Source organism: Alnus glutinosa, chromosome 4, assembly GCF_958979055.1.
Source record: "Alnus glutinosa chromosome 4, dhAlnGlut1.1, whole genome shotgun sequence".
In the NCBI taxonomy this organism is placed as follows: domain Eukaryota; kingdom Viridiplantae; phylum Streptophyta; class Magnoliopsida; order Fagales; family Betulaceae; genus Alnus; species Alnus glutinosa.
In genome coordinates this window covers 35,145,021-35,205,968 of record NC_084889.1, presented here as the reverse complement: position 1 = coordinate 35,205,968, position 60,948 = coordinate 35,145,021, and the positions used below count along the sequence as shown (strand labels likewise).

The following is a 60,948-nucleotide window of genomic DNA, read 5'->3' as shown; positions in this document are numbered from 1 at the left end:
AGGGTTTCTTTTCTTATTTTTTATTACCACCGTAGTGATAGAGATCTCATATTCAAAGAGTATATGTTTTTTTTTAAAAAAAAAAATTAAAAAAAAAAAACCTTGTCAATCAGTTAATCATGATTTTTATTTTAATATTTTTAATTATTTTTGTGTTCAACTTTAATATTTTATTTTCATTCATAAAATATATATATATATAAAAAAAAAAAAAAAAAAAAAATTATTCACCACAAAATCATGGCTCCACCACTAAGCATCATTATACGGTGACAGTGAGATACTTGGAGACTTGGAGGGAAACGTGGAAAAAGGAGTTAGAGATGGGGGGTGATTGAGAGAGAGAGAGAAGGAGAGGTTGCCTGCTTGCACAGTTGCACCACAGCTTGATCAAGGATGGCCAACACCACCACCGCCATCATAAAAAAAGATAAAAAATAAAGAGGAGGAAATTATAAAAAAAAGTCCCCTCAACTAATAACTGATTTAAAAAGAGCCTCATAAATTTTTAAGTGTGCTAAAGTGAACCGTCAAACTACAAAGGCGTGCCAAAAATGCTATTTTTTTTTTCCAGTAGTACCCTTATTTTCTTAAAAACTAAAATAAAAAATGAAGGATAGAATTTTCCTACAAACCAGTTTGTAAGAAATTTCATACAACCCACATATAAGAGTGACATGTGTTTTTTAAACGTGAAAATCATGTGTTTTTATTAATGCTATTAAAAAAACATGTGAGAAACACATGCTATTAAAACAACATGTGATTCTTACATGTCAAGGGACACATGTCAATCTTATATGTGGGTTGTATGAAATTTCTGTCTAAAAATTAATTAAAAAACTATTTTTTAAACAAATTAAAAAATGAAAAAATAAACCAAGGGGGTGGATAAATACAACAAAAAAGACAAAAGAAAAAAAAAAACAGTTTTTTGGGGATAAATGCAAAATCAATCCCTGTAATTAGCCTAAATTACAATCGCTTCTTCCGGTATAAAAATAATTTAGAGGTCATCAATATAAACCAAAATAACAATTTAGTCTCTGCAATTAAAACACTTAACAGAGTCCTTAGTGTCTACGTCAACACCAATAAAATGATGACATGTGTCACTCTTAATAAAAAAAAAAAAAAAGAGAAAAAATGTAAAATTAGTTCATGTGGTTTGCTTGATTTACAATTAACTCTATGTGGTATTAAAATGAACTCAGAAGTCTTTGCGGTATGCCGAAAATATAAATCACTCCCTTTAGTCAAATTCTGTCAAAATACTTGACGAATTCTGTTGTGTAGTGTGTACCACGTCAAGGCCAATAAAATTACAACACGAATCACTATTACAAGAACAATATATATATATAAAGCTAAAAAGTTAAAGAAATTAAGAAATTAAAAAAATTTAATTTAACTTTTTAGATAATTTTTTTTGTTTAAAAAATTGTTTTTTATTAATTTTTTATTTTAGTTTTTAAGAAAATAAGGGTATTATCAAAAAAAGTGGCATTTTTAGCAGAACCTGGTAGTTTGATGGATCACTTTATTAGCACACTTAAAAATTCATGAGATTATTTTAAAATCGACTATTAGTTAATGGGATTATTTTATATTTTTCCCTTAAAAAAAAAAAAAAAAAAAGAGTCTTTTCATAACCTCTTTAGCCATAGCATCTGAACAAAAATTTATGTGGCCAAACAGAGAAGTTTTACTTGTAGTTTTCTTTTCTTTTTTGACTTTTGGTTTTGGTTAAATTTCATGCCATTTATTTTGCAACTAGTTGATCAAGAGGTAACGTTAATAGATAGACTGTAATTTCTTCTTTCCTAGTTTGAATTTTTAGGAATCTATACAGGAAATGTAGATGTACGTCTTTTCTACATTAGTAACATAAAAGAATGAGTAATGTTACATATTATCTTTATATCTTTTTTTTATTTTTTAAAATTAATATGGCTCTTATATTATTATTGTATCAAAATTTAATGATAACCTATTATAAATTCAATGGTGATTTTCAAAATCAAATAAATTATGAAGGATAAAAACGACGTTAAAAGAATACATATATTGAGCAACGTGAGTCTCAACCATGCTGTAAGCCTGTAATAACATGAAAGGACGCGATAGAATAGTCAAAGTTAGATATGAAATAGATATTTAAGAATTTTGAATCAATACCCAAGCATTTTATTGGTTATGTCATAACAAAGGGAAGATCAGGAGGGGATCCAGTTAATACATTTTGAAGGGCAAAATTATTCATACAGAATTTTATGAACAATTTTACCCCTTTTATATACTAACTGGATCCCTCCGGTTGGATCCAAATGCATAACAAAGAGCCCTTCTTTTGATAGAAATACAATTTTTTTTTTTTTTTTTACATGTCCATACAAGAGGGGAGATTCGAACTAGTGACCCCCGCTTCATGAGGCGTGGTCCAAAGTCGATTGAGTTACTCTTTAGGGACGATAGAAATACGATATTAAATGATGGTTGAAGTCATGACTCTTGGTTAAAGCTAAAGTTTCTGCAACTTGGTACTTTATAATAAGTGTCATTTAGAAATAAATCAAGTCTTATTGCAAGGTGAAATTGTAAATTTTTTACTATCACAAAATTAATAGCCTGGATGCTATTAATGATGTCAGTCTATAGTGACCACCAATCAAATATGGTTGTGACGGTCACGCTATAAAACTGTTGAATACAATTAAAGACCAAATATTAAACATAAACATAAATTTCTGAGCCATAGAATTAAGCCCTTATGACTGTATGTCTGTCATCTGTACATGATGATCTATACCATATTCATTTATCACAATTTAATAATAAGTAATTATTCTTTCCAATGCACTTATAAACATTTGATGGGTCTAAGTGTCACATCTGTCAGTTCGTAAGCCTCTATAAAAATGGTTGTTAGTTGAGTGAGCTAAAGTGTATATTTAACCCAAACATGAAAGGCCACGATATAATAATTAAGGGAAATATATATAAAAAAAAAATCCCCTCAACTAATAGGAGATTTTAAAATAGCCTAATGAATTTCTAAGTGTGCTAAAGTGACCCATAAAACTATCAATATGTGTCAAAAATGCCATTTTTTTTCAATAATGCCCTTATTCCCTTAAAAACTAAAAATAAGAAATTATTAAAAAAAAAAAACTTTTTTTTTTTTTAGAATTTTCTTCTATTTAAGGTAAAGAGTGGATTATAAAGAATTTGTTGCTAGTACTCTGCGTACAAGTTCAAATTTGACAATGACAATTGTACCATTTCAGTAGGGCTAAACCATGAAGCATTGCAAATCGTAAGTACTGTTTTAAACAAAAGGACGGTTGCTCATGGATTTGATCAGGAGTTACTAGTAAAACACATGATGGATTTGAGTTTTGAGACAAAATTGAATTTGAAATAACACCTTGTACCATTCATGATTTTTTCACCAATACTCAAATTTTATACTTTTCATAATTTATTCAAGCCATTTAAACTAAAAGCTAAATTCATGCAGATCTTCTTTCTTTTCAAATACTTCCACCCAACTGAACCGTACAGAAAGATCAAAAATAAGTTTATATCGTTAAGAGTCTCACATTGCCAAAGTATATATACTTAGATGGTGGACTTTATAAGTCATGAACAAACCTCTTTCTTTAAAGTGCATTTTGTAGAAGAGTAAGGTTCAATAGACTTTATCATATATATTCTATCATATGCACATCTACAGGGTGCCTATATGCCGGCATACATTGCTGAGGTCAAAATAATATGGACTTAAAGAGAGAGCAATTTGACTGAATCCAAAACATACATTGCTGAATAAAAAGCATACACAAATATATGCACAACTTACTGCCAAATTAAACAAAGGAATAAACGAAGAAATATCAGTCCAATTCGCATGGTCTGCTATAATGTAAAGACATCAAATGTTGTGTAGACCCATCATAGGAGTCTTCAAACGACATAGTGGAATCTACAGATTCTAACAATCTAGGCAGCCAAACAGCATCTCTTACTTGCTTCAAGGTTTGTGTATGCAACAAGCTCTGCCCCATGCATGATATATCAATCTGAGAAAAAAATCCAGTATCTTAATTAGTAAGACACCATGGTATCGAATTCAGTTGTGGACTGAGGGAAAAACAATATTAATAAAATAAATTAGATCCTGTAATCTTAAAGCAGATATTCTGATCATCCAAAGAACTACCAAAGTATGCTGCTAATAAAAACTGCATGTAACAGAGTTACAAGAGAATCAGTAAGCTACTAAGTTGAATGAGTAAAAAGAGTATGGGGCACATAAGGTCTTAATGATGGTGGTAGCTAATGAAAAGAGAAATTTAAAACTGATGGATGCATGAAATTGCAGAGAGATTATTACTTTGAGATCGGGAAACTAACAGCAATCCGATACAGTTCATACTTTTCCTCATTGAAGATCTCAACGTGGAAAATACACCAAGACCAAAATCTTACAGAGTATACTACAAATTAAACAGAACCAGATAGACTATACGTACATTTTGGATTTCATGGTGAACAGGGCTAGGTAGACGAACAATTATCCCCCAGCTTCCTCCAGGGAATCTTCTGTTGCCCATGAAAGGAAGAGGGGGGAGTAGAAATAATGCTGCAGTCAAGCAAATATTGGCAATCCTATTTAGCATTTGATTCTTAATTTCCACTTGGTTATAGTTGCTATTATTTTCGACATCATATTATTGATCCCAACTGAAGATTGGCTAGCTTGTTCATTATGCTAAACACATGGATTTCTCGTGTATGAATTGCTTTCTTTCAAGCAACAATGCTTAATTACAATGTCAATAATGCATGCTCAACTTAATAATAGTTAAGGGTGGGAACTAAACTACGTACTATGAGCGAAGTCAGGAACCATATGATGTTTCAAGCAACAATGCTTAATTACCATGTCAATAATGCATGCTCAACTTAATAATAGTTAAGTGTGGGAACTAAACTACGTACTATGAGCGAAGTCAGGAACCATATGATGTTTTTGTAAGTTATATCACATGCATTGTGGGTGCCATAATTTTACACCATATATTAGGCATCCCCAGAAAACATGCTAAAAAATAACCTATGTACGTAGGAAAGAATCTGAAAGAATTATAGTTAGTTTTATACTAAATGTGTTTCCTGAATGCATGGTTCGCAAAGAGCTCTATTGACATGAACTGATCACCAATGAGGAGCAAACCCCTGGATATATGGTCTTTTACCTGTCTCCATTTCTGTTTGGAAATTCCTTTTTACCTTCAATATTAATTACCAGCTCTATCCACTTTCTTTCAACGCATCAAATTTGGTTTTGTAAATAATGATGCGTGCCATACATGCATGATACAATTTTAACTTCCCTACATTTTCCCATGCACTTAAAAGATGCATGGGAAAAAATACATTTTACTCGCCCCCTCGGCGGAAGTAGTACCCCTTTTTTTATTTTTTATTTTGACTCCAATGTTAATTAATATACGCCCCCTAAGTTTCTGAGATTTTAAATGTTATTCATCTGTCAACAATTTTCGTCTTCTACCAGAAGAAGTCCCACATGCACCACACGTGAGTTTTTAGGAGCAAAATGTCCCCAAATTATCCCCAACTTCACGCGTGCTTTACCCAAAATGCCCCAATTTTTCACAAAAAAAATAAAAATAAAAATAAAAATGATTGGGGGTGGCCAATCGAACCACCCCCATTTTCTTTTTTTTGGGAAATTATGAGCATTTTTTTACTTTTCATCCCCTAGAAGCTGCATGTGGACATTCTTTCTTTAGAGAATACAAAAATTGTTAACGGATGAGTAGAGAAACATTGACAATCTCAAAACTTCGCCGGGGAGGAAGGTACATTGCCAATTTTTAAACAGTAGAAGTAAAAAAAAGAAAGAAAAAAGAAAGGTACAACTACTGGGTAAAATACATTTTTCTCAAGATCTATATACAACAACATTCTAAACTGGATAGAAAAATCAGTGAAGCATGGAGAACTCACTACTGACAGAAGATAGAAGTATAATCTATTTATCACTATATATATGACAAGGATCTCACAAAGTAATAGATAGAATGGATAGATAAGCCTCAAAGAAAACCTATCGATCTCAGAAGCAAAAATGCAAAATCTAAACCACTCCAACTAAACGAGTTTCTAGCTAAACCACAGGCGAGTGAACAGTCCTCGAGAACTTGAGTTATAGATACTTTTTTTCCCGTTCAATGGGTTTTTTGTGGTATTTCAATGCAGTTATTGCCATTCTATATATATAGTATGTGCATTTCATATGAAATTTGCTTTCCTGTTTTGAAGGTAATACCCAAAATGCTTGATAACGCTTGATGCCCAATTATCTGCCACACTGCCAATCTCTTTCGTTTTTTTTTTCCCCCCTTTAATCAAAGCCCTTGTGGTCCTGTGGAATTCACATTTTCTTTCAGAAGGCCAATTATTTAATTATCGCTGCATTAGACTCTACTCATACAATAAAGCAGCTGCTAGCTAGCTAGCTAGCTAACACTTGATCCTTTTTAATTCCCACTCATGCCATTGCACTGGAAAGTGGAAACAGCAGAATCCAAAGCACTTGGTCCTTGACAAGGTCTGACACTCTTCTTGCCTTCTTGGAGTTCGTCATTTTCAACCTAATTGACTTTGTTAAGGACTTTCTTATTGCCTACTACTAACAACCCCCCCCCCCCCCGAAACAAGGGATCAATGAGACGTTCATATGATCAGTTAGAGACGTTCATTATTGCAATGGAACCACTTCGTTGAGTGTTACTCATACGTCAAATTACCATATATCTCAAAAGCTCAAACCGATAAAAAATAATGAATTAACATGGCATGTAGGCTTCATTACCATATATGCACTTATTATATTTCTAAAATGCAATTGAAATGATTAAGATTAAAAAATATTTATGTCTAATTCCGGTGTTCAATAGTTTGGGCTGGGAGTGTTAATATATATTTGGAATGTCTTGATTTGTGGTATCCTAGGTCCACTACAATTCTATGTACGGCGTTGACAAAATTCATGTATAATACTTTGCCCCAACTCATGTTCATGATATAAAATCATTAACAGTACTAAAGTTTTGCCAAGAACGAACGTCATGCATCTTTCTACCCAGTATAGATGACTTGATGAATAGGATCAATCTTATGGTAGTACTGATCACCCAACAGACAGACAGACAAAATAATAAAAGGCAACTTTAAATAAATGAATGATACCTTTATGCCTTCCATATATATTGATCTTTTGATTCATCACAATGGACCTTTCTAAAAGTGCATAGTCAAAATTGGAGAACAAATTAACAACTTAGTTAAGCGAATCTTAATTAGCTTAATTAAGAGTCTACTTTTCACATAAATTAAAGGAAATTAATTTGTTAATTTCAGCTCACTCTTGACTCTACTACCATAGTAAGCTTCATCATCAAGAGCAGGCATGCACACACGTACCAAGAACTCAACCAAGAAATTTGAAGTTTTTGATCATGTGTGTATATATATATATATATTCTCAGAACAGCAAGAAAAGTAAGACGACAGAAAGCATTAAGAGGGTGTGTGTGATGAAATCATGAAATGGCTGCCTAAACCAAAAAAGATGGAAGGTGAAGTATGAGAAGGCTTGTCAAGAAATGATCCGGCCATTTGCATGGCGACTGCACAGAAAACAAAGACAAAAATAGCATTCACTGAACAGGAAGCACGTAATGAGAGCGACCTCACAAAACAACAAATCATTTTCATGCAGGCTTCGTTTTAATTATCTCAGTAACTATTAAATAGGAGAGAGAGAGAGAGAGAGAGAGAGAGAGAGAGAGGGGAGGAATTACCTCAGCCTCGTTGGAGAGACCAAGCTTTCTAACCAGGTACTTTTTAACCATGAAAACCGTCACGTTCTCGTCCCTTTTATTTCAAACCAGAAAAAAGGAGGACGACACCAAAACCCAAAAAAGAAAAGTAACGTCAGCTTTTCTTTTCCACTCATTTCACTGAACACCATCATTAGCTAAGTAGAAAAAAAATGTGACGCTGATATGATCATGTATGGATTCTAACGTGCACCACTTACTTCACTCTAATGTACGCCTTCGGTATTTGATGCACCCCTTCCCCTTCCCTGCTCACACATAAAACAACACAAGCCAATCACCAACACTGAAGCCACAAGCAAGAGAGAGAGAAAGAATACTATAAAAATATAACGTTAGCATGATCATAATCTAAACTGAAAAAAACAAAATTTTGTATGAGAGTGAGAGAGACCCACCAGAAAGAAAGTCACAAGAAAACAACAAAAAAGGAAAAAGGAAAAAAAGAAAAAAAAAAGAAAGAAAAGGATTTGTAATGATGAATACAAGGAAAAACTTTTGCTCACTCACCGGTTGGTTAAGGAGCGGAGGGTAAACCACAAACCAGACGACTGGGGTCTTCTTGTGGAGAAGTAATCATGATGAGTATCATCGGGAACCGGCATTTGCCAGTCATGAAGACCAAGAAAGGCACCTCCTGAATCAATGTGCCATGGCCATGATGAAGGCATGCCATTATGATGATGATCATCGTAATGATGATAATGATCTGGCCACAACAGGTTGTGATAATTACAAGTGGACGGCGGCAGTACACCCACATGCCTGATACCATCATCATTATCAAACCTTAAACCTAACCCTAACCCTAACCCTATCTGCTGGCTGCTGGTTTGCAAGGGTGAAGAAGAAGAAGATGCGGATGGAAGAGGATTAACTGAAACTGGGTCGTTTGATCTATTCTCTTCCGCTTTCCTGCAACCTTTTCCAAACCCTAACCCTAGCTCAAGCCAGTCTCCTCCTTCATCTTCTTCTGCTTTAAGTTTGTAATCTTGGAGGGATTTGTGAGGAGAAGAAGAAGAAGAGGCCATTGAGTGCATATAGCTATAGCTACTTTACGAAGCGATCTGTTTGGTAAAAGATGAAAGGGAAAGGGTTTGGTTTGGCTCTTTATGGAACTCATACTTTCAACTGTTCATACCCAACCCATAACCCCATAGACACTCAAACTCATCCAAGTACATAACAAACAAACCCTATTCTTTTTCTTTTTTCTTTTTCATTTCCCCCTCTGTTTTTTAAAAATAAAGCAAAACATTTTTTCCTTTCTATTTTCTTTTTTGCTACTTTTGGGGTCTCGGGATTGAAAACCCAAACACGGAATTATAGAGAGGTGGGTTTGGAGCTGAGTGTCGCTCTTTTCCGAGGCACAACATAATGCTCTGCTTCTGTTCTGTTCTTTCTTTCATTCATATTCTTTGCGTCCAAACAGTTGAAGAACTAGGATTTTGTTAGTTTCTACAGCTACACGCTACCCACAGAGCAAGAGAGAGAGAGATATATAATACATGAAAAGAAGAGCAAATGATTTTGTTGTACCTGTGTAGTTTGTAAGCGTGTTGTTTCTTTTTTGTACGAATCAAGCTCGATCTGCATCAATCCCATTGAAACACTATTGCTCCTCTTTCGCTTTCCCTATTCTCCCTCTAGATACTAGAAAAGAGAAGCGACAGTTATATATATATATATATATATATATATATATAAGGTTACCTCGCAGTTATTGAACTTCAGGAAAAGAAAAAAGTGTGTCTACTTCACTTTAGAGGGTAATCCACGGTTTTTACCATGATAAGTACGTGCTTTTAGATGAACCAAAATAGATATATATATATAAATACACATGATTTTCTACAATTAATACTTTTTTAGTGTTATGTTCAAGATCAACGATGGACAGTTCATTTTGCGGGGCAGGCATATTAAAGGACAGAAATTATTTATGATAAATGCTGATTCCCTTAATCAAGATATTTAAATTATTTGAATACCGTAGATTAACGGATTTGTTAATTATAATTTAAGGGATATGTGATATCATCATAATTATTAGATATTTTCTATATCGTGTTATGATATGTACAACATACGTAAAAGAATTATTTTTCAATAAGAAATAGATCTCTAATTCAGAATTTTTTCTTATTGGAGTCGTCATAATCTTAGAAATCAAAACCTAATTAGTCTCTTATATAATCGGTAGTCTAATGTTTCTCTATTTAAAGGGGAACTATCAATAAGAAAATGAATGAGTTGATTATTATTATAGAATATAGTTTACTATATATGTTTTGGAACTCAAGGCTCCCTCGAAGTAGCCATCGGAGATCACAACTCTTTCAAAGTAGCCGATTTATCATTTTCTATGTTTTGTTACTAGTAGGTTCACATAAATATGTTTTTATTTGAATTTATTTAAATCACACATAAAACTCTATAAATAAAATCTTGTACTCAAATCAAATATGAAGGAAAGATGTAGCCAGTAAGGTTTTAACGTATGAATATAGGTTATAGGCCAAATCAACTTAATCTCTGTATTTTCTTTCTTTCCTTTATTATCAATTTTTGTATTCATCACTAATTAACTTTATTCTTAAGATGAATTTAACACTTTTTTCTTTTGCATGATAAAAATATTAACAAACAATTTAAAATACAAAACACTCAAAATCACTTTTACTTTTATCACACCAGAATATTTTTTTAAACAAAAAAATATCATTTTAAAAAAGCCTCCGTTATCAAGTTAGTTTGTAAACATATTAAAACACCGAATAAACTATCGCGTAACGGTCCACGTTCTAATAACCGGTGATGTAACAAGTGCAAAGTGGACTGCATTATTTACTTGTAAGAAATTTATAATAAAAGTTAAGATTACTTATCTTGTGTAGGTTACAAGACATGTAAGCTAAATTATTAGCCACACATGTTGAGTATGGGTCAATTCAGAAGCAGTGCAAGCATGCCACATGGAAAAGGCTAATTAAAAACATTATGATGTGTGCCCATAGGTCGCGTGTTATGTGAGCTTAATTAGGAGACAGCCCACTGTGTTTTATTTTTATTTTTGATTTTGACAGCCCACTGTGTTGACAGAGATACAAAATTCCCAAAAAAATTAAATAAATAAATACAAAATGAGACGTGGAATGCCATTATCGCCGAGGCATTAGATCATAAACTCTTATATGATGAGAGTGCCCCTCACAATTTACAAATATTCAAAAAAAAAAAAAACACAAAACACAAAATTAATTAGTTGAAATTGAATAATTATTTGACCGTTTAATTAAAAGCTTTTCAAATATAAGAAATCGGCTCCTCTTCCGTTCATTTGAACTGAAGAGAATTTGAAGTCGGCGGCACCGACTATCCCGTTGTTTTGGCAAGTTAATAGGATTTCAAGTACTTCAAATTGTATGTGGAGATTCTTATTTACTATTGGGTGAGCTTCCTTATTTTTTATGAGGTCTGGCAAACTAGAATAACTTTTCCTCACTATTGATGATTCCTTCAGTCTCCAACGTTTAGATCAATAGATTAGCCTTTGTTTTTTTTTTTTTACTTTTCTAAGCAAGTACCAAAGGAGAAGTGAAGGGTACAGAGGAGCAGATAAAATAATAATAATAGTAATAAAAAAAAACACAAAAAATGGTGGAGCAACTCAACAACTACCTAGTACAATCAATACAGTGCATAAAAGACCTAATATTATTGAAAATGGGCCATACGAATGGCCCAGCTCACTGGCCAATAAAGAGGCCACAAAAAATATTGGTTTCTAGAGATTGAAGCACTAGTAGAAACCGGACCGGAGCCGTCAAGATGGAGTACCATTGCGGTGTCCAATGAAGGAGGTATCCGACGGAGAAAACTTGGTGGACACCGCATCTGAATCTAAATCTAAGATTCTCCATAGGCAAAAAGACGGTACAATCTATATCCATAGAAGAAATATAGAGGAAGCTCTAGATCGATCTTACGTGTGACCGAATGTCACACCCCAATCCCAGAATGGGACTAAGGTAGTGATTTTTTGAATTTCTCAATAACTTATGAAATACTTTTATAGTATAATATCTTTCTACTTTGGGAACTCTTTGGAATCTCAATAAGATAAACTTTAAATTCTTCAGTAATTTATGAAATGCTTTCATATATAGTAAAATTTCTTTCTTCTTTGGGAACTCTTTGGAATCTCTTAAGTTTTTCTCTTATTTGATCATAAACATAAAAATTTACTTCCAAAAAGTAATTCCTATAAAGCTTTGTCTTTTCATTTGCTTTGTGGCCTTTCACAGTACTATTACGCCTCATGTGTACGTCAAGGATCCTGACTCAACTTGTGGCTACAAGAGGAGTCATCGGTATGGTAGAACTTGTTTCTTACTTATATAATAGACTAAATGATGATTTGTTGAGTTTAACAGTGGCTGTCTTTCATAGAATTTGGTTGAGAAGGAACAAGCTGATTTTTGAGGAGCAGTTCTCTTCCCCAATGACGGTGTTCAAAGAAGCTTCTAAATTGATTGAAGACTTTAGAAATTTCAACAGGAAGGAGTCTTTGTTAAAGGCTCCTGTTGTTCAAAGTTTAATTGGATGTAAAGTTTGGAAACCTCCTGATGTTGGTTTTTTTAAGGTAAATTGGGATGCTTCTGTAAATGTAAATGCTGATGTGATTGGTTTGGACTGTGTTATAAGGAATGAGGAAGGTCTTGTTATGGGGGCTAAATGTTGTGTTTGTAAAGCTCAGGCTGATCCGTTATTGGCAGAGGCCATGGCTGCTCTCCTTGCATTAAATTTTTGTCTTGATATGGGCCTTGCTAAAATTGTAAGTGAAGGGGATTCTTTGCAGATCATTAAGGGGCTGAGTGTTCCAGATAGTCATCAAGACCGAATTGGGCATTTTTTGCTGGCAATTAGACAAAAAGCTTCTTGTTTTTCTGTTTGTAAGTGGGCTCATTGTTGTAGAGAAGCTAATAAAGTTGCCCATATTTTAGCTAGAAAGGCTTCCTCAAAATGTCTATCCTATTGTTGGATTGAAGATCTGCTTTTTTTTATTTCCACTGCTTTTCTTAGAGACTACTTGGTATCTACGCTGTAATGGTTCTTCAGTTAATGGAATGTTATTTGGTGTTCAAAAAAAAAAAGAGTCATCAGGAGATGAGCCTAAATGGGCCTAGTTATAAGGAATTTGAAGTACCTTTTTAGCCCAATAAATTACCCATGGGTCTAAAAATGGCCCCAACGTTTTTTTAGGCTTAAAAACGATTATGGGCTGAGAGAGATTGAATTGGGCCCGAAATTAGCTCACTAGGCTCAAAAACTTATCTTCGGTTCTAAGAGCCCAAAACTTTTCCTTAGGCCCAAAATATTTTCTATATATATATATATTTTAAAAAAAAAGAAAATTTCATAATTTTCTGATCTTTTTTACAGAGCGGGGATGTAAAGCATTGATGCACTCACAAAAGTCAGAGGCCTGATAAAGCGTGTAATGCTTCAGCGTAGAATATTTTACCAGAAAAAATTACAAAATTAAATTATGTTAAACAAGTTTATAGAAGAGATGAAATTATCAACGACTACTTCTCACATGTTTTTTCTTTTTATAAGTAATAGAGATTTCATTAAAAACGTAAGGTGTCCCAAACACATTTGAAGTATACAAGAGAAACCACCTAATTAGAAGGAGCAAAAAGAAGAAGAAAATGATGATAACAAATCACTAAAGAATAAACAAAAGCAGCTGTCCAAATATACAAAAATGTTGAAAAATAAAGACTTTATAGGAAGATCAGCACTTGGTTCTTTGAGCACCACAATTGCCCCCAACAATTGACATGAATCAATAATCAATACCAAAAGAAGAACACATGAATTGCACTTGGCATGCAGTACAATAGAAATCAGAACGATAGCCATCACTGCAAAACACATTTAACTTTTAGGGGTTTCAAACTTCAAGGAATGCAAACAGCATATTCCATTTGCAAAACCTGGAGAAACAACATTACTTAATGCTCAAGTAGATCAGGATGTATAACACAATGCATATAAGCGCACATTCAGATCAGGACGACTACGGCAATTCAAAGAAACATCCTATGTTGCTCAGATTCAGGAACGGGGTGTCAGGTGCAAGCAGCAGGCGTGTCTCTAGGAGTTTGACTCCCCTTGTCCGAACTTATGATCCATGTAGTACATACATGCGTTACAGAACTGAATAGCTAGCTATCTGTATCAACTATAAACATCTAGCTATCATTATCTACTATAAGCAAGTAAATAATATGGTTACAAAAGTTGAGGTTAAAACAAGACAATAACATGGAAATAATTGCCATGACTATGCTAACATAACTATACACGTTTGGCCTTTGGGCAAAAGCATAAGAAAAAGGAAGACTAAGTGCAAACCCTTCAAAAAACAATATATAGCAAACGATTTGGAAAAAATGTGAGAAATTTTCTTCCCCTTTCTAAGGAAATGTTCTCTCCTAAGCTGACATCACAAAGGAGAACTGTCCTATAATTTCAGTCAAAGATCAGACAAGATCCTACACCCACATCAGTGTCATGTTGCCTCAACACGGGTATGATGAAAAATTTGCTGAGTCTGAGAATGGGGAGACTTTCTATGAAGGGGAATAATGTTGTAACTTGGGAGTAATTTCTGAAGGTTTTCTATGACAAATGTTTGCCCGAGAGTTTGAGGCGGTAGAAGGTCCAAAAGGTTATCCCATTGATGTAGGGCAGTATGACCTGTTAGAGTATGAGGGAAAAGTTCTTCCAGTTGTCTTATTTTGCTACTTAATTGATAACCAGGAGAGAGGCTGGGCAATTAAAACAGGATTTGGAAGCTAGTTTTCAAGGATTAGTGTCTATGGAGCAAGCACCCCATTTTGGCGAAGTACTGTAGCATGCACAGATTCTGGAATCTAATAGTGTTAGTGCTCAAGAAAGTAAAGATCAGAGGAAGAGGTTCAGGTCTGGCAACTTTCAGGAAGGAAAAGTTCTTCCAATTATCTCAGTTGGCTCCTGACTCAGTTGACAACAAGGAGAGAAAAGCTAGGTAGAGCAGGGTCTGGACGCTAGTTGTCAAGAATTAGTGGCTATGAAACTTGCACCCACTTTTTCAGAGATAGTGCAGCGCACACATATTTTGGAATCTAATGGCGTTAGTGCACAAGAAAGTAAAGATCAGAAGAAGAGGTTCCGGTTTGGCAACTTTCAGGAAGGAAAGGGAATGTACAGGCCCAGAAGGGACAAGCTCTAGCTGAATTAGATGCTAGAGCATCATAACAGAAGATAATGGAGGCTTACAAAAGCTGCGACAAGAACTATGGTGGAAGGCTTATTATAACAAGACTAGGGCATGTTTCAGATGTGGGCAAATTAGCCGCTAGATTAAGGACTTTTCAAGTATGCAGGCTGAACACCTTACAACGGTCATGGGGTCCAGACCAAAGATCCAGGAATATATCTTTGCTATAACCGAGCAGGATGATCAAGCATCCAAGTGATGACAAGTACCCTTCATTTGTTTTCTCATTTAGCAGGAGTTTTCATTGATTCTGATTCTACCTACTTGTTTGTGCCATGTGTATAAGCCAAACATGTGAGTTATGACCATCACATGCCTAGATTCATGGTATGGATGAGAGTTGTAAAATACACATACAGAGAGATTGTTCAACAAGAAAACATAAGTACATTTAAAATCTTAAGCAATGATCATCACTGATCAACATGAAGCAATAGCAGCCATTGTTTATTCCTTGTATCACCAAGATAACAATCAATGTAGTAATTACCAGTTTCAAATAGTGTATCAGGTGCAACTTGTACTATATTCAGCAACCTACAGTTTGAACTAGACACTCACAAGTCAAAAAACAGCATCTTATGAAGGTCAGAAATGTTTAATGATAGTCATGAGAAGAATATCTAAAATATGAGGGAAACTGCAGTTACCAAGATATGTAGTGGTTCTTATAGGATAAATGTTATACCTAGAAGGGGTGGCAGGGGAAGGAAGGATCTTTTTGGCATTTGTAAATCATCCTGTAAATATAATCACCCACCATAAGCCAGTTGATCAATACTTTTCAAGCATGCTGAATTAATTCTTTCTGGCTCCTTTACATGAATCAGAAGAAGGCCTTTTGTTTGCCCAAAAACGAAAGAAAGTGAATAGATCACTTAAAAAATTATGAGTGCAAAGAGCGAGAGGAGGGAAGACGCAGGAAAGCTATTTACAAATAACCATGTATGAGAAAATTTGCCAAACACTCAGCATAAAGTTCACTCATATCTCACGTTGATAACTTTGTAAATGAAACTTCTAGAATCCATATCTCATTTTGGGATGGGAGTTCAACTATATGAAATAATGTGCCATTCCAATAAGAATGTGTTTCACCACAGTAACCGATATTGTGCTGATAGAGTACCAAAAAGAAAAAGATTATTACATGCCAGAATCTCTCTACTTAATAAACCATCCCACAATTGGTGTACAAGATTTTTACCTGCTGATATAGAGTTTCATACAAAATTCATAGAACTTACAAGTTCCTCCAGTCAAAATTTCTCACCATAATTGATAAAAGTACCTCTTCTACTAGAAAATGATTAAAAGAACATTACCAAAACCAATGTAGCCAAATGCAAAAGCTGCCACCAAGGCACTAGTCCCTTGATGGTTTGAGATGGTAAGTGCCAAGAAGGTGCTTGCCCAAGTGAAATGAGATACCAATGCGTAAGAAAGTTGTTAAATATATATATTGTATAATACACTGTAACAAAATAAGTATGTTCAGTGTCATCATCTTCATCATCTCATAATCAAAACTAATTGTAAACAATGGAAATAGGATCAACTGAAAAAGAAAACCTCAGGAATATCTATTATAGAACTTACACATTGTCACTCAACCTACACTTAAAGCCATTACAAAAACTTACACATAAAACTTGAGACTAGAGGATAAAAACAGGTAGTCAATGAAAAAATGAATAATTACAATAAAGCTTCGTGCTACCAAAGCTTACCACCAAAAGGGCCAAAAGACGCGGCATAGTAGCACCAAGTAAAACCATCTAGGGAATAAACAACACTTGACAGCAAACACCATATGGAACCAAAAACTAGTTATTGCTCATAAATATTATGCCAAAAAAATAAAAAATAAAAAGAGGGGTAAAAAATTCAATCCAAGCATCACAAATAAAGGCTAGCATGTTTCTCTTGTAGAACCCAGTTGATCAGAAATCAGAAAAATGATGAAGATTTCAACGAACTTAGAAAAGGTGATAGCCACAGATTCATCAATATCTGTTATCCTAATCATAATTTTAGAAACCCAAATTTATTTTCGTTAATAAGCTGTATTAGCACTTTCCTTCCCTTACCTATATATGTTAGGATTCCTTATTATACTAGGAAACCCTAGATTTTCCTCTATAAAATCAGTGTAGATGCCGTATGGCCACTCGCCGAAGAATAATTCAGTCAATTGCTTTCAGCAATTTGTGGAGGTCGACCCCTCGAAGTGCTCAATTCTCTCCCTCTTTCTATTTTCTTCTGATTTCGTTTGCATAGCAAAGTCCTAGTCAATAAGCCAAACCAAGTGAAGTACGAAAATTCTCTCCAAAAAAAAAAAAAAAGAACTACGAAAATAAAATAGAAGACACCATATTCAGGAAGAAACAAATAATTGGACTTACATGGAAATCAAATTTTGAAGGAACTTCTGAATGTGAATATTTATACCAACCCATGATTTACACCATTTTTGCGTGAATGATCAAAAATCAACCTTTCCCCTGAGGGCCACTCCTCCTCTGGGGGGCCATAAAGAAAAAGAAAACAGAAAAAAACAAAAACAAAAAGCAAAACAGCTAGGCCCATATAAAAGGAACAAACAGGCTGCTTTCGAGTCGTATAAAAACACAGAGAAACATGCTCTAGCTGGGGGTTCCCAAATACCCTTGAATACAAACAAATTAAATAGAACAGAAAAAAGAAACCCAAAATCTAGGACGTTCAGGAAAACAAGAAACAAGCCCCAGAAAGCAGCAGGGAAAAGTGTGGAATTCATGGACTTGACAGAAAGAAAAGGGAATTGAGGATCATTGCACGCAAAAATGATGAGAATCAAATAGGTTGAAAACCAAATTCTTCGACTCTCCTCTCTCCTCTCCGGGTGGTTAAGAACAAAAGAGAAAGAAAGAAGGTTAAGAAGAAAAACTACCTCGGGTTCAATTCTGAGGATATTCTGTCTTTGTTATCGTTAGGACAGTGGAGAGATCGAGAGAGAGAGGTGGATTGTTTTGGTGCACAGCTTCTTTAAACGGTTCTTCATCTGTCTATCTGACACATCTCAGATCTCACCAGGGATTCTGGGGAAGAACTTTCCTACTTTTCTCATTTCTCTAACTACTTTCAAGTTTCATCCACCGCCGTTGACTTTGTTTTTATGACTTGGCTTTTTCTGTTATTTTTAATGGTGTCCAGATTAAATTTTTTTCTCTCTTATTTATTTATTTTAAAGGAAAAACTTAAATTAAATATGGATGTTTAAAAAAACAAAATATAAGCCAAATCATTTGTCTTGTATTTCTCTTGTCACATTAATAAATAGAAAAAATGTAAAATTAGTTCACGTGGTTATACTTTAACTGATTTATAATAAGCTTTACACGGTATAAAACATTGTTGAGAGCTCACTCGTTGTATGCAAAAATAACAAATGTATGACATGTGTCATAATTTAATTGGTGCTGACGTGACATTTGACGGTTTTCGTTAAAAAAAAAATTGAATGAAAGTTGGGTGCAGTAATTTATTTGTTAGCAAATTTTTATACCATAAAGAGTTTATTGTATATCGATATAACCACACATACTGATTTTATATTTTATTTTTTTTTCCTCAATGAATATTGAGATATAGTTTTTGAAAATAAAACTTTTTCCCTTTTAATTAATGTGAGAATTAAAAATACATGTATAAAGTAGATGCATTTTGAATACATATTAGCTTAATGCATGTGAAATGCATTATAGACACATATAAAGAAAAACTTTGCCCTTCTATAAATTGGGTTGGCAACAAAATCAACTTAATTTACCAAATTGGCATATGTCTGTGATTCTCACAAGTATTGATTATTCATTGCACCCAATTAGATCCAATAAGCCAAAAAAAGAGGCTTGGGAGGATGATAGACTTTTTAGAGCATCTTTAATGGACTCTTTAAAATAAATTTTAAATTTTAGTGAAAAATATGCTTTTTTGTGTTTAACTATCACTTTTAAAAAATTTCACACGTCAAACTCTCTAAATATTTCTCTATTTTAACTAAATATTATTTTTTATTGGTTTTGGAGCAACTACTTTAACTATTTAAATATCAAAAATTGGAGGGAGATCGATTCTCCTTGCAAGGATTTGGCAGGAAACTAAAAGAAAATAATTAAAAAACAAATAAAGAAAGGATTTTGGAGGTTAAATATAGAGAGGGTTTTTGCCATTCACCATTTTAGAAAAAACTTCAAAGAGTTTGATGCATGGGGTGTTTGGACAACTTTCATCAAAATTTGGTGAAATTTTTGAAACAGAGAGTTCATTGAAGATGCTCTTAATAATTTTAATGTCTGAATTTTTAGCAATTTAAATAGTAAATATAAGAAAGTCTTTATAGACTCACTTGCTCGAACAAATATCAAGCAGCCAGCCGGCCTACTAGTTAGAACAATGAAGCTAGACTATCATCACCTAGTAGCAATTGGGTCAACAAATTACTAAAAATTGTAATAAATCAAAGGTGTTTTTCAAATCTTTGATTGCCCACATCCATGTTGCATTCCCATGATGAGTATTTATGTTTATGCTGCATTCAGAAGTCTCTCTTTCTATCATGCGGACTGACACAAAGTGTTTGATTTGCTCAAATTATTGTGTTTCCCGTGAGCACAGCTGCACAAGTAATGAAGCAAAAGCCTAGTGCTCGACAATTTTGGTCCGTCTTTAAGAGAGGCCGCACGCCTATCATTTTTAGTTGGAGGCCTAAGTTAATAAGTATCGATTATTATTATTATTTATTTTTTTATTTTTTTGTTTAAAACAATAAGTATCAATTTAATAAGTTGGATTAGCCAGCTTAACTCTCCATTTTTTTTTTTTTATTTACTTATTTTTTTAAGAGGAGCTCTCAACCTCTTTTAGAAATATCTTATTTGTTGTTAGGCTTTCAATCGCTTCTTGCGTGTGCTCTAGGAGAGGAGGGATGGACTCTGTCTTTCTCAATTTATTTTTTCTAGTTTTTTTGTGGGTTTTCCTACCAAATTTGCAGCGGCACCTCTTCCACCACCACAAGCTTATATAGCTTGCCTCCACACTCTTCGGCTTCCGCTCTTAGCCACTCTCTTGTTTCCACTTGGCGTGACTCTTACTCGCCAACCACTGAAAATAGATATGAATTTCTTTTTTCTTTTTAATTCAGATATGTCTTCCACTGTCAGCTTTCTCTTCCGACACGCCACCCTACGGCCATCTTCGGCCTCCCCGATGCACTACCCCCTTCCTCCATCAAAGCTGTTGTCTCTTGGTTTTATTGTTTGTTTCGATTTTCTGGTTTTGTTACGTAGGTTATAGTTTTCCTATATATGAGTATTTTTTTTTTTTTCAGTGGAGACTTTTTCAATCAAAGATCATATCTCCTCATCAACGGCTCCGGTTCGAACATCAATTTATGAATAAAATGTGATGTAATATGTAGCATTACTCGGTATAATAAAACGATTATAATATTTAAATATGCCAATGATTTAGATGGGGATAAAACAAATTTGTATGCCTACAATTTGGAATCCAAAAATAAGGTCCAGTCTTTTTCCCCTATAAATTCTAAAGAACATTCCATCAATGTCAGTTGGACACAAGTGTGTGGCAAAATTTGCTGGAAATGACATGTAGGAATGTAGGATCCAATCTGATTGGATTGAAATGGGTCCAACTCAATACGATTTGTTTCTTAAATCTGATTGCGTCAGATTTAAGGTATTTGATTCATTTGGTTTAATGAGTTGGATTAGCGTAATTGCTTAATTATCTTACACGAATCCGAATTCCCAATCGAGCGGGTTCAGATTTGATTACCCGACCCGCATTGGTGGCGAAAAGTGGAAACAACTGAGAGGCAGGCAAACCGGAAGCTGCATTATAAAATTAACGAAAAGTGAAAGGATAACATGACATGATTGACATGGAAGAAAACAGCAGCACCCACGCTCCAATGAGGGAACTGAATTTACACCAAAATTGACAAGATTTAAGCTAAAATTCTTTTCCATTTCAAATAAAATAGACACTTTTTTTTTTAAAAAAAAAATTATTGTATTTAATAATATAGATAATGTCTTGTGATAAATACATTGACACACCATTAGATACAATAACATTAAATACTGATAATAAAATGGCTAAAATATCAATTTTAGGTGGAATAATGGTAAGGACGCTTATTTATTGCTAATTTTGAACTTCATTATATATTTTTGTATGTAGATTTATTGTCATTCATTATAACTATTATAAACCATTGTGAAAATCTTTTTTTATTTTTTATTTTTTATTTTTTTTTATGGAGATTTATTGGCCACATAAGAGCATTTTTAGTAGCCTCACCAAATTAGTTTTTTAGCTATTTTGGTGAGCCAATTTGATGAAAACTCTTAAAAACCACTCCCAGCAGCCTCACCATTTTAACCAAAAAAATTTGATGACTGAAATTACTAGTCAAATTAGACCAGGTATTTTCACTCAACAACCCACTCACCAAATTTTGTTTCACATTTCTCTCTCACATGATTAGCACACTTTTTCCTTTTTTCTCTCATTTTCTTCTCTCATCTCCCATCTCTCACACGATAATGTCCTTATTTCATGGATATAAATGATTTTTTATAAAAATATTATATAGAGAAAAAATAAAGAAATATGAAAAAATTATTATTTAAATGGAATAGTGAATATTGACTAGTTAAAATGGTGAGGCTGCTGGGGGAATTTTAATAAAGTGGCTCATCAGAATAGAAAAAAGTAATTTTTAGTTATTTTGGTGAGTAAAATTTGGTGAGGCTACTAGGAATGCTCTAAGAGCATTTCTAGTAGCCTCACCAAAACAGTTTTTAGCTATTTTGGTGAGCCAATTTGATGAAAATCCTTAAAAATCACTCCCAACAGTCTCACCATTTTATCCAAAAAAATTTGATGACTGAAATTACTAACCAAATTAGATGAGACATTTTCACTCAACAACCCACTTACCAAATTTTGTTTCACCTTTATCTCTCACATGATCAACACACTTTTTTCCTTTTTTCTCTCATTTTCTTCTCCCATCTCCCATCTCTCACACGATAATGTCTTTATTTCATGGATATGAAGAATTTTTTTTATAAAAAGATTATATAGAGAAATAATAAATAAATATTAAAAAAATATTATTTAAATAGAATAGTGATAATAAATAGTTAAAATGGTGAGGCTGTTGGAAGAATTTTAAAAAAGTGGTTCACTAAAATAGAGAAAAGTGATTTTTAACTATTTTGATGAGTAAAATTTGATGAGGCTACTAGGAATGCTCTAATTGAAGATATCAAATTTTGCCTTTAAAACTTATCTATCGAGAGCATTCCTAGTAGCCTCACAAAAATAGTTTTTTAGCTATTTTGGTGAGCCAATTTGATGAAAATCCTGAAAAACCACTCCTAGCAGCCTCACCATTTTAACCAAAAAAATTTGATGACTGAAATTATTAACCAAATTAGATGAAGAATTTTCACTCAACAACCCACTCACCAAATGTTGTTTCACATTTCTCTCTCACATGATTAACACACTTTTTTTTTTTTTTTTTTTTCCTCTCATTTTCTTCTCCCATCTCCCATCTCTCACACGATAATGTCCTTTATTTCATGGATATGAATGATTTTTTGTAAAAAGATTATATAGAGAAAAAATAAATAAATATGAAAAAATTATTATTTAAATGGAATAGTGAATATTGACTAGTTAAAATAGTGAGGCTGTTGGGAGAATTTTAATAAAGTGGCTCACCAGAATAGAAAAAAGTAATTTTTAGTTATTTTGATGAGTAAAATTTGGTGAGGCTACTAGGAATACTTTGAGATAATAAACAGTCTATATATATATATATATATATATATATATATATATATATGGCAAGGCATTGTAATAGTTTGGATGGAGGGTGAGTGGTGCTTTGACCACCTTTTTCCAAAAAAAAAAGAAAAAAAGAAAAAAAAAGGAGGAGGTTATTTTTATTTTTTGAAAAAAGTATCTTTTTTAGAAAGTTAACAGTAAAAAAGTAACATGAGATTGTTTTTTCCATTTTAACGAAAAATGTGATATGTAAAAGAGTGATATTTTTAATATGAGCAATTGTCATATTTTAAAGTTTGATGGTACGAGTGATAATTTAGAGTAAAATGTGTATTTTTTTTTTCTTAAATTATTTTTATTTAGAAAAACGTTAAATCTATAATTTGTTTACAATTATTATTTTGTAACTTGTTCACACATAAATGGTGTTAGTTTTTTTTAGTGATTAACGTGACTCCAATCATATGTTATTAACATGTATTAACACGTTGTAAAAGAATTATAAATCTCGTGAGTTTAGTATTACTCTTTTATCTATTTTCTTTAAAAAATAAAAATAAAAATAAAAATAAAGAAGCAATGAAGTTAGGGTGCAAGCGTGTAGTAAACGCGCGACCAGATAGGGAGTGTGGAATGACGGAATGATTAATGGGAAACATCATTGTCAATGGGACCAACTGCCCAGAAGAGCTGTGGGGACGGAGAAAGGTCACTGACTGTCACACTGTGGCTTTCGCTTTTCCTTCTCACACAGACACCAGCCCTTTAGGTAGTTTTTTGTTTCTTGTCCTTCTTGTTGTGTTGGTTGCATTTTGTTGTCTCTGCTTTAAAAGGAGTATTTTTTTTCTCTCTTCACCTTACCTCTCGCTGTTTCAATGCACACCAACAACACCCAACAACAAGCAGAAAGAACAAGAATCACAAAACGCCACAACCTTCAGCAAGAACCCCATATGCAATAACAAGTTTTCAGCTTTTGAAAAAAAAGAAATGAAAAATCAATGCTTGCCTCATTTTCTCCCATCAATGCTTCAAGATCTCTCATTTATACCCCACTTTCCTTTCACTGTCTTCCCACATTTTTCCTCTGCTTGTGGTGTCAATGATGGTCCAGATCATCTTCTCTTGACATTTCAGCATCTGGGTTGAAGAATGCCTACTTTGAAGTCCTCAAAGATCTGCGGATTAAGCTCTTGCAATTTTTCTGCTTTTGGGTATTCTGTGGCTTCATGATGAAATTAGGTGAGTAATGCTGGCGAATAATGTAGCAGGTTATGTTATTCTCTGTGTTGGCATTTTATAGTAGCTATTGAAGCCAGTTGTGTACGATTTAAATAAAATAAAATAAAATACTTAGCATTTTCTTTTTCCTTATAATGTGTCATGTCTTCTGCGATTTGCCTCATTGAAGATTTGCATTGTTGTGGATCCGTTATACTCATATGAAAGAAAATTATATTTGCTTTTAGTGGATATACCAGTCATTAGACCTACAACCAGATTGATAAGCTCAGCGTTGAATGATTGAATCGTTTTGTATCTTCCTTGGCACAGGAATCCCCCTTGAGGGAATTGTGGCATCTAGCCTGTGGTGTTTCGTTTTCCTTTTCAATGAGTTTTATTGTTCATTGGCTATACATTTTTCCTCATACTCTGGATTCTCCGTTTGCATCACTTCCAGGTTAATTGCCTATTTTGGTGACATGAGCATCACTAGGAAAAGGCAATGCACTATTGCCCTGAGTCATAAGCATGTATGTTACATGTTTTCTCCTTTTCTACCTCCAATCAGACTGCTGCTATGTTCACTTGGTTTGGGCATGAGTCTATTAAACACATGCAATCAAATGCTGAAATCACACAGAATAGAAGTCCATTCAGCTTTTAGGTGCCATCCAATTGGATTCATTACATAAATGGTACTTCATTTCATTCCTCTTCCCCAATCCGTGGTAAACCACGGATCAGTACTTGGTGGAAATATGGACTGCTAATTCACTTGCAATTAGTTGATCTGTAGAGTTTAATCAAGGAGCTATTTTTATTTTCCTAACTTTTGAATTGAATGATTTGATATGTTCTAGTGATTAAATAATAATACAGTACAAGGGGCATGGTGTTTATGAGGATGCTATCTGGAAACTGTCATGTCATTGCTAATACACAAACTGTAGATAAATGTCAAAAGCAGTACCTTTTGCTACCAATGTTGTCTTCCTATGTTCTTCTACATGTTAGCATTGATCTTGGTTTATGGTGGTATTGTATGCTATTAAACAGTGCTGTGTAAGGAGAAGCGTAAAAAATAAATAAGAATGTTAATTCAATGTACGAGAAAAGACCACAAAACAAAACACAAGAATTTGCGTGGTTCATTCAATAAGGCCCATGTCCTGGTCAAAGACGATATACCAATTTCCTCTAACAATGGAGATTGCAACCATTAACCAAAATCTACCCAATAGGATACATCCCAAAGCAAATCCATATATGAGCCACGCCAAGAATTATCCCACAAGCTCTTTCTGCAAGAGAAATGATACTAGTTAGCAGCTGATGCTCACAATCATGGGAGCCACTCTACCATAAAGTCTGCCCCATTATATTCATTTACCTTGTTATATATGACCTTATTCATTCAGCATGTTGATATACCTCCCATTTAGTCTGCCAGTTTTTTGTCTATATGTCATTTAGATTTCCTTCTGCCAAAGTATCAATGTTAAATCATGTACAAGCTTGACAATTAATGTGACTCAGGTTCTCAAGAAAACGACTTCTCCCTGGAGCAAAGTTTGGACGGAAGTTTCAGGAATTTCATATCTGGTTAGTATTGATTTCTGACATCCAATGTTTTATGAGTACCTTTTATGTTGCCTTTGATGTTTTAATATCCTTATATGAATGGATGAGCTCCCTTGGAAGCCTTTATTATAATTATCTTTTGAATTTCCTTCCTGTTTCACTTTAGACTGTAATTGTAGGATAAGTCTGTTTATACCCTCGTTGTATTTAACTTAGCTTCCAATTTTTCTTTAATAAAATTTCTCTTACTATACTATGGTCTCTAGTTTTTGTGGATGACTAAGTCACAGTATTATCATATGCTCAAAGCATGTTTGCATCATACTTCAGATGGATCTTTGACACTATGTGATGAACAATATCATTATTTAGAAGATTTTAGACATCAAGGTTGGGCTATTATTTTGTTCATTTGGAACTGTACTTAAGTTATGGAAGCTTTTGAAACTTTGCATCAGTTCAGAGCTAAAATCTCAGATATAGGACTTTTAAGGGTTTCAGGTTGACTTTGGTTCCCTTTAAGAATAATCTCAACTCAACTCAACTTTGGTCCCTTTGGAAAGTATCTATGTGCTTTCAAGTAAGCTTATAGATACACTGAGCTGTCTTCATTGATTTACATGTCTCAAGAAATCTTATTTTGAAGTTTGGGCATCCATTAGAGCATATATAGATTGTGACTAGGAGATTTTTATTTATAATTTAAATCTATATAGTTATTACAGTATTCCATTTAGTCTTTATCTCCACTTTTTCTTGTTCAGTTAAATTTCAAGGGTCCTCTTCTATTTCCTTCAAATTTATCTTGTGCAGCAAAACACAGCGCTACTCTTGTCAATAATAATGTTATAAGATAGAAGTACATCTCATGTAGTGTTAAACACTCAATGGGCTGTTAGGCCCTAAAAGTTAATACTAAAGACACCCCAGATCACACATCTGTATTTACATTTTCTTCTTTTACTTTTGGGTAGAAAAGTTTGCATTATTAAAGAAAATGGAATATGTGCTCCCCAACAGAAATATATGGGGAAAAATGAGGGACCATTCACCAACTCATAGTAGAATTGAACACATTTAGGAAATAGTTATCACAAATCTCTCTCTTTTCCATTTAATCATTCACCTCATTTTACACGCCAAAACTTTTTTCATATTCCAAAAGAATAACAAATAGAAAAGATTTTTAGAAGATATTCTATGACAGATTTTCTTCTTCTTGTTAATGAATTTAAAAGTACATTAAATATCTCTCTTTCTTACTTGTTAAAGTACTATCTCAAGTAGTAACGAGGACACCTACACCTACACCTACACCCACATACACAGATATGGATAGTAGTTATACATTAATCTTTATTGTATACTCTGACCAAATGAATTGGTTTCATTGTCGTAGACCATGGCGGTATATAAGTTATTAAACAGACATGCCTTTCTCACTCTCTCTCTCTCTCTCTCTCTCTCTCTCTCTCTCTCTCTCTCTCTCTCTTAAGTTAGTACTGTTGATGCAAAATAATAAGAAGCATGGAAAATAGCACAGTTAGAGAGCATAGAAGTCTGATAATGCAGTCTAGATTGGATGTGTGGCTATCTAGTTCATCTTTCTTTTTTCCCCCCTTCTACTTGTCTTCTCTATTTGTGATGAGAAGTGAAGATATAAGTAAGAAGATGACTTAGAGGAGATAAGTGCATCAAAGAGGAGGAATCCTCTTGATACTTAGAGCGAGGTAAAAGCTGTAAATAATTAGAGCATAGATCAAACTAATATTGGGATCAATCCAAATTATACTTGAAAAAAAATGCTACAACTTTGACTGGGAACACAACCAAAGCATTTAACCAACAATGGTTATTACACTAGAGAATATAAGAGAAATGCTACAGTAACAGTTATCAATTAATGAAACTTGTATGGTTTTTTAGTTTGATAATTCCAAAATCTAATATTCTGAGCCTCATATCTCGATCTTCAAGCATCTTTGTTGCCTAGAGCTGCAATATATGTTTGTTGCTTTCACTTTTTTTGATGAGTAAAACTATAAACCACTGAGTATATTTTTATTGAAATGTAGCTCTTTGTCTTTCTTCCTTGATCCTTCCCTCACATTCTGCAGAAGATCTATCCTCCTTTCATATGCTGTTATTCTTATCGTTACAAAAGTATCAGTTGCATGATGTTATTGCTGGAGTTCCAAGTTCAAATCTGTATTTGCAAATTTTATGAATAAAGAATTGTTTAGTACTTGTCAAAAAAAAAAGAAAAAAAAAAGATTGTTTAATCAGGCTGAGAATTACTTGTATAACATATTTCAAACATGAGTTTTATGCACATTTTTACCCATATTATGGCTCAGGTTATTCTCACAATGATATCGATCTATCTCCGGGGCAAAGCTTGGATGGAAGTTTCCGGAAGTCTAACTCTGGTTTGTAGTAATTGCTTAGTTTGTATCTCCCTTTTCTTTTTAAGCAGCTGATAGTTAGCTTTCCTCCATTTTGTCTCATAAAATTATTAGTTAATCTCAATTTCTGGTGATAAAGAAACTTATGATTCTCCATAATGTAAATGTTTACATGTTTTGAGTTCTGTTATAAATTAAACTTAGATAAATTCCAAACTTTTCTTTACAATATGTGCAATAACAGAAAAAGAACTGATGATTTTTCTTGATTGTATTCTCTCTTTCACACATTTTTAATTACAAATCTCTTCAACTATTTGTTGAACACCCCGCCTTCAATCCTATAGTTTGGAAAACTTTATTTGCACATACTGATGGGATTGGAGGGAGATGATGAGTTGAAAATTGTGGAGTCAGAAGCTTGATGTTCATGTTATTAGGTGTTGGGTGTTTGATTTGGCATCTCTAGGCAACCCCTCATAATATTCTTCCATAACCCCAACTTATCAAAAAAAAAAGAAAAAGAAAAATTCTTCCATAACCCTACCACATACGTCCCCAGAGACTCACTAGAACACAACCCCCACCCCCTGCGCGCGCGTGAACTACCAAACCCAAGCCTCTCTCTCATGCACATAGCGCCATAGCCATTTCCCTAAGAGAGCACGATTGAATATTAGCAAGTTCCGGACCCCCAACCCTCCCTCTGAGATCAGAGAACAAACCTTGGACCAGCTTACCAGGTGATATTTGAACTTTTCACCTAGCCCACCCCATTAGAAATTATGTTGAAGCTTCTCAATGCGGTTTGCAACACCCGCAGGGGAGGAAAGAGGGACATGAAGTGTGTATGTAAATTAGTAAGAGTTTAGTCTTAATAAGGGTGACCTTACTATCCTTAGATAAATACTTCATTTTTCAATTAGCCAACCGACGCATTATCTTTTCGAAAACACCATTCCAAATAGACTTGGCCTTATAGGAGGCCTCCAACGGAAGACAAAGATACTTCAAAGGCAAAGGGAAACCCCACCGTTCATAATACCAATCAATCCATCCGCATCAAGAACATTACCCGCATGAACCAATTCTAACTTTGCCAAATTGACTTTCAAGTCCGAGAGAGCTTCAAAACATAAAAACAAGCACCACATATGGCGTAGATGATCTGGGTTAGCCCCATTGAAAATCAAAGTATTATCTACAAATAGAAGGTGAGAGATATCAAACCTTGTCCCCACAGAGATGCCAAATAACAATCCCTGCCTCACTGCAATAGAAATCATTCTACCCAAAGCCTCCATCACAATGACAAACAACAGAGGAGACAGAGGGTTCCCTTGTCTCAAGCTACGGAAGCCACTAAAAAAACCAGTTGGAGTGCTGTTACCCAAAACCTAGAACTGCACAGTGGAAATAAAAAGAGCTATCCAAGAACACCAATTCCCCCCAAAACCACACATTCTCAGGATGTACAACAAAATATCCCAATTAATATGATCATAGGCTTTTTCTAAGTCTAGCTTGTAGAGTACACTCGGCTCCTCATATCTTATTCTACTATCTAGGCATTAATTGGCAATAATAACAGGATCTAGGGTTTGCCTACCCCATATGAAGGCATTCTATGACTTTAAAACAATTTTCTCCAACAACATCTTAAGCATGTTTGCTAAAATCTTAGCAATGATTTTGTAAATGCCACTCACAAGTCACAAGACTAATCGGGTGAAAGTCTTTGGGATCAACAACCCCTAGAATCTTTGGGATGAGGGCTATGAATGTAGCATCAAGGCTCCTTTCAAACTTACCTCTAGCATGGAAGTCACGAAAGACCTTCATAGTGTCTTCTTTTAACAAATCCCAACAAGCTTGGTACTACCATCTGAATATCATATGCTTTGAAGTTTATAATTATTCTTGATTTTTTGGTTCTAATATCTTTTAAGTTTTCTCTCTGGTACTGTCTTCTAAGTAATGCATCTATTACTTGTTTAATATTTTTCTTGATTACCGTACTAATAGAAATGACTAATGCTTTGATTGCTATGGGATGCAGTTATCTCTGCTCATAGCATCTCCGGCATTTCAGCTTCAAGCAAGTTTGTTCCTACTTCCAAAAGAGTGTTTAAAGGGCTAAAGGACTATGGAAGGAAACTCGTTAACCTAAAACTTTTCACAGAGAGTCTTGAGGATTGGGTTCTTGAGAATTCATGTGCAGATTCAGCCAATGATGAGCAGTTTTTCAATTGTCCCTTTCTGATTGATGAACTGTGCAAGCTTGATTTAGCATTGGAGGGGGTTTTATTTCAGCAGTTGTTCCGCATGCCATGCTCACCTTCTGTAACAGATGATCTTAAAGAAGAGGAGTATCTTGCACTAGAAGACTTCCTTCATGTTGTCGCCAATGGCTTGTGGCGTACTTTTTGGCATAAAAGTGGACCATTGCCGTTCTTTGTATCTTGTCCACGTCATCCTGGATCTAAGTTTTATACTGTAGAAAAGGCAATATCAAGGGGAAGGCTTCGAGAGCTAAGCGGTTTAGCTTTATTGTCGAAAACTGGTAGTGATTTGCAAGTTCGCTGGGATCAAGTGGTGGAGTTTGTGTTATTTAAGTCAGATATACTGTCAGGAAATGAGTTGAAATTATCTGCTCACACCATTTCTGAAGCCCTATTTTATGGTTTTCATATACTTGTTTCTAGGAGTTTGAGCAAGATCAGTACTATTAACAGTGATTCTGTTTTCCTTCTGGTTCTGGATTCTAAATATGGAGCTGTGGTAAAATTTGGTGGTGATCTTGGCAAACTTGATTTAAACTCATCTAACCCATACCAGGCTGTGGCTGAATGGATAAAATCTCATGCTGAAGTTAGTGTTTCCTCAGTGGATCGGATATGGAACAAACTGGGAAATGCCAATTGGGGAGACCTGGGGACCCTGCAAGTGCTTTTGGCAACTTTTTACTCCATAGTCCAGTGGAATGGACCACCAAGAAAGTCGATAGCCTCATTAGCCTCAGATCATAGCCTCCGTCTTCAAAAACGTTGGATAGAGTGTCGCCTTAGGGAGAGTGAAACTGCAATTGTTCCCTTCCAACAGTATACCCACCAACATGGAGAGATTGTTGAAATTGACCAGAATGATAATTCTTTTCTGAAAAAGCAGGCATTGCGTTTGGAGCTTAAGAAGGGTGAGATATTGCTCTTGGATGATCAACGGCAGGGGCAGAAAAGTTTCCAAATACAGGATTCTATGGTAGGAGGGAACTCTTTTCTCTACAGTGCTGTTTCTCTTGATTATCCCACAGAGTTGTTGTCCTTATATGTAGGTGCCCATCCATCCAGACTCGAGCCATCTTGGGAGGATATGAGTCTGTGGTACCAAGTACAGAGGCAAACAAAAGTACTAAATATTTTGAAGCAGCAGGGAATTTCAAGCAAATATTTGCCTGATATAATGGCCTCTGGCCGCATTTTGCATTCTGGTTCCTGTACGAAGCAGAGCCCAGGAGGGCGATGTGATCATCCATGGTGTGGGACTCCAATACTTGTGACATCTCCAGTTGGGGAGCCACTTTCATCTGTTGTTGCTCGGGAAGGCTCGTTCTCCTCTGAGGAAGCAATCCGCTGCTGCCGAGACTGCCTAGCTGCTCTCAGAAGTGCAGCTATGGCCAGTGTCCAGCATGGTGATATTTGTCCAGAAAACATAATACGTGTTGTTGACATGCAAGGTCCAAGAAACAGATTTTTTTATGTCCCGATATCATGGGGACGTGCAGTTTTGGAGGACAGGGACAGCCCAGCTATAAATCTGCAGTTCTCATCGTCTAATGCGCTTCAGCATGGGAAACTTTGTCCAGCATCTGATGCTGAAAGCCTTGTTTACCTCCTCTTTTTTATTTGTGGGGGAAGTATAGAGCAACAGGATTCCATTGAATCTGCTTTGCAATGGAGGGAGAGAAGCTGGGCAAAGCGTTTCATTCAACAGCAGCTTGGTGAGGTTTCAGCTCTCTTAAAGGCATTTGCGGATTATGTGGATAGTCTTTCCGGAACCCCATATCCAGTTGACTATGATATATGGTTGAAAAGATTGAATAGAGCTGTGGATGGCTCGGATGATAGAGGTAAAATGATTGAAGAAGTAGCCATAACTTTGAGATTAGAGGATGTTGCCGAGTCTTCAGGAACCTCTGGAGGTGGTCCTTGAGTTTTATGCCAAGGCAGTGATGAGCTTTGGAGTTGGAGGTTTGCTTTTTGTAAGTACATTCGGCTGAGATTGAACTGCATTTTCTCCAGAAGGCTCTTTGGATTCTAAGATTCAGGGTTCGATAATTGCTCATTTTGAAGCTTAAGCTGATTGCAATTTGATGAAACCCTGCTTGCTGTTTCTAATACATTGTAAATTTTCTTTTCAAGTTGTAATTATACACCAAATCTTGTCCTTTATGGACATCTGCTATATGATTGAAAGTTGGGCCAACTTCAGGCCTACCTCTGAGGAATATCCTCTAAGAGCATTCAAATAGCTTCTTTTTTATTTTCTTTAAATTTAGAGAACAAAATTGCTGTTTGTTTTCCAATCCAAATACACTCCACAATAGCTTTACTTATCTTTCTTTATATCAATTAAATATTCTTTATTTACAAATATAAGTTTGTACCTAGCTTCACATTTTTCACAAAATTCCAACACAATTCCCAATATAAGGCAAAAAGATGAAAGAGGAAAAATGAAAGAAAAATATTTTGTATTAAAATAATAGATAGGAAAGTTCTTTTGGTTCCTTACACATAGGGTAAAACTGTAGCATTCTCAATGTTCAGAGAACCGATAGAATATTTGGTACGCGTAGTTTTTTGTGATTTTTTTGACATTTTTCCTATATGTAGGGAATGGAAGAAGTTATAAAAAAACTGTTGGGAATGCTCTATAAGAGAGCTACCCAAGTATTGCCAACATGACCATTTTTTGCGGGCATTATACTGAATTATTCTCTCTGCTGATAGGGAGCAACATTTATCTCTGCTTGGAGATTCCTTTTTATTTTTTTGATAAATCTCCTTGTACATTCTTAAGTTATTGATGCCTTGTTCTTCTGGTTCTTGAGAGATTAACATGTTCTTGCTCAATGTAAGAGGTTACAAGCTAGTCATGTGCTGTGAGCCTATGAGCTCAGGGTTTTGAGGTTTGACATCACTTATGCTTCAACTAATATAGCAAAATTCCCATTTTTTTTTTTAATCCAAAAGTTAATAATGTTATTGTCTTCGTCTGTAATATGCATAATGGACATGTGGCTGGAAGTCTGTACTAAGGGATCTAATGACCTATGAAATTCCTCACCAAGATGGCTTCTGCTTCAACTGTTGCAGCAAAATTCTAACCTTTTGTTATCCTTAGTTAATACACAAATAATGAACGATCCAAAAGTTATAATGTTATTATGTTGGTTTGTAATATGCATCATGGACAACATGTGGTTGTAACTAAGGGATTTATACACCTATGATCGTCACCAAGATCATATGATTATACTCTACATATGATTTTCTTATTGCACATATCTTATTACATATGAACCTGTCTGTTGAAAAGGATATCTTAGTAATATTTTTTGAAAAGCTCTAGCCACATTTGCAATTTGAACTCCTTAAATCACTTATAAAGTCCGGTCTTATCTAATAAGGAACCAATGCGAGACTTAGCATCCATGACCCATGCCCAATGTGAGCTATCTATCCACTTAATGTAGGAATAACTCTCTGAAGTGTCAAACATCTATTAGATAAGGATCTAGATCCTGTGCAATGGACATCTTCATTGCACCCGCTCCCCATCCATTAGATATTACTTGTCGTGTTTTCCTATCATCCATTAAGTCCAAGATTAATCAGAGATTAGATTAACTAATATTGGGTTGAAAGGCAACCAGGAAGTCCTAGTGGCTCCCCAACTTGTTGATGAAGTTTAAAGAATGACTAATTTGTGTACAAGGAATTTGCTTCATGTTAGGTTGGTGGGAAGTCAATTACTGGATGTTAGGTTTTCTGTATGCTTGCAAGATTATTTGCTTCACCAAAGTCATAAAACTGTCCTCTACCTATGATTTTTCTTATTGCACATATCTTTTTTAAATACACACCCATCTTTTGAAAAGGATATCTTAGTGACTTCCATTAGATAATTTCTTGCAATGTTTCTTCTCACTCATTAAGTACACAATTAATAAGAGATTAGACTCACTAATATTGGGTTGAAAGCGAACTAGATTTTATTCAAAAGTAAAGTAAAGACAATCAATTAAAGAAGTTTGCTCTAGTTAAAAGAGATAATTGTACCGTTGGTCTCTGAGATTGACAATAATTATTTTTCACTTTCTGTGGTTCAAAAAATTTATGGAAAGTTCTTGCGGTAAACAATAATTACAAATCAGTTCTTGAACATATTTTCCATCCAAAAGTTAATAGATTCTGTTAGTCAGCCACGTCACACCCAATAGAAAGCCGACACGTATTCATTACAATAAAAAAAAAATATAAAATCTAATAAAAATAAAAATAAAATATAAATATTTGTTTTTTTTTTTTTAAAAAAAAAAACAAAAATACAAAGAGGTGGCTGTCGGTGGCACCCCACACCGATAGCCACCCCTTTGTTTTATTTTTATTTTTAAAAAAATATTTTTATTTTTATTAGATTTTATATTTTTTTTATTGTAATGGACATGCGTCAGCTTCTTATTTGGTGTGACGTGACCGACTAACGGAATCTGTTAATCTAGTGAATAGAAAATTAGTCCAGGAAATAATTTGTAATTATTGTTTACCACGACGACCTCTCATGAACTTTTTAAATCATAGAGAGTGAAAAATAATTATCTCCAACCCATGGATCAACGGTACAATTATTCCTAGTAAAAAAGTAGTATTATTTAAAAATGTTATCTTGTACGAGAAGTTATCTCTACAAAAAGTAAATATTTCCTTTTGTTTGTCGTTTTCTCTTTCATTCATCAATAAAAGAGCAACCAACTATTTTGTGAGTATCATCGAATGTAAAATAGCTACCCAACTTGTCGATGAAGTGAAAACGAATTTGCTTCATGTTAGGTTGGTGGCAAGTCAATTATTTATTGATCTTAGGTTTTCTGTATGTTTGCAAGATTCTCTGCTTCATCACAAGACCTATCTGTCATAATTAATCTCGCCATTCTCATTGTCAAACCGCCATTATCAATCTTTCACCATCATCACCGCCAAAGGTACTGTCTAACCACCTATTTGGCTGCTTTCGGGCGGCTGAACTATTCATGTAGTTAATGAGGTGGTTCGACAACCTTCCAAAGCAGTCAAAGGGGTGGCCAATGGTATTGGCGGTGGGAGATTGATAGTGGCAGTGCAATAACGAGGGTAGTGGTAAGACTGGTGAGGGTGATGATGACTGCTGATAAAAAAAAAAGAAAAAAGTTTGGGTTTTAAAGATGCAATATGATGCGGCAAAATTCAAAATGAACGACCCAAATGAAAGATATTACACAGCGGTCTTAGTCCTTATTTACCTTTTTTTTTTTGGCACATGTTTAAAAGAAGAAGAATTTTTAAAATTGAGAAAATGATTAGATATATATAATATATTGAAGAAGCAACCTTGTCCCATTGGAGGTTGAATGACACATCATGGTCGCCCATGTTTTGAGTTAATGGTTCATGCAGAAACCATCTTCCAAAAGTGTAGTCTAGAGTAGACTGTAGAGACTGCTGCTTACAATGAATGAAAGCACCCAACGGTCTTTCCCCGGCAACTCAATCTGGAAGAGTCAAACACGTCCTACGTACTATACTCCCCCTCAATAATGCATATCATATATATATATATATAAAATATACAACAAAGAGACAACATGTACACTTCATGCTGCATGCCTATGACCCACTGTTTTGGCTTGACAATGTTGTCTCAAACTGAAACATCTATTAGAAAGAACTAATAATAATTAAAAGAAAAACTGAATGAAGAAACCACTGAATTCCAAATTGAAGAACTTGTTACTTGTGAGGCGCGCTTTTATAAAAGAATGTGCTCGCAATGCCGCAAGGTCTTTGATCGGAATTCTCTGCAATTTTTTGTTTGGATTGTAAGAGGTTCTGATGGAGACCAAATAGACCATCTTGCTAAAATAGGTTGCATGTTCCAACAATGGGTCTTCTCACAATCTTCTGCCTACTTGTAGAGAACAAAAAAAATTACAGAGAATCCGAAATCAAATTATTATCGGTTCTAGCTAGGAGATTAGGAGTAGCTACTGATGGGTTTACCAAGCTTTATTTTATTTTATTTTATTTTTATTGTAATTTCTCTCTCTCTCTCTCTCTCTCTCTCTCTCTCTCTCTCTCTTTCTTGTTTTTGTCAAATGAAAATAATCTTCTTTCTTCTTCTCTTTTTTATTTTTTATTTTTTTAATTTGGTTTGAATGAACTGCCACCCTAGTGAGCAACGACCCAATGAAAAGAACTAAACAACACGATAAAGTAATAAAATGGCTATTCATCCGATATTAAAAGAAGCACTATCATGGCCTAACTTTATCAGTCAAGATTCCCAACTTCAGAGTTTTTAGCTATCTTTCATACCTTTAAAAGCTACTTCTTCTTCTTTTTTTCTTTTTCTTTTTTTTTTTTCCTTTTTTTTTTCCTGAGCACCTTTAAGTCTAAAAATGTAAGGAAAAGGGAAAAAACAAAAAACAAAAAAACAAAAACAAAAACAAAAGGAAAAAGAAAAAGAAAAAGAAGCTATGCCTTTTTCTGTAATATAAAAGTAAAAAAGCTATATCCAAAATTCTTCCCCAAACAATCCTAAAACCTCACACATTTTTATTTATTTTTGGATAGTCCCAATTGATCAAATACATATATATGATATTATACGGTCAGGAGCAGAATCACGTTAGACCTTGGGAGTTATTGGGACAGTAGCCCACTAGCCCCAAGCTTCAACTGGTCTCATAAAAAATTTAAAATTTTTATACAAATTCTTTTAAAATTAATATTTTACCTCCAAATCTAAAATGTTAATTAGTTCGATCCACCCTTTATACGGCCATTAAAATATCCGATTTTTGAGATTTATTGAAAGAATGGGGTTTGGAGAAGTTATATACAGTCTTCAACGATTGTGCATAGATGCAGTCATTTTAGAGGAATGATCAAACACATGCATATTCGTGCTTGGTTGTTAATTGTTGTAATATGTGTGTTACAAACATTATTTCATTTTTAGCCATCTTTAAATGTGTTACCATTTAGTATTAAAATATATTCATGAGTTTTTATGGCAAAGAAAAAAATTGATTTATTAAAATATATATTTATGAGTTTTTATTTTGTAACCGTTGGTTATTAAAAAATTGTTTTTATGTCTTTTTAATCTTCAAACATTTTGTCATTATTAAAGTTTTTTACTTTTGATTTGTAACGGTTAATAGTTATGAGTCTTATAACCGTTTGTCATTCATGAGCCTTAAAAGAAAATCTATAGTGCTAACATTTTTTGACCGTTTATATAAATTGAGTTCCCAATGCATTTGAGAACAATCTTCTTCTTTGGCTAAAACCTCTAACATATTTTTCTAGTGTGCATTCATATATTTCAACGTGAATTTGGTTTTAAGCCATAAAGCGATTGTTATATTATTAGCTTTTCTACAAGAAAAATATTCTAAAGTCCCCCATCCACTTTGATCAAAGGGTTGTTCTATTTGATCTTTGTTATTGGAAGTGTGTCCTTAACAAAGATAGACGCTATAGTCTAATCCTGGGAGGTTGCATGTTAAGATATCCGATCACACCGAGTTATACACTCCGGGATGCACGAATCAACCTTTAAGGACAACGCTCTTGCATGATTCTATAGCATTGTGAGATCTTTCCTTAATTTAATTTTAATCTCATGTACAATATTTATTTTATTATTATTATTATTTTGGATCAATTTGGTCTAGTATCAACAATAATTTTTCAATCAATTATTTGTTTAACAATTATTTATTTAATTGTTAATTTTCATATTGATATTATTTTATTTCAATAACAACTTTGTGCACCATCCAAAATTATTTCCAACAAAGGACAATTAAAGGAATGGTAATCCAGCTTCTCAACTTCCAATAACCCAAGACAAAATTGTATGGAATAAAGGGTAGATCACGCTTTGTTAGTGGGCAACAAAAAATACGAACTATATATGAAAACAAAACGGATGTTATGTTGAAAGAAATTAAGATAATATATATATATATATATATACACACACACACATTAAAAAAAAAAAAAAAAAAAACTATTTTTGTATAGTCAAGGCTAATTTAATTAACATATCTCAAATATTAATTTAATTTAATTAGCTATTTTTTATGTAGACAGCAGAATGATGTGTATCGATCATATATATCTCAAATATTTAATTAAGTCAAGGCTAATTTGACTAATATTGGATTGAAGGCGTTATTGTTAAAGTCTATTATTGATTAAAGGGATGAACATCATGCATGTTCGGTTGGTGGTAAGTCCATTATTGATCTTAGGTTCACTAGTGTATGGTTGCCCTATGGTCATCACTTAGATGACCATGTTTGTCATTATCTGTCTTGCACTCTTTCTTCTTAGGCTATGACAGTACTACTTGATTCCCACATAATCGTCCCTTGCACGCTATAATCTGTACTATTTGATATTATGTCTATTTGGATTAGAGTGGTGTTAAGGGTATTACAGTTTTAATTATAAGTTTTCTTACAAATTGATGTAATAATCCATAATATCATTGTATACCAACCTATATGGATTAGAGTGGTGTTAAGGGTATTACAGTTTTAATTATAAGTTTTCTTACAAATCGGATCATATATACAACTTATGATTTTTAATAAGAGATGTTCCATTCATTCTCTCATCATCTCACTTTTGAAATTCATCATTAGATCTGTGAGGCCTATGTGAGAGACCCCCATCTTCTTCTTGCACACATCTTCTCAGTTCGAGATGTGCTATACATCATATTTCTATCATTCTCCCGTCCTACCACTTTTGAAAATTATCATTAGATCTGTAAAGCTCATATATATGAGAACCCTATATGGACTCCACAGATTCAATAGGAACTTTTAAAAGTTGAAAAATGGAAAAATGACATAAGGTAGAAATGAATCAATTCCAAATTGTAATGTCTGCGTTGCTTGAAACCAAATAATAAAAGGGATTTGATTCTTGCACAACACCAATACAACAATTGTACAACAACCCCTCACATGAGAGTGGACCCCAGTATGTGGGCCCTACCCTCATATGAAGGATTGTTGTACAGTTGTTGTATTGGTGTTGTAAATCTAACATTTTCCATAATAAAAGCTAGTAAAGAAGAGTTGGAGGGGCATGAGAAGAAATAAAGTTGCGTCGGACATTATAGCAAGTTGCCTCTTTTCTTTGGTATAATAATATTCTTCTCTCTCTCTCTCTCTCTCTCTCTCTCAAGAATCAATAGATGCCTTCCAAACGCGTTCGAGATTCCCTAATCATGCTCTTACCATGCCAATACAAGTCAATTCCATTACACATTGCATCACAATTTCAGATTCTTCATGCAACTTCTCAATTCATTAAGACTATATAAGTTTATTCTAACTCGACTAATTTATGTGAATGGAAATGTGTTCCCCCACATGCAATTTAGTAGGCAATTCTATCATGGATTACAACTCATAAGGAGTTGGTGAAGAATCACTAAAATCTTAGGCTTATTAAGTATGTGCCATGGCATGCCTTGGTGGGCGCCATGGCATGCCAAAACGCCTCAATCCGTGCCAAGATGCATCTATTTATTTGGAAATGACCCAAATTATGCTCCTAAATTCTTTATAAAACATTTGGAATGTGTTATAGCTAATAATATGCAAGTATCTTATAAATTGATGTAGCAGTTTATATTTGTAGTGTTCTAAACATTTTCTTAGGTTGTTGTTTCTACAAAGTCATATCCTTTTGAATATATATATATATAACGTGGAACCTCTTTAGAACAAAATGTTATTATATGTGTACAAGCAAGCATACAATGAATAACGCACCTTAATTATTAGCACCATGTGTAAGCAATAGTGGATCGCTAAATTCGAACGAATATCAAGCAAAAGATATATAATATTTGAAACTCTTTGGAGAGTGTGAACCTTAATTAAGTTTGTGCATAAAAAGAATAAGGATTCACCATGATCTTTGAAACAAAATCGAAACAATTGGTGGATATTGTAACCAAATTTTGAAACAAAATCGTCCATGCTTCCAATCAAATTGATAGCGTGAAAGATAGATTGTCTTCTATACACAAACAACAAGTCAAAAGCTTAAAGAAACGATGGAAAACACTCTCAAATTGAATTATTGTTACTGAAAAAGTTGAATTCTCATTACAATGGCTCTTCCTTTTATAACACTATTACAAACTAAGAAAGGCAAGAAACTAATGTTAACAATATTCTAAAGATGGACAAATCTCTCAAAAATGGAAAAATTATGAAAATTAAGGGAAGTCTAAATTTCAAAAGTTAGCCAGATCAACGAGGAAACCAGAAGAGATGGAATGGATTCATTGCGAAACTTGGAAGATTGCCCAAATTGTCCTACATCATACGGATCCACTCGAGCAAAGGTAGCGTAGACATCTAGAGCGTTCTGCACTAAGGGTGTGTTTGGGATTGAGATTTCGTAGACAATAAATGCGATTTTAAACCAAATCGCAGAACATAGATCGTTTAGGAACTGCGTTTTTAAAAATTGCGATTTGAAAACGCAGAAAATCTGCTTTTTCAAATTGCAGATAAGATGATGCTTTTTTGAAAACGCATAAATTTAAAGGTAAATTCGCGATTTTAAAGGCTAAACTGCGATTTTGCCAAACGCTTAACTGCGTTTTTAAAAATCACTTTTTTCAAATCGCACATTTTAAAATCGTTATTTTAAATCGCACTTTTTGAAATCGCAAACCCAAACGGACCCTAACTCCGCTCCAACAGAGGTCTAGTAGATGTCTAGCGGAGTGTTCTCTATTAACTCTGCTCGAACATATGTTTAGCCTATGTCTAGCATAATATTATGTATTGGCTTCCGCTCGAGCAGAGGTTGAGCTAACGTCTAGCGGAATAGTACTCAGCACCGCTCTCGACGTACATCAAGAACCTTAAGTAAAATAGGATTTTTTTTTTCCTTTTTTTTTTTTAATTTTTTTTATTATCATTTCCTTACGAGATGATATTAAAATCAGATAATGTACACAACTTATGATTTTTAATAAGAGATGTGCTATATATAGTCTTTATGTCCTTCTCTCATCTTCTCACTTTTGAAAATTACTATTACATCTGAGGGGCCCATATATATGAGAGACTCACATCCTCTTCCTGTACACATCTCTATACATCCTCTTTCTGTCATTCTCTCATCCTTTTATTTTTAAAATTACCTTCAGATTTTATATAATAATATAAGATTATTGCAAGTTGCCTCATTTCTATGGTATAATAATATTCTTCACTCGCTCGAATGAATCAATAGAAGTATCACAACTCTTGCCGAGAAAAGTCTTCCAAACGCGTTCGAGATTCCCTATTCATGCTCTTACCAATACAACTACAAGTCAATTCCATTACACATTGCATCACAAATTCAGATTCTTCAGGCAACTTCTCAGTTCACCAAGACTCTATTGGTTTACTTTAACCCGACTAATTTAATTAGATGAGTCTAATCCATCAGCCTTAAACCGCTAATTTCGTATTGGGTTCATGTCAAATTTACGAGTCATGTTAAAAATTAACAAGCTTAAATATCGTATGTCAAATTTGAGTTGTGATTATGCATGGATATAAGATTAGATAAATTTTAACCTGACCTATTTAATTAAACATGTCAAACCCCTCAATCCTTACCCATTAATTTTACGTCCCTAATTTATGGGGGACACCCTGTGATAAAAAGTTTACTATTCCTTTATACACGACTTGTTGTTAATATTATCATCAAAACTTTTCTGCAATGACCTCTGTTTTGTTTTACTTAGTAAGGATAGATTGGGGCTCTATAGGTAAATTGCAAATGGCACATTGGCCTCCACTTGTGTTGTGGTCCTTGGCTGGATAATAATTAAAATGCCCTAAAAAAGTAGCATCCAATCGTATGAAAATGTTTCTTTATGTGAATGGAATGTGATCCCCCACATGCAATTTGGAACATTCGGACCCATATTTTTCTATGGATGCTTTTTCTTGGTCAAGGGTCAAGGTGTGCGTTTGAAACCATTGGTGAGTTGGGTTTGAATAGGTCTAAAGATTTGACCCTGGAGATATTTTGAATGAAAGGATTTGTCAATGTCATTTTCAGGGGCTTCAATTCCCTCGTTTTGACAAAGTTTTGAGAAGTATATTTCGTTTTTGCATCTAGAAAAATTAACATATATATATATATATATATATATATATATATATATATATGCGAAAGAAAAATAGGTGTTCCGAAACGGCCACACAGTTCATGATTGGGTGTATCATTTTTTACTAATCACTTAATTTTGACCATCTTGATTTGTTTTCATGCCTATTATTAATCAGGCCTTTCTTCTCCCATCTTCATGGAGCTCTCCCTGTTGATTTGGCATTTGGAATTTGAACCGGAGGAGATCCAGTTAGTGTTATTTGAACAATAAAGGGTAACTCAAATAGTACAATAAAGGGTAACTCCATAGTCAAACACATTCCCTATGCATCAAACCTGATATTTCTTTCTCTTCCACTATATTTGCAAATCATTGGCAGAACCACAACAAAATACGTTGGCTGACAGCCATTACAAACAAAATTAAGCAATTTCCATGGATTGCTTCCTTTTTTCACTATATATACTCATAGAAGTAAACAAAAAAACATTATGTACAAGTCCCCTCTATGCACTTTTTAGTCCAAAAGCTCTAATCTAATCATTACAACATAACATAAAGCTTTGAAGCTAACACAATAATCTATGATCAGGAAACTGGAACCCCAGCTCTATTGTTATTGATCAAGCAAAACCTGCTAGGCTTGGGCTGGAAATTCCTCCTCCTCTGGAGATCATGGCTGGAGGGCTTGATCATTTGGAGGAGAAATGCCTTGAATGAATTTGCCTTTGCAATCACAGCCAATTCCCATCGACTAGACGAAACACGTACCACTTGCCGGGTCGAGGCGGCCCGGCCGGGATGGGAACTGCGGTGAATACTGCACCTGAATGAGCCTGGATGGGTGGTGGGTGCACACAAACATGTCCTGGTTGTGGCTTGTGGCTTTGAATGAGGAGGAGGTGCACTTTTTGAGGCCATGGAATGGAATGGAATGGTTCAACTCCTAAGAACCTGGCGTGGGATATCTCTTTTTGGTGTGGCAAACTGGTTGGAAGCGATGGAATTGTAAGCTTTATATAGATTCTTTCGGGTTCCCTAATTACCTTAATCACCCTTGTATCATGTTTTGAGATCTATATAATAGTCATTTGTGTGCAAGTACTTGAGCAGCATTACCAACTTGCCCTTGTTGCACCTTGGTCTCTATTAAGTACTTTGAAAGGGCAAAAGAGTCTGTGTCAACTTTTATTGTATGTCTATTATATATATGAAGCTACCTAGAAAACGCCAAGGTCTGTTAATTAACGTGGGACAGCTTGATAATGAAAGAGCTAGCTAGTCACTAATTTATTTTTATCTGCACCTGACATCGACGTTGCACCTCAACGGAACGTCGGAACCGGAATTTTTTCAAAATGCTTTATATCAATAGTATTATAAGGGCGTATTAAGTAATATACAACGTTTTTGTTATATTTTAAGTTTTTAACCCTTTAACCCTTCCAAAGAAAAAAGAAAAAAAAAAAAAAAAAAAAAAGAAGAAGAAGAAGAAGGATGATTATAAAAAAAAAAAAACCCTCAAACTACAAGTTGTTTTTAAAGTAGTCCCTAAATTACCAAGTGTATTAATATGACCTCCCAAATTATCAAAGACTGCCAAATAGACTTATTTTGTTGAAATATTTTTATAATACCCTTGCCATATGTCATATATTCAATTAAAAGATAATAAAAATTTAAAACTAAATTTAAAAATCAAAGAAATATTATAAATATTATAAAAAAAAGGGGGTTAAAAAGAAAAAAGAGAAATGAATGGTGAATTTGGTGTACAACTTTCATACAGCTTTAATAACTTCTTTTTTTCTTTTTTCTTTTTTTATGGTCAACCATTGAATTTGTTTTCTTACATATGGGCCATAAATATCCAATTGTTGATTTTTAAAAAAGTTATTAGAGTTATACAAAAATTATACGAAAGTTATGCAAGAAACATTACTCTAAAAAAAAATATATATATGCCTACTAGACCATACAAACTGACCATATGGTACTCCATGTTAATTTTTAATGTTATTTATTTTGGATTCGAAGATTATTGTGACTAACACAATCATGCATGTACTGATGGTGGTCACACCCAGCAGCATCACCAGTTGTGTGAATCACTCAGGGCTAGACCCGATCTAGCGACTAGTGGTGGCTAGCATAATGGTGTTTCGTGTGTGACATACTCACTAAGTCGTGGAATTAAGTTTTATATTATCCACCTATAAAGATCTTTGTTTTACAAAAAGGTCAACTAGATTTTAATTAAAGGAACTTCGAAGCACATCGATTTGGTTATCGCTTGAGCACTCATAGCAATATTTTGCAGGCTGCTTGCGATATTGGTGCCGTTTGGTGATCAGGTTGTAAACTTATAGTGTAAGTTGATTTTGATGTATTAAGATGTAGATTATATACATTTTTTGGTGGTAAATGGTAATAGATATTGTGTGATAATCATATATATATATAAAAGCTGAGTTCTAACTTAGAGTTAACCTAGAATTATGACACGTGGCGTGAACCTATATTTTTTTAAACATTGAACCGGTCATTTAAGTAATACTGAATCGGTCCATGTATTTCAAGTGAAATAAAAGGTGTATTTAATATGCCTAATGAACTCTTTTATATTAAATAGAAAAATAATAGAAACGCCAAATTTTATTATCATTAAATTCTCACTAATTTTTACATCTCTCTCTTCCTTTAACTATCATATCATATATATATATATATATATAAAAGTCGAGTTCCAATGTGAACAAATATTTTAAAAAGTTTTACTTTTTTATGGATTAATAATAAAAAATATGATGAAGATGTGTTTAAATTCTGAAATTAAATTATAATGAAAAATTCCGCGCAGAGCGCGGGTTATGAGCTAGTTACAATTAATTCTTTAAGTTTAAGAATTTGATTGGCTTCTAGTAAGTGAGGTGCTTAATTTTCATAAATAAGGTGGGTTGGGTTGGGTTGGGTTGGGTTGGGTACTTGGGTTAGACTTAGCCAAATTCCCATCTAAGTCGGCAAAAATCCCTGGTTTGGTGCTTCTAACTCAACCTCATAACCCTTTTCCACCTCAAAAATATTTCAACACGTAATCAAGTCGGCATGGGCGAAGAAACAACACAATTTGCACCCTCCCATTCAGAACGACATCGACACCTCACCAGCCTTTAGAATTTAGATTTTGGTCGGAGACACGTTGATCAGACCGGTGTCATATAAAATTGTACATGTCTCCATTTCACAAAAGAGTGTGGGCAGGTACTACCCCTTTTAAATAAATTATATTTTTATTTCATCATTATTTTTTTTTTTTTATTGTGTTCACATGACAGTGTTAATCGGCCTTATTGTCACGTCAACATATTTAAACAATGATTAAATAAAAGTATAATTTTTAACATTAATAATATTTATCACGTAAATTACTAAACTAATAAATTTAATTATGATTGACGTAACAGTGCAACCGACGCATCAATTTATAAGAAAATTCTAATAAAAGCTGTATATGTTATCCAAATATTAGCCATAGAATGGAATGGAGTGTCACAAGTCACAAAGAAACTTGGCCATGGAATTATACGGTCGTCCTGTAGACGTGTACGTATGCGTGTTGTGGAAGAGTCGTTTGGCTGTTGATCAAAACCTCATTGATGTTGATTGACGTTAATTAAAGATGTGTGATTTTAGTGCACAATGGTAAATAGATTATATATAGAGGGGAAATTATATATATATATATATATTTACTCGGGAATGTTGGTCAAGGATGGAAATCAAGGTGGGAGTCCGTGATTGGATGCACCAGAACTTGAGCCACGTGTACGAATATGTTTGTCAAATTACTCTTCTAGGATTCCTATCTTTGAATATTGTTTTCCCACGAAAGCAGTCTGATCTGGTTATGCATATCCACATTGGATCTGGTTTCACTACCGCATCACGCGTGCACGCCGTTTTCCATACTGCAGCATGCTCTCTTAATAATAAAAAATTTATTAAGACTTAAAAAATTTTATAAAAAAAAATATTAAAAAAAAAAAAAAAAAAAACAAACAAACAAAACAAAAGAAATGGCCGGTTGGCCCTGGCCACCCCCAAAGGCCTAGGGGTGGTCGAAACCACCCCCTACGGCCGATATGAGCAACCTCCTTGGCCAAAGATGGGGTAGTTTTTCACTACCGCATGCAAGCCAGATCCAAAAACATTAAGCGTAGTCCAATCTTTGATTCTCTGAAAGCTTCTGGAAAGAAAAAAAAAATTTTTTAAAAAATTGAATACTATTTGTTGGTACAGATTCCTGTAAAACAACAAACAACTAGTTGGGGGTGCCGACTACGCCCACTCCGATGCCTAAGTCAGATCTAAACCGATTTTCTAAAGAATATCTGTAATCTCAAAAACACAGAGAATGCATGTGTTTTCATACCTGGTGTGGTGGTCTTATTTATAGGCCGGTAGTTGCAGTCTGATTAGAATCCTTGAAGCCTAGTTGGATTAAGAGTTTGAATCCTAGTCTGGTTGAACCCTAACCTTATCTCCAGGGAATTCGAATGAGGCTGCAGAGTTCAAATTGAATCGCATTCGTACCTTTTTAATCTCAATTCCGTGTCATCATCTACCTTATCCCATTAATTATGGAATAGTGGCATATCCCTGATCTTCCGGGATACTGGCCTTATTACATTCTAAGACATCTGCGGCGCACTTCGAGCAACCCCCGAGGTGATAATATCCGAGACATGTTCGCTCTGACAAGACTAGGAGATCTCAGGATGTTGCTGCACCATAACAGAGTTGTGGAAGATCCGAGATGTTATTATACCGAGGTGTTATGACTCTGAGGCAATCTTCTATTTCGGGTTGTAACTCAAACTTCCTGTACGATCTTGTAGCTTATTTCCAATCTCTGAAGCATAAATATCCGAGACATGTTTGCTCCGATTATACTTGGAGGTCTCGGAATATTCCTTGCCGTAATTGGGTTCTATAAGACTGAAACATCATTATACCGAGATGTTTCAAGATCAGGATCCACGTGTCTTCGGGATTAATTTTATCCCCAACACTATTAAATGTACTACAAGTTTCATACAAATTAACGTGACAGTCTATATAACACTTACAACGTTAGTTGACTTACGTGGTAGCATTTGTCAGGTAGACTACACATCAGTTTGTAAGTTCACATAACACGGACTAGGTCAGTTACTAAATAATTAAAATTAAATAGTGTTAAGGATACTACAAAGTTATTCACAAAGTGACATGACAATCCATAATTAGTAAAACAATTAAAAGAAATTGTTTAACTAATTTTAACAATTATAAACTATTACATCATGTTGTAAACGACTTTACAATAAAATTATAATACCTCAAATAATTTTTCAATATTTTTTATTTATCAAAACCAGGATCTACTCTTAATATGCGTATGATTTGTTTCAACTTTGCTTTGAGAGGGGGGGGGGGGGGGGGGGGGGGGCACACCAAAAGATAATCATTGTCCCCAATGGCTGATGATATCGTTGAAAATCTCCTAAAGATTTTCATGACTTCACTTGAAAGACTACTAATTGTCTTATTCTTTGCAACTCAAATGGCACCCTCACCCTATTCAAATGAGGATCAAAATGTTACATAATTGATGGTATGACTTATTCTTACATACTGATCTGATAGTTCACATAGCATTTTCCATATCAACTATTAACAATCAAATTTGATTGTGACAGATATAATAATGTCAAATTTGATCGTAGCTGATGTAGCAATACCGGGTAACCTGTCACATCAATTTCTAATTTCTAATAGACCCTTACAACAACATTTACATCTCATTGATGTTTACAAGAGTTGGAACCAATCATGCAATTGTGCAAGCATTAACTTGTTGAATAGGATATGCTCTTTTCCTTGAGTTTGAAGCTAAATAAGCAGGCCAAAAAAGACCATATCTCCTTGAAGCAGCTATCGAATATCAGTATTTAGTGTAACAAAGAGCCATGATGGGATAAAGACCTACACTGCAATATCATCAAACCTAAGGATCACTAGCATAATGTACAAGAATTTATACATGACAACTCTTCACCAAACAAGCATAAATTAGAGTAGAAGATCTCTATCTGGCCTTGCCTTCATTGTCCAAGGATCTAGCTGCATGCCGTTTAGTATATACGCGGTGGCAGCGCTCTCTTCCATAGATAACCCAGAAGATCAATGAGAGCATTACAGCAGCAGATACCATTACTAACCCAATATAGATCCATCCGCTAAATCTTTTCAGACCAGGACAATGGTTGTTACTGATGCCGGTGAACGTGTCCCGTACAAACGTGCAGTCTTCCAGATTAACCAAGAATGGAGAATAGCTATACAAACCATAGCTCAGATTTACAGCAGCTGCCATCTGGTTGTAGAATGTTGGGGTCAATCGGCCAGGTGTGGTACAAATACCAGATTTTGAAACTTGACACACATAATTCTTCCACACCTGCTTGGGAAAAAGGTTGAAAGTTTCATTCATCTACACTCAACAAACATTTCATATATGTACACATATATGAAGGACAAGGAGGTAAGTTTTGGACAGGTGAGAAAGGCAAAGAAATTTTGAGAAGGATAGTCTCACAAACTGACCCATGTATAAGCACTTCAATCTTTGTTAATCAAAATACAGAAAAAATATATATATATATAAAATCATAAACCTAAACAAAAGTTTCAAGAGCCAAAGTTGCCAATTTTAGCATGTGACAGTTCTACTGCATCATTCTCAATTCCTATTCAAATTTAAAAGAAAAACGAATCACCAAAAATATGGCATAACCTAAAAACAATCCATTAGACATTAGAAGGAAAACCACCATAAATGATGATTAAGGCAAAAACCAGAACGTGGAACACAATTTGCTTGAGCCAGGCTTTAAATGGAGACCAAAACTAACCAAAATCCGTCATATGAATGGTGTAAGCATTTCTGAACTAAAATTCAGATACTTTAGTGATATTACCTCTGTAGCATTGTTCAACTGCACCTCACTAGTTCCACATTGTCGATCCGCAAGATTAGAATGAAACGGGTTGCAAAGAACGGGCACCAATGGACCAGATTGATTGAAATAAAGGGGTCCAGCAACGGGTGGGTAATTAACATTAGAGATATTGTTGATCACGCTGTCAACCACAACGACAAGCTGGTAGGTGACATTTTTGGATTGTGTAAGGGTTTCTTGGGCAGTTGCATTGTCCACACATGGGAGTATATCATCTAAAGCTGTATGTGCAGTGGGGTGCTGGACCCAATCATCCATTGCAACACATGTATCTGCAACCACACTAATGCATATACATAAAAGAAGAAGTCAGATCTAGAGATTACATGTGCAACCGAGAGTTATCAAGAAAGAGTCACAACTTATAGTAAACAATACCATAACCAATTGATCTAATTATCGGTGAAGCTCTGGTTACATTTTAGAATAACTGATGAACTATATAGATTAAGCATAACTACAAAAAAAAAAAAAAAAAAAAAGATAGCATCCACTCTACATACTCAAAAAATCAACTGTCAATGGAGAAATTGGCAACCTAAATCAGCTGGAGAAAAGATTTCAACAAAATCTCAATTAATTTTATAGTAAAAAGTTAAAACTTCAAAATGCACAATCTTCCAATTCTCAAACAAGGTATTGCTATAAAAAAAGAATATATATATATATATATATGATTACTTTGGCATCAATTTCTGGATGCATTTCTAAGCTCCACTAGCTTAAACAAAAGGGCAGTCTAGGCATGATTATCTGGATGCCAGAGCAACCCAAGGTCCAAAAAAAGAAAAGAGACAAAACAGAAGTTCCAGGTTAAAGGAAACTATTGACTTTTTCTTTTTATGAAGTTTTCTAAGTAAAAAAATAGAAATAAGAACCGCCTTTTCTGGTCTATGTTCTTTTAATTTCATTAAATATAACACTTATCTTTAGTAACTGAGAATTGAGCAAGAATTACATGGTCCGTGTACTTCCCACATGATGCACAAACCATTAATGTACCTCACACATTTCTGCTCCTCACATCGTACCTCAGATTTTGAACAATGAAAAGTCCTTGAGAAGCAGGATGATAATGTGTAAGCAATTTACAAACCACTACTTTCCATTGATTGTAGCAAATGTGGTTTTCACTCAGCTACAAAATTTTGCTCATTCACTTTTCAAATGATTTGTTAAAGTGATTCCATATTTGTTTCTAAATTATGAGCTGTCTAATAAAAAAACAGTTGAACAGCATATTAAAACCAGTAAATTGATGACAACAACATTCACAAAGAAATATACGTCAACCATTGCTTTTGCAGGCAGAGGCTAAAATTTACAGTTTTAATGTTGCAGTGAAGGGGAAGCAACATAAATATAAAATGACTCTAACAACACAGAACTTACTTATGGAGGAGGAGAAATACGCCGCATAAAATGAATGTGCCAGTAACAAGAATCCACCCAATCATCACCAAGCTGCAGTCATCACATATAAGTGTTCATGGAGAAATATAAGAAAACTAAAACAGAGCTGCTTCCGAAACTATAAATGAACTGTTTATATCACTTACAAGTACACCAGAGCTTGCATTCCAAGAATCGAAAATACTGCAATAAGTAGCCACAACAACATAAAAAGAAACGGTTATAATAAGTCATATATAGAGAATAGCCTGCCACTACTCCAAGAGAACAAAAGACTTACAAAATCCAAGAAATGCCAAAAAGAGCATAATAGCCGCAAGAATAATAAGAGCCAGTCTCCTGCAGAGTAGAGCAACGGATAAATGTTATCCAAAAGCCTTTCAAGCACCCGAAAATTTTGTAGGACCTCATACTTACACGGCATCCAAGCCATTTTGTATAGTCTTTGCATTATCTGAAGTCGTCTGAGAAAGAGTGGAAGCAGAAGAGTTGATCTTTGTCTCAATATTGTCAATGTTCTTCTGGACATCTGATGGCAGAAAGATAGAATTAACTGTAACCCCCTTAGCTGCAGCAAGATAACCTGACACATTCCTGAGGTTTTCAACGACGATATATGCCTGATTCACAACATACTCAAGTGTTGGTTGTACTGCTGTAAAAATTCCCCTGACCAGTGTACAGAACTATGCATCCAACACTGAAATTGTACAACAAAACATTAAGTGAGTCAGAAATTACCATAAGTGTCCGTTTAGCGGTTTCAAAACGTGCCGTTAGAAAAAATAACAATCTTAAAACATTGTTTTCAGTGATTTTTAAAAAAATTTAAAAACGTAGTTAAGAGTTTGGTAAAATCACAATTTGGCATTTATAATCATCACAGTTTGGCCTTTTTAAAACACACCCGCTTTCCTTTTTCCACGTTTTCAAACCACCATTGTTTTAAATGAACTTTCAAAGCGAACACATTTTGCAATTTTGTTTAAAAAATGCACTTTTGGCCTGAGAAATTGCATAGCCAAATGCACCCTAATTGGAAGTATAATATAATGGAGCATAAGAGCATAAGAGAGAACGCAAGAGAATTACATTGCTGAAAGGGTGAAGAGGATGAGGAAAATAAGGGAGAGAGCATAGCAAGCTCGAGAATAGCCGAAAGGCGCTCTTGGACAACAGCAATAGCGGAGACAGACGATACACAAGGTTAGCCCAAAAAGCACAAACCAAATGCCGGCAATGATAAAGAATGGCGCCGCGGTAAGACCCACAGACTGCATTATAAAATGATAATCAAGGTTAAAAACAAAGAATTTAATTGATCAAACAATCTACTAAAAAACAAATGACCAGAAGATCCAATACAGGATTTAAGAAACAGAGTTAATCTAAAATTGCAGAAATTCAAAGGCCCTTATTTGGAGGGAAGAAATGACCCAAATGGGACGATAGGCCATTACAGATTTTGTATCAACAAGATCCATAAAAAAAAGAAAAAAAAAAAAGTAAGAAACCAAACTGCGCTGTAAATAAAAGAGGAAATATAACTGAAACCCAGATGAGAGATGTAAGCCAGTATTGATTCACATTTTTCTCATAAAATAAAAAATTAAAAAAAAATGATGAAATTATAGGGTTGTGATTCAAGAAAAAGAAAATCCAGATGGATGATAAATAAATAAAATGTGTAGAGAGACGAAAAATAAAAACACTCACAGCCCAGTAATGTTGATTGCTGATATTCCAGCCACCACTGTAGTGGTTAAACCCATCAAGAGGGTCCTTCCTGTACGTCCTTGCCTCAGCCAATATCAGAGACGATTTCCCTGCGCTCCCCTCCTCCAGAGACCTCCTCGTGTTCCATTGCACCACCCCGCCATATTCTCTCCCAACAAGAACCTCTGTAACGTCAAAAATCACAGGTTGTTGGAAAATAAAATAAAATAAACAAAAAAGGAGAGAGATCAACGAAGAAAAATTGTTACCCGGGCTACGTCGAGTGTGGTGGAGCAGAGAGCTTCCAAAGGCTGAAGATACGAAGAGGAAGACATAGAAAGAAAGAAGAAAAAATGATGGGTTTGCTCTGAAACATACCATAATGTCTTTGCTTCTATTCGTTTCGGTTTCCTGAGGATGTAAACTCTCTGGTTTTTCGGCGAAGATAGAAGACGATAGAGAGAAACAGAGTGTGATATTTAGCTAGGATTTCTGGGACACGAATCACGATCTCTCTACACGCTTCTGAAAGAGACCACGCCTTGTCGTGGGCCCCTGTATATAACAGAAATAGTCATATATATGCCCTTTCCCGCTTATGTGAATGAAAATTTGAATGAAAATATTTTCTTACAACATTCTTAGCAGCTTTCTTTCTTTTTTTCTTTTCATCTTTTTTCCTTAAATGTAGGGAATAAAATTACTTTTTGTTTCCCTATGAAAAAATACCCCACAGCAGCTTCTCTTTACTATTCCCTATATAATTAAAATATTAATTTTTACTTTTTCATTTTGTTTTTTTATTCATTTCTTTTTCTTCTCTCTCGTTCTGTCGTCTTCTCCGTCACACACAATGCCTCCATCCCTTCCTTCACGCAAGCTGCAAAATGGAGAGCGAGGAGGACACCGAGACGGAGGAGACGGAGATCGTCACGTGGCCGGTGTGGGTGAACCCGAATTTCTCAAAAAGGATCATGGGGCGGGTGTCGGAGGTGATGGCCAGGGTTTTGATCTCGGTGGAGCTGTGGGAGAGGAGGAGGAAGCGGAAGGGCAGTTTCGTCATTTTGGTGGTTGGTGTGGAGAGACTGGAGAGGAAATTGGTGTGGTGAAGGGGGCAAAGGGGGGAGATCGAGTGGGAGCGAAGGATGCGAGGCAATGATAAATTGATGATGAGGGTCAAGGGGAAAAGATCGGACTGGATACGATGGATACAATGGGGGATTCGAACGGACGCTGGAATCGGCGCAGGGGATATCGCTTGTGGGTCGGTGTTAGACTCGGCGGTGGTGATTGCGACGACGTCGTTGGCTGTGGTGATCAGGCTGTTGGTCGTATTGGTGTGGAGGAGATCGTGGGATCGGAGTGGTGACAAGGAGGTGAAGCCGGTGGTAGTGCCCAGGGGCGGAACTACTCTTTGGCTTGGGGGGGCCTGGCCCCCCCCAAGCCAAAGAGTTTCCCCTCAAAAAAAAAAAAATTAAATTAAATTTTACCCCTTATTTTTTTTATTTTCTTAGTTTTGGCCTCCCCAAATTTTTTTTTCTCAATTTGGCCCCCCCAATGTTTGAAACCTGGCTCCGCCCCTGGTGGTGCCCAAGCTGTCGGAATGGATAGAGGCACAAGAAAAAGAGGAGCAGAGATGGCGATCGAAGAGAGAGGATTGGTGATGTGCAGAGAGAGAGAGAAGAAGAACTGATGCTTGGGATTTGCAGAGAGAGAGAGGAAGAACAGATCATGCGCAAGAGGAGAGAGGTTTTTTTTTATGAATAAACAAATGCTTGGGATTGCTACAGTGCTTCTCAATGCATTGGGAAGCACTGTAGCAATCCCAAGGAACATATAAGGGAAGGGAAGCTGCTGTAGGATTGTTTTTTTGACTTTTTTAAAATTTTCCCTAAAATGTAGGAAATGGAACCCACTGCTAGTAATGCTCTTAGTGTGATTGACTATTTTCTTATTATTATTTAAAATATATTTTTGGTTTTATTATTTGAACATTCAAATTAATAAGTTGTATAAGTATAGGTTGCATAATAATAACCATGAATAATTTATTTTGGAGTAGAGCTTTCCTCATATATATAAAATTGTCGTGTGTCATCTCTATTATATTAGAAGCACGTCCTTTTTTAATAGTATTAATAGAAATATGAAAAATTTATTACAAAAGCATGACAATTTTATAAGTTGGATTGATGAAAATTTTTCAAATAATTATTCAAATTTACAAATTTTTTGTCACACTACATAATATCAGTTTTATATTGAATTCGTCTTTTAGAGTGATAATGCATATACAAAAGAATAAACTTACTCTTCACTCATATTTATTACCTATTTTATATTAGTTGATGTGACGTATTTTAAATATCTGATATAAAGCACGTTACAAAGTTCATTAGCGGTTATAAAAATACCATCGGTGCTTAATCATACATTTTGAATAGAAGGTGAGGGGCCTTAATTTATGCTATTAAATGGTGTGGGTTAGTGAGAAGATATGGCATTATGAGATGTAAAATCAATAGGATTTCACACTTAATGTTAGAGGTGAAGATGAGCTTTTCCAATCAAAAAAAAGGAGGAAGGTGAACCTATCTTTTGGTGACTTCTAGCAATCACTCATCCATCCAAATAGTCCAAATGGCATTGTACCACCCACTAAGAAATGTAATTAATGAATAATTTTTTTTTAAAGTAATTAATGAATAGTTTTAACTCATTTACGTTTTGAATTCAATTTGCCCTTCAAAAACATCATCATATATGAGCTAAGTAGCTAACAAAACATAAGAGAATGCGAATTAAGAGTAGGTTCAAAAGAAACAAACAAAAGGAAAGAAAATAAATGTACCCACAAAAACAATGGACAAAAAATAATGATTTTGTAACTAAAATGATAGGGAGAAGAAGAAGTGAATTTGAACTAGTGATTTCCGCTTTAAATTATTGGTTAGACTTACACAAATGAATCGATATTTTTCAACTCCAATGAAGTGGAGAGAAGCTATTTTATAGTCTTAATCAAATTTTACAAATCTAGTAGTTTATATATTGTGACATGGTGAATATGGTGTCATGTTATCACTGTGTGCACAATTAAATGCTTAAAAAAAAAAAAAAAACTTTATTTTATAAATTTAGTAAGCTAGAATGTAGTCTAATTGAAATAAAAATGCACGAAAGACATTAAGAAGCAGAGCTCGAAAGAATTTATTCTAACCAGATTTATTAAATTAACATATATATAAAATATATGGGATTTTCACATGCATTATTAATAGAGCATGTAAAAATCATATGATTTTGGACACGTGACAATTTAATAGATTGAATTATAATAAATTCATTTAATCCAATTTAAATGAAAATGTAAAAAAACAATTTTACCCCTCAAATAGAACTAACTGTATCCTTGTCCGTTGATTTGGGACATAGTTGTTATATATATACCACTTTAGACTAATATTAGAATAATTAAAAATGAATACCATTGAAGAAGTCTTATTTTTAATCTCTTACAAAATCAACAATAATTTTTCTTTTTCTTTTTCTTTCCAGTTTAAGTCTATTGTGCCTACACAATGAGAGATGTTTACATGCCTTCCTTGATCTCTCTCTTCCCTAGAATAGGCGAAATTGGATCCCAACTCCCTTGCAACTACAAAAGATTTTCCTCAACTTTATGGTAATCAAACCAAAAGTTAGGTTCAAGCATAGTAATTAAGTAATTAAGGTAATTGACTCAATACACTGTTCAAAACCTAAGCAAATGTTATTGAAGAGATAAATTCAAATCCTCCTTACTTGTCGAGTGCAGGCCATATTCTCGAAAGTATTCATGTTGAGCGGCAAAGTTTACATACATGTAGTTTCAATTTTGTTTTTCGTGAGTCCAATTATGCAGCACATTGTCTTGCTAAAGAGGCTGCTAGTATTATGTGTGATTTGTGTTTGCTGGAAGTCACTCCTACTAGTATATCCAATATTGTTCTTAGGGAAGCTATTTCTCCCTAGATCCTTTTTTAGGGTCAAGTATTTTTCGTTTGGTGATCAATGAAAAGTATGAGAATTTCTGTTCAAAAAAAAAAAAAAAAAACCTAAAAAATAATTAACAAATATTAACCTATTTCGACTCCCATCGAATCCCACTTTATTAAAGCAGAAGATTGGTTCCAATGAAAAAAAATATTAACAACTTGTACGAGTTTGACTTACTTCCGGTGCAAAAATAGCTGGAGTTCTCCCTCAATCTTGCAATCTTTACTGTTAATTTTTTGCACAGAAGATTTAATTTCCAATGATTTTTTTTTTTCCTCGAAGTAAGCCAAACTCAAATAGTACAATGAAGGGTAACTCCATAGTCAAACACATTCCATATGCATCAAACCTAATATTTCTTTCTCTTCCACTATATTTGCAAAATCATTGGTAGAACCACAACAAAATACGTTGGCTGGCAGCCATTACAAACAAAATTAAGCAATTTCCATGGATTGCTTCTTTTTTTCACTATATATACTCATAGAAGCAAAAAACAATATTTACAAGTCCCCTCTATGCACTTTTTAGTTCAAAGGCTCTAATCTAATCATTACAACATAACATAAAGCTTTGAAGCTAATACAATAATCTATGATCAGGAAACTGTAACCCCATCTCTATTGTTATTGATCAAGCAAAACCTGCTAGGCTTGGGCTGGAAATTCCTCCTCCTCTGGAGATCATGGCTGGAGGGCTTGATCATTTGGAGGAGAAATGCCTTGAATGAATTTGCCTTTGCAATCACAGCCAATTCCCATCGACTAGACGAAACACGTACCACTTGCCGGGTCGAGGCAGCCCGGCCGGGATGGGAACTGCGGTGAATACTGCACCTGAATGAGCCTGGATGGGTGGTGGGTGCACACAAACATGTCCTGGTTGTGGCTTGTGGCTTTGAATGAGGAGGAGGTGCACTTTTTGAGGCCATGGAATGGAATGGAATGGTTCAACTCCTAAGAACCTGGCGTGGGATATCTCTTTTTGGTGTGGCAAACTGGTTGGAAGCGATGGAATTGTAAGCTTTATATAGATTCTTTTGGGTTCCCTAATTACCTTAATCACCCTTGTATCATGTTTTGAGCTCTATATAATAGTCATTTGTGTGCAAGTACTTGAGCAGCATTACCAACTTGCCCTTGTTGCACCTTGGTCTCTATTAAGTACTTTGAAAGGGCAAAAGAGTCTGTGTCAACTTTTATTGTATGTCTATTATATATATGAAGCTACCTAAAAAACGCCAAGGTCTGTTAATTAACGTGGGACAGCTTGACAATGAAAGAGCTAGCTAGTCACTAATTTATTTTTATCTGCACCTGACATCGACGTTGCACCTCAACGGAACGTCGGAACCGGAATTTTTTCAAGATGCTTTATATCAATAGTATTATAAGGGCGTATTAAGTAATATACAACGTTTTTCTTATATTTTAAGTTTTTAACCCTTTAACACTTAAAAAAAGAAAAAAGAAAAGAAAAGAAGGATGATTATAAAAAAAAAAACCTCAAACTACAAGCTATTTTTAAAGTAGTCCCTAAACTACCAAGTGTACTAATATGACCCCCAAATTATCAAAGATCGCCAAAAAGACTTATTTTGTTGAAATATTTTTATAATACCCTTGCCATTTGTTATATATTCAATTAAAAGATAATAAAAATTTAAAAATCAAAGAAATATTATAAATATTATATAAAAAAAAAGGGTTAAAAAGAAAAAAAGAGAAATGAACGGTGAATTTGGTGTACAACTTTCGTACAGTTCTAATAATTTATTTATTTATTTTTTTTTTATAGTCAATCATTGAATTTGCTTTCTTACATATAAGCCTTAAATATCTAATGGTTGATCTTTAAAAAAGTTGTTAGAGTTGTACGAAAGTTATACAAGAAACATTACTCTAAAAAAAAAAATATGCATACTAGACTATACAAATTGACCATATGGTACTCCATGTTATTTATTTTGGATTCGAATATTATTGTGACCAGCACAATCATGCATGTACTGATGGTGGTCACACCCAACGACATCACCAGTTGTGTGGATTACTCGGCGCTAGACCCGATCTGACGACTATTGGTGGCTAGCATAATGGTGTTTCCCGTGTGATATACTCACTAAGTCGTGGATTAATTACGTTTTATATCATCCACCTATAAAGATCATTGTTTTACAAAAAAGTCAACTAGGTTTTAATAAAAAGAACCTCAAAGCAAATGCGATCGTTTGGCATAACAACATTGATTTGGTCATCGCTTGAGCACTCATTGCAATATTTTGCAGGCTGCTCGCGATATTGGTGCCGTTTGGTGATCAGGTTGTAGACTTATAGTGTAAGTTGATTTTGATGTAGTAAGATGTAGTTTATATACATTTTTTGGTGATAAATGGTAATAGATATTGTGTGATAATTACAATTAATATCTAAGTTCAAGAATTTGATTGGCTTCTAGTAAGTGAGGTGGTTAATTTTCATAAAAAAGGTGGGTTGGGTTGGGTTGGGTTAGACTTAGCCAAACTCCCCATCTAAGTCGGCAAAAACCCCTGGTTAATTTGGTGCTTCTAACTCAACCTCATAACCTTTTTCCACCTCAAAAAGATTTCAACACGTAATCAAGTGGGCATGGCCAAAGAAACAACATAATTTGCACCCTCCCATTCAGAACACATTGACATCTCACCAGCCTTTAGATTTTGGTCGGAGACACATTGATGAAACCGGTGTCATATAAAATTGTACATGTCTCCATTTCACTAAAGAGTGTGGGGGGAGGTACTACCCTTTTAAAATAAATTACATTTTTATTTTATCGTTATTTATCGTATTCACATGATAGTGTTAATCAGCCTTATTGTCATGTCAACATGGTGGAACAATAGTTAAATAAAAGTGTAATTTTTAGTATTAGTGATTAACGTGGTAAGTGACGTATAAAATATCACATCAGTTTGTCAGTCTAACTGTCTAATGATACTTATTACGTAAATCACTAAATTAATAATTTTAATTATGATTGACGTAACAGTATCGTGTAAACCGAAGCATCAGTTTATTAGAAAATTCTTATAAAAGTAGAATATATTATCCAAACAAAAGCATTTTGGGTCGCCAAATATTAGCCATAGAATGGAATGGAGTGTCACAAGTCACGAAGAAACTTGGCCATGGGATTATACGGTCGTCCTGTAGACGTGTACGTATGCGTGTTGTGGAAGAGTCGTTTGGCTGCTGATCAAAACCTCATTGATGTTGATTGACGTTAATTAAAGATATGTGATTTTAGTGCACAATGGTAAATAGATTATATATAGAGGGGAAATTATATATATATATTTACTCGGGAATGTTGGTCAAGGATGGAAATCAAGGTGGGAGTCCGTGATTGGATGCTCCAGAACTTGAGCCACGTGTACGAATTTGTTTGTCAAATTACTCTTCTAGGATTCCTATCTTTGAATATTATATATATATATATATATATATATATATATATATATATATATATTGTTTTCCCACGGAAGCAGTCTGATGTGGTTATGTATATCCACATTGGATCTGTTTTAACTACCGCATGCATGCTGTTTTCCACTACAGCATGCCCTCTTAATAATAAAAAATTTATCAAGACTTAAAAATTATAAAAAATAATTATTAAAAAAGTAAAAAATATTAAAAACTTAAAAAAAAAAAAAAGACAAAAACAAAAGGAATAGCCAGTTAGCCGAGGGGTGGTTTCAACCACTAAAGGCTTTTATTTTTTTGATTTTTTTTTGTTTGATTTTTTTTTTTTTTAATTTTTCTTTTACAGCATATATGCGATAGTTTTCATTACAGCTTGCAAGCCAGATCCAAAATCATTAAGCATAATATAATCTTTGATTCTCT

The 60,948-nt window shown here is 34.4% G+C and overlaps 2 protein-coding genes and 1 pseudogene across 3 annotated transcripts; 1 reads left to right on the top strand and 2 right to left on the bottom strand.

Moving 5' to 3' along the window:
* Positions 1 to 3,730: 3,730 nt before the first annotated feature.
* On the bottom strand, positions 3,731 to 9,616 carry LOC133867109 (uncharacterized). Of its 2 annotated transcripts, none has more exons than XR_009899994.1 (4): positions 9,474 to 9,616; positions 8,135 to 8,182; positions 7,896 to 7,968; positions 3,731 to 4,082 (listed from the first exon to the last, which is right to left on the bottom strand). XR_009899994.1 is itself a non-coding variant. In XM_062303791.1 (4 exons), exons 1-4 carry the CDS (start codon positions 8,972 to 8,974, stop codon positions 3,897 to 3,899), a joined length of 837 nt encoding a protein of 278 aa, XP_062159775.1. In that variant the 5' UTR covers positions 8,975 to 9,442; the 3' UTR covers positions 3,731 to 3,896. The 2 variants fall into 2 exon arrangements, 1 of the variants encoding a protein (XP_062159775.1); XM_062303791.1 differs by lacking the exon at positions 9,474 to 9,616 and adding an exon at positions 8,445 to 9,442.
* Positions 9,617 to 23,906: 14,290 nt separating this feature from the next.
* Positions 23,907 to 32,922, top strand: LOC133865453 (uncharacterized). Its single transcript, XM_062301866.1, has 4 exons — positions 23,907 to 24,378; positions 25,897 to 25,962; positions 28,299 to 28,370; positions 30,406 to 32,922. The coding sequence occupies exons 1-4, from the start codon at positions 24,366 to 24,368 to the stop codon at positions 32,553 to 32,555; spliced, it is 2,301 nt and encodes a 766-aa protein (XP_062157850.1). The 5' UTR covers positions 23,907 to 24,365; the 3' UTR covers positions 32,556 to 32,922.
* A 15,801-nt stretch (positions 32,923 to 48,723) lies between these two features.
* LOC133867074 (uncharacterized) lies at positions 48,724 to 53,511 on the bottom strand (annotated as a pseudogene).
* Between the last annotated feature and the right edge of the window lie 7,437 nt (positions 53,512 to 60,948).

Bases quoted from the DNA above. Each gene is read 5' to 3' on its own strand.
- LOC133865453 (XM_062301866.1), top strand. The intron at 25,963-28,298 runs GTTAGTATTGAT...ATTATGGCTCAG, and splicing joins TTTCAGGAATTTCATATCTG to GTTATTCTCACAATGATATC. The intron at 28,371-30,405 runs GTTTGTAGTAAT...TATGGGATGCAG, and splicing joins TTTCCGGAAGTCTAACTCTG to TTATCTCTGCTCATAGCATC.
- LOC133867109 (XM_062303791.1), bottom strand. From the start codon at position 8,974: ATGCACTCAATGGCCTCTTCTTCTTCTTCTCCTCACAAATCCCTCCAA. The intron at 8,183-8,444 runs GTGAGTGAGCAA...ATGTGTGAGCAG, and splicing joins CTCCGCTCCTTAACCAACCG to GGAAGGGGAAGGGGTGCATC. The intron at 4,083-7,895 runs GTAATTCCTCCC...TTTTTTTCTCAG, and splicing joins GTCTCTCCAACGAGGCTGAG to ATTGATATATCATGCATGGG.